Below are 72,089 nucleotides of genomic sequence, written 5' to 3' on the forward strand. Positions count from 1 at the left end.
ATTCAAATTTTTTTGAGGATCTTGCCTTACTAATGTTGCAAACTGGTAAAGGATGAAGTTGAGGGAGCCAGGGGGATATTGCCCATTATTCCTTGTTGGTGTATAGATGAAGCTCACTATATTTATGTCTTGAAGGATGCCATTAATCTATATCCACACAAGGTCCAAGTGAGAAATATGTTGAGATCCTGGTATTAGGGTGCCTTCAGAATTTGGGGGATGTGGGTGTCACTTTTGTTATTGAGGTGGTATGCCAAAGTTGATTGACTTGTTAATCATGTGGCTGAAATCTTACACAAGCATTAACTTTTTTTTCATATTTTTTTAAAACTTTTGATAGCGTAAATACCTTTTCTATAGCTAAACTGCATCATTTTAATGTAGCTACTCTTAAAACCTGAGGCTCTCTATTCAAGGGAATCATGTTCTGATCATGCTTGATGAGGGAAACAACAATTTTCCTTTGATGAAAGTCTTTGAATGGCCTTGATGCTTTTGAATATGAATTTGAAATTATTGTACTAAATTATATCTTCTAATTTGATCTCTAAATTGTTGAGCCTGTGCCAAATGTGCTCCACAACTTAACCTGGATTACTGAATTGAACATATGAATCTCTTGGAATAAACCACTGAACAACATTATGTCAAACCTTGCAATAACAATTGAATAAGTAACACAAGACTTGAACTTTGAACCTTTTACCTTCAAACCACGAGACCTAATCTTCATCTTAATCTGCACTTCTGCACTTTCTTGAAACCATTGAACTGACAAAATCTAAAACTAAAATATGAATTGAGATAGAATTCTGAACTTTTCTAAACTAACCAATCTGCATTTCAAACTACTTCAAACTATCGAACCACTTTGAACCACTTTGAACCTCAGTTGAACCACTTTGATCCTTAGTTCAAAGTAGTTCAAAACCTCTCACTAAAATTTTAAAACCCTGTCCATATTGGGCACTAACACTTAGCATACGGGACATTGCTACATTGGATAAACCATTCATAACCTTCAAGTTCACTAACAATACTATAGTAGAGAAAGGATTTGTTTGGGAGCCTTGGTATAGGGGCTCATGTGCCTTCACAAGTATATGTATATCAAGACCATCTTCATCATCATTATCAAATGCGTTAGTACCATCATCATGAGAATCTTCATCAATTGCACCAATATCACCTTATTCAATCATGTCCTCTAGCACAATATCTTCTTCCATGGTAGTGTTATCCTTAGCTTGGATATTCACACCTCCATGTTACTCTAGTTGGAAATATACATTCACTAATAGATGAAAATCATGGCCACCTTTAATGTGACCATGTTGCCTACAATGATATTGGGCTATTGTGATTAGAATTCTTCGATTATTTAAGCCCTTACACTTTTTGCAAGGATAATTACATTTATCAACTTTTCTTTAGAACTAAGACCACAATCTAGCAATTGTCTGATTATTTTGTTCTAGGTTCATGTTACCAGGCGTGGTCTTTCTTCATAGGAAAATATATCTACAATATTATTGGACATGTTGTACTTAATGTTTATATCTACACATATGGTTTTGAAAGAAAAATTTGGTGTAATTAATGTGTATATCTTCAAAAATATTGGACATTTCTTACTTAATGTTTATATCTGCATGTATGGTTTTGAAAGTAAATTTTGGTATAATTAATGTGTCTATTTGCAAAAATATTGGACATGTTGTACTTAATGTTTATATCTGCACATATGATTTTGAAAGAAAAATTTGATCACCTCGCTCAAATTTACCCATATTATAATCAATGAAAAGTTGTTCACTTACATAAAATTTCATTATTTGTGGTTAAAGATTTATTGTTAATGAAACTGGAAAGGAAGAAAGGACAAAATTTAGAAGAATTTAAAGATTTCATTACAAGTATCACCATAGAAACAAAAAGAAAGATTTTTTAGAAATGCAAGATGGAGAAGAAAAAGAGTTGGACAAGGTTCCAATAAACTTAAAATTGTTAAACCTTCCAAAAATTGGAATTTCTATATGTTTGATGTACAAAAAGCCAAAATGGTGTAGTGGTGCAGGGGTCCAATGTCCTAAATAAGATGTTCAAACATCAAATTTTGGATATATTAGGTGATTAATAAGTGTCCAAGTTGACACATGGAAATAAGTCAATCTCAAGCATCCTAGAATGCATTTTAGGCAAATTTCTTGCATGTTGTAATAAGGCCTATGGGCAAGTTGTAGGTTAATCAACAACAGTCAACACTATGAGTTGACTAAAAATATTCAATTTTATGTTTTTGAGATTTCTTGCATGATTTATCAAGTTTTCGTAGGCATTTGAAGACATTTTTCTGGAAATATTGAAAAGTTGCAAAAATTGTCAAAAAGTTGTCATACAACTTTTCTTGCAAATTTGGAAGGTCAACAATCATAGTTGTGTTTTGATTGAATAAGTAGATGTGAATATGTAAGGTCAAGAGGCTTGGACTATAAATTTAATGTTCTTCAACCTAGGAAGGTTGTTGCTTTTGTCATGTACAAAATTTGAATCAATAAAGCAATTTTTGGTGGGAAAATAAGTGTAGACAACAAGTACTATTTTGACAAGCAATTAGAGGAATGAAGTTGTAGAAGAGGTTCTGATGACAAGAAGATGGTGATGGGTCAATGCAAGACCACAAACAATATCAAATTGGAGTCTCTTAATGCAGAGGCAATGAATTATCCATGGACAATAAACATAATTGAAGTGCAAAAAAATGAAGTGAAAATATTAAGGTTAAAGTTGTTGAATTGGATGAAGCCATCATTTTTGATAATTGGTATGTTGAATAGTCAAAGTATGGTATTTATGTCATAACATTGCCAAAAATGGAAAACTCTACTATAAAGCAAGTACAACCCACATCTACAATCTCCTCATTATCACAAGAATTGTGTTGCGAAGGAGGAGGTTCTGGAGGAACACAGTAATGAAAATAATCCAAATTTTAAAATTGGAACTTCAATTAAAGAGAAACTTGAACTGGGAAAGTACTTTTGACTCTATATGGGTGGGGCTAGTCAGGTTTAATATATTGTAAAAAATGAATTCATTTTCTTCCACTTCAATGATGATGTAGGAAGAGAACAACCAAAGAAAGTTTTAGTAGAGCTTAGATGTAGACAATAAAAAGACAAAAGCTTTTCAGATGAAAATATTCTTTATGAGATCACTAGTCTATGCATTATAGTAGTATTGATTTTAGCATGCCCTTTAATGCGAGAATTTTAATACTCTAAACAGATAGACATATTACTAGAAATCATTAATAGAAATAGAGCAAAAAGAGGAAAATATATAGAGTATTTTAACTAATGATTTCTGCAATGTGTGATCACATAGTTGACTATGCATTTATATTCAATATGTTTAAATGATATTGTTTGTTAACAAAAATGCCATCTCTACTAGTGTTCACATAAATATCTAATTTTTTTCTGCATTACAATATTTGACTAGCGATTATATAATCATATAAATGCCAAGATCATTTTGACGGAAGAGGTGTATAGAAAATATAATTATCAATTTACTACTATCCCATAGATACTATAATTTTTTAATCCTTAATTGTCTTATAGCAAACTAATGATTGTTGTTCTCATTGCTAAAGGTAATTTTTTTTAAAGAATATAATAACATTTCATACCTCTTGAATGATGAACTTATAGCTGAGACACCAAGAGGAAGTCCAAAGTGCTCAATCTTGAAACTAAAATCACTCCCAAGAGAAGAATGATTTTTTTCAAATAGAAATCTAAATGCCCCAAATATTTACAAACTAGGGAAAGAAGACAAGAAATATTGGAAGAGGAAGAATGTTTTAGAGTTCATGCTATCAAAAAAATCACATTATCCCTATATCTAGTAGCTCTCTTTGATGGGGGGATGAGTAGTTGTAGGTGGAATGGTTTATAAATGAATTTTTTTATGTACAATGAACCAACATATCAAAATGTGGAATCCTCATTAAACCTTATTTTGGCATGAGAGATGAGTATTTAGCTCTTGTAGTCATAAGTCACTAGCCTACCAATGAATGAATGATAAATATTGCTTGTCACTGTTAGTACAAGAAGCTTGGATGAATGATATGAAATTCTTGCCAGACACCAGATGCTCGGTGCCAATAGCTCCAATAGTGCATAGAAATGACAAGATCAAAACAAGTAACAAACAAAGTTTTTGATTTTGTTATTCAAAGCTGAGTTGGTGAAAATTTCAACCAAAGTGTTGTGGTGCCACAATGCACACCCCATTCCCTTCTAGGAATGGGGGCCCCCTACTTTTTTTGAGTTCCCAAATTCATGAATTGGGATTTAGGAAAATATTAAAGAGTCAAAAAATTGAAAAGACCAAAAAAATTTAAAATTTAAAATTTAAAAATAAAAAAAGGATATAAAAAAAATAAAATTTGAAAAAAATTAAAATTATAAAATTTCAAAAAATAAAACTAAAAATAAAAATTAAATATACAACCACACACCGTGCAAGTGTGTGAGGTGTGCACCACCCACGGTGGTGCACGATGTGTACTTGCACACTTGCACAAGTGCACATTGCGAACCCTGAGGGTGGGGCAATCTATAAAGCCCCCCCTTATTTTCAAAAAACCTCATTCTTTTCATTTTTGACTTTGCAAATATAGTGCATGCTTTGCATGAAGGTATGAGACTAAATGACATCCATGCACACCTGTGCAGCATACACACACCATGCACCCAAACACTACTCTATGCACATGCCACGTGCCAAATCCTACTCTTGGTGGACACCTGTGCTTAGTGCACTTTGGGCTATGTCGAACACAAAATGTCATTGTGTGCACACCCATTAGCACCATGCCAAACATAAAGCACCACACAATACACCACTATGTGCACACCCATTAGCATCGTACCAAACATAAAGCACCATGCATTGCAGGTGTGTGAATGCCCATAAGTGTCATGTGTTGCATACCAACTATGTAGCGTGCACATAACCATGCACTGCACTACATTCCGTCTGCACCTCCAAAACACTCACCATGCACCCACACGTGCATTGCACCACTTGTTGCTTGCACTTTACGCCCATGCACCCACTTCACATATACACACAGTTTTGCCTCCAAGAGCTAAAAAACCCTAAAAATTAATAAATAAATAAATATATATATTTTAAAAAGAATAATAATAATATTAAAAATAAAAAAGCACACCTTATTTATTTTGCATTAAATGAAAGAGGAATTAAATGTTTTTTGTTTCTTGCATTTTTCTTAAAGTTTTTATTTTCAACTAATAAACACTTTTTCTTGTGTCATGCAGATATAATGGCATCCACATCCAAAGAGGAAATGGCACCAAAGCCCATTGTGTTCAAAGTCTAAGGTGTGCCATCAAATTTGAGATTTCAAGATGACTACACAAAAATCAAAGACATTGATTTGTGACATACTGACTTGGGAGAGTTCCTTAGGATTTGCAACAAGCCTACTAGAGATCTACTCTAATATCCACCTTGATCTATTTCAAGTTGGTGAGTGTAGCTTCACATCCAGTATTAGTGCAATCAGCAGAATTGATTATAACACTAGGTCAACATTTTGTTTCTAAAGAGAGAGTGGTTAAGAGTGCAACTAGAAAAGTGGTCCTTGACCTCTAACCTAATAACATTTAGAGGGTCTTCCACCTCCTGAGGGTAGATCAATTCATCAAACTCTCCCACAAAGTAGTAGAGAGATGGTCTAGGGAGTAGTTGAAAGAAGCATCGAAAATCATCCAATCCTCATATATCATTGAGAAGACTCATTATGGCAGGGTCACAAGAAAGGTGGACATGACTAAGGGATACATAAAGGAATATATTGGCTATTCTATCATCCTTTTGAGTAAAGTCATGGGTCTGCCAGCAGGTGGCCACCTCAGTGCTTTCATGGTCAACTTCATTGATACAATCAAGATGGTGAGGATCCCACTACACTAGGCCACCACACTAAGTGAGAACTTATGTGGGCAATTAGGGGTAGTTAAGGACAAGAATAAGTTCTATATGAATTTTTACACTGTTTATCTTCTTGCAACAAGGATGACAAACTACCACGATTTGTACAAAAGAGGTAGTGTGCAGGATCCTAATGCCTAGCCCTATATTGTCTACCCTTAGCTAGTAAGGAATAAGCTGTAAGCATAGAGCAAGGAATATAGAATTGTGAATGATGCATTCATTTTCATGGTTATCTAATTCATATAGGGTTATTACACAAAGAGGTTATTAGCTCTCAGGGCCTACTTCATCCAATTCAAGACATTCATGTATTTGAGGGTAGCTAGTGCCTCTGTTAACCCTAACAAGCTTCCCAAATATCCAAGAGACAAACTAGTGTTATTGGAGATTGCCCAACAAATTGAATCTATGTATGAGAGTGAGAAGAGATAGAGGACACCATATTGGACATGGCCCCTAGTCATTGGATCGTATTAGGTCAAACAAAAACAAGATATTATTTCCTCTGACTGGGAATGGGAGAATTATCCCCTTGAGTAATACAATTCCCCTAGGCTCCATTTTGATAATATGGGAAGAGTGGAGAGTCTAGTTGGTAAGGAGTTCCACCATGAAGATGCTATTGAAGATCATTGGATAAACACAACAAATGACTATGATGTGTGCATAAGGGACTATTATAGGATGACTTTGTATATAGCAGAGAAGGCTCTCAAGTTAAACATCCTAGAGGAAATAAGGCAATAGGATTAACAAGAGCTTTTGGACCCCCTGTTCAACTTAGACAAATAGTCCAGAAAGGCCCATCATGAATGCCGAGGTTGATAGGGAGGAAGCCAATAATATTAATTATTAGGCAAGGCATGTAGTCAAAATGACTAAGGATTGGATCAAGAAGCCTTTTCAATTTGATCTAATACCTAATACTATAGTCTTTCATGCTCAAGCCCACCTTGAGAATGGTAGAGGGAAGAAAGTTACAATTCCTAACTTTGTGGCCCAGTCTCTAATAAGGCCAGAGATAGTATACCAACTTGACCGCCCAGTTGGATACTATCATCCTCTAGAGAGAAAGGGAAAGAACAAAAGGAAGAGGACTTCCCCTCAAAGGATTGAAATAGAATAGGGTGAAGTGCAAGCACCTTGCCAACAGTAGGAGGAGAGTGTAAAAGGGTCCGAGGAGATGACCCTCAACTACCTCCATTTGTGCCTAGCCAATCAAAAGAGGGAGAGAGTTAGATAATTTCTATTTCTCCTTTGCAAGAAGAGCTAGTGTCCCCTTCTCCCTCCACAAAACAAAAGAGGATTAAAATCTAAATGGAGAAAAGGCAAAGGGTGACTAGGAAATGGTGCCTTTCCCATCTATCCCTAAAATCTTTCTAGTAAGAGAAGAGGAAGAAGAGGAGGAAAAAGTACCCTAAAAAAGGAGAACCTAGCTAGCTAGAGCCATAGAGAAATAAAGGAGAAGAAGTACCATAGGTGCATCACCATCCAACCCAGTAGGACCCCTAGAAGTCTCTTCTTCAAAAGATGAAGTATAGTAGTGGATGGATGAGTAGGGTGAAGAGGGCAATGACATTTTCAAAATGTTAGATTTTGATTTTCTGCCCATAGGAATAGAGCTAGTTTAGGATAAGATTAGGGATACCCTTATAGGTGAATCTCAACAAGAAGACTAGATGTAGATGCTGCCAGATTCACAAGGTTCTAATCTTACTCCACCATCTCCCCCACAAGTCACAATAGCAGATAAAGGCTTGGTTATTCCTTTGCCTTAGAGTTTAGAAGAGGAATAGGTTCAGGAACCATCACAAGGGGAGGAACTAAAACAAATGACAATTGATGAAGTATGAAAGGAGGGACACATGGTTGAATATTCTCAACCACCTTCCTAGGACACTGAGGTACAAATTGCAAGGTCTATAGAAATAGAGACCATAGAAGGAGAGCCCTCATAAATGGAAACAACTCTTAGGAGGAGCAATAAGGGAAAGGAGGTAGCAGAACATACTCCATCCTTGAGAGGCAGGTCTTCCAGTAAGCACATCCCAAGATGGCTCTAGAAAGAAGTAATGAGGAGTCCCAGACCTCAATTATCAGCTACTAAGGAAGACATTTTTTAGATTGCAAAGAATTTAAATAAGCCTAAGTCTCTATTACATGAGGCAAGACCATTGGCATTCATTACCAATACATGGAACCAAGAATTATTTGCTCAAGTGGTCGTACCTCCAAAAGATATAGATTTAGAAGACCTTTGCCTCCAAGACTATCAAATCAAAGAGGTCATGCTTGGGAGACCTACATGGTATATAGCTTGATTGATGGTGACTATGGGAATTAAGGAAATCTTGAGAAGCATGGAGTAGGAAAAGGTTGAAATCCAATCACTTTGAATGTAGAATGAGATCCTAAAAGGATATTTAGCTAAAGCAGTTGGTCCTCTAGATCTCGAGTGCCCTGAGGAAAAATCGAACACCATTCTCAAAGAAGGGGGGAGTGTATAGTCAGATCCATTTTTGAAAGCTTTTAAACAATGGCAGGAAAGTTTTGAAGAGAAGGGCATTTTGATTATTTAGGGGAACCTAAAGTTACTACACGCTATACAGGAGAACATGAATGAAATGGTAGTGATTTTGAAGTAGGAATTTAGCATTATGGATGAAGTAAGGGCCTGGAGTAAGGACTTAAAAATTGTGCAAGCCATAAAAGGGAAAAGGTACAATGTTTTGATTTATGTATATATAGGGGAAGAATTAGATATGATTGATTGTTGGATGGAGAAAATTGTAGATATCAATAAAGTGATGGAACCATTACATGTGGAAATTCATAGGCTCAAGGACCAAGCTCAAGAATAAATTTTGGAAGTAGAAAAGCATCATAGTGATGGTTGCTTGGATATTTTTGAGGATAAAGAATGGAAGAAGTTATTACCTACAGATTCAGTGGTGGAGAATTTTAAGAAGATTTTTGTGCAAGTGGCTAATGATGAAGATATCCAACAAGCCTTTAGGACTGAAGAAGCTTTTATTAGAATTGGATTTCAAACTCGAGGATTTTGGTGACACTTGAATTGAGGTAGACAATTATAGGAAAAATGTCAATAAAAAATATGAGGCTTTAAATTTACTATATGTGGCTAAAATTACTAAGATTATGGAGAAATTGAAGGGCAAACATCCAAACATAGCTTTGGGATGAAAAAGAACAAAACCCAGAAGCCAGAATTTTAGTTTTGATCCTCAATAATTTTTTTTGATGTTGGACTATTTTGAGGTGTGTAGCTCTATAGGTACACTGGTCCCCAAGTCCCCAACTTCACAGGTGCATATTTTAAAAAGTTCTACTGATAGTTAATTGCTAGTTCCAAAAATAGAGCTTTCCATGCAATAAAAATGCATTCTGATGGTAGTTTAACTACAACAAATGCCCTGTGAAGGATCAACTTCCAATTTTGGCACTTCCAAATACTCCTACTTTGACTGAAGGCTTTCTCATCTTTTCTCCTCTCATGATATCTTTGTTTTGACATGTAAAGGCTCATGCATCCAATGAATGAATATAAAATGGACGGAGTCCTACTAAGCACTAGTTAGATAGTTAGTTTGTATATAATTAGTTTGTTTTACTGTTTAAAAGAATTTTATTGCATGAAGGATATCTGTCACTCTCAACACTAATTGAGGAGACAATTTCTTATAAATACCCCATTGTAATATGTAATGAGGTTTTCCATTATTATGCAATAAAAATTAAACTTTTGGTGCTCGCATTTTGAGTGTAGTGCTTCTTGCTTAAATGTGTCATATTTTTGTGAATTCTATTCATAGAATTGTAATTGAGCCAAAGGTTTATTGCTTTGTTTCTGGTTGTGCAATCTTTTAGTTCTTGTGTTTGCTACAATTTTACAAATTCCACTGACATGTCTAGCTTGATAAGAAATCACCAAATTATACCTGCATAACTTTCTATCTCACATGAGCATACTTTTTGTGACCTTGCAATTTGATGAAGACTGAAATATCATATAATCATTAAAGTTTCTCACCGACAATTGTATCAGTGGCATTGAGGAAGCACTACTCCTACTTTCAATGGTTACCTATCAATCTCTTCAAAAGCTTAACTTGTAGACGTGTTGTTTTCTGTAGCTTATGTCCGTTAGGATTTCAATTTCACGTTGTTTGCTTTGAATTTCATGTCATTTTCTTAAAAGTTTGTGTTATTTTCTTTACTAACCCCTTGTTAGAATAGAATTTCATACTAGCTGCACTGTTAGATTGCATTCATAAAAAACATAAAAATACAAAAACATAGTTCTTTTTAGTGATATTTTTAAAACAATGTGTAGATTCTTCATTTCATCTGAGATTAAAATGAACCAGCAAAGGCCTCCTCATGAAGATTCACATTTATCTTCAACTGAGTGGATTCTAGTAGGTCACAAGATTGCCTAGAACCTTGGAGTTGATTCACAAAATCATCTTTTCAAGAGAGGAGTTCGCAAGAATTCCTACCATTTAACATCATGTAAAATGATAGCTCAACTAAAGTGGCACTAGAAGGAGGGCTGTACTTTTGATTCTTGGAAAAGGAAGGAAAATTTGCCAAAATTTCAAAATTTTGCATTTTTTGCAAAAATCTACACTTCACACAAAGTTCAAATTTTTTTTTAAGTTTTGAGAAATTTAGGTACATAGGTGCATAGCTCTGTAGATCCATAGGTACGTAGGTATGTAGATCCATAGCTAAGCAAATTTGTAGGTGTGCAAAACTCTATGGTGTGAAAAAATTAGTGAGGTGAGAAAGTGTACTTCTACAGAGGTGTACTTTTTCTAGAATTGATGTAAACTAGAGGGTTTTGATCCATAGTCCCCATTTAGCAAGCATTGAGGTCTTTGCCAAGCGTACACAAGTTTCTTGAGCTTATCCACTTCCATAAACCACATAGTGGAAAGGGAATACACTGAATTTGGCCACCTTCATTCAAAATTTCATCATCATCTTCAACTCCACCTCCACTCCAACCACTTGGTGGACCACCACATATTTCAATAGCTACGCCTCAAAAAACACCGCTAGGTCCACCAAACCCTTCGATGGTATTTTTTGCAAATGTTGTAGACTCACCAATAAACTTAAGAGGTGCACTCCATGACCTACCTAAGAATCCTAAAATTTTTTTCCTAAGGTTCATCTGCGGTGAGACACAAACTGCCAAGGATCACATCAAGGTATTCAAAGAAATTTACAACTGCAAGCAGGTTGCTAATGAGGATGTGGTTCTTCATCTATTCCCCTACTCTTTGGGGGAAATTGCCTTTAATTGGTACATAAATTTACCACCTGAATGTATTGGAGATTGGGATACTTTGAAAAAAAATTTCCTAGAAAAATTCAAAACATTCATCAACCCAATTATGATACATCAACAATTCATATTAATCAAAAGGGATCCAACTGAGATAGTTTCTTGTTTCAGCCATCACTTTCATATGGCATATCGCAAGCTAGAAACATCATATACTATACTAGTTGAAGTTGCTATTCTAATTTATCTAAATCCTATGGACCATCTTACTACTATATTTCTAAGAAGGCTTTCTACAATGAATATCGACATATTGGATAAAGTCTTCATAGAAGCAATTACCTTCACTAAGCAAGCTAATCCTAATAGAGGAGGATTAATGCTTCCACCCCCAGCAATCACAACAATGCCAACATACCCTACCAGAGTACCTACAATGTCTAGTTAGTTCATACCTATGAATCTAGTTCCATTACAATAGGCACCCACTCTGCAAAATCTCCCTCTAATTTATCCAAGGTTTGAACCTCTGAAAGTTTCCTTCTTTGAGTAAAAGGTAGCAACACCCGCTAAAGTAGACAATGACTTTGTTTCTAAATTTGGTCAGATGAAAAAGACTATCCCAAATAAATAATGAACTGACTCATCTAAGGTTGTCACAAGGATAGAACAACAACTTCCAAAGAAATAATGCTAGGCCTTACAACAATAATTATGGCCAAAATTATAAAAGGAACTTTAGTGGATGGAAAAATAATAATGCAGGAAACAATAATGCAGGGAGCAAATTCAATAATCTTGATCATAATAATGGCTTCCCAAGATAGAATTGATAGTGGAACACTCAGTTGAATAATGGAAGCATTCTTGTCGACAACAACAACAACAACAATGTTTAGTACACAGATATTAATCAGTATGACAATAGTCAAAATGCATCAAACAATGATGGTTCATATAATAATTCGAATCAAGAGATGGCTCAAAGTTCACGAGTGAATGAAAATTATCCTCCTATATAATTTTATGCTATGCTACTAGAATCCTATGATTCTATATAGAATATGCAAGTAGAACAACTAGCTAGTGAAGAGTTCTATTTTCCATTCAGTCAAGAACCTGACCTTCAACATGAAGAGGATTTTTCTTTTTCCAATGACAATTGAAATACATATAATTAGAGAAATAGAAATGAACCTTTGATGAAGGAATTCCTCCAACTTTACAACCAACTCCTCCTATTTGAGAGTGAGTAACAATATTGCACTAATTACGCCACCATATAGAGGACAACAAAATCAGAATCAAGTGAACATGCCAACCATATTGAAAAATCTTGCTTGGTCTACTGAAAAGTATAGTGCCATCAAAGACTTGAAATGAACCAAAGAAAATATGTCCATGTTTGACATGTTGCAAAATTGCCCACAACAATGAGAAGTGCTCATGAAGACTTTGGATCATACAAAGGTACCCCAAAATATGAATACTATTCCTGAAAGGATAATATCTCAACAAGTCAATGATGCAGAAGCGATGCCCACTATGTTTAAAGACAAGGTTGAAGTACCCTCATTTTTTCTTAGCAGCAGGATATATGGAAAAAAATATCCACAATTTCTTGATTGATTTGGGAGCCTCATGTAATGTCATGCCACTATTGATAGTGCAAATGTTAAGGGTAAGTCTTAAACCTTCTAATCGAATAGTGATACAGTTGGACAAAATGGAGGCGAAAGTCATCAGTGTATTTAAAGATGTTTGGATATAGTTAATAGTTGATCCCCAGATTCAAGGTGTCATTGATATACATTTACTTGACATTCTAGAGACATATGGGTTGCTCCTAAGTAGAGAATAGATGAAATGCTAAGAGAATGGTTTTCTATGGATTTCACTCAACTATGGTTACCATGGAAGGGATTGAACAATCAAATCAAGATAGATCCTGAACCCAAATTGAAAATGATGGTCATAGAATACAATGCCTTGAATGAGGTGGCATTCCTCCAATCTGATTTTGGCTCTTACAAAGTGATGGCATGTGATACAATTTCCACCAAAAAATCAATTGATTAGGATAAACAACTCAAGATATCAATCCCAAAGGATGAGATCATGATACAATTCATAGATAACATGGTGACTAATTTTTAGTGCTTGGGAGAAGAAGTCGATCCTAGTATCTTACTTCTCCTTGGATTTTTCGAATTACACAAAGTTAACCACTCTAAATTTGAATGCTCATCATGCCAAGAAGTGGTCAAAAAGGTCTTAACACATATGATGCAAGGCAAGGGTAACAAAACTCCAGAAAAGGGACCTGTGGGAGATCAAGGTCATGTAAACTCAACTAGGTTAGTAGAGAAAATCAAAGAGGAAATTGAATATCCCAATTTATCATATAGTGATACCTCTTCAAATGGTGGAGGTTTGTCTCCTCCTTCTCTCCTCCTCCACTAGGAATGATCAAGATTCAGAGAAGAAGATGGTACATGAAAGGCCAAGGCTGGACTTACATAGTCATTCATCCTAAACCCAAAATAAATGAAATTAAAGAATTGATAGAGGAAATTCAAGACAAAAAAGAAAAACATACATTTCCTTTATCAACATGTTACAAAGTGGAATCATCAAATCCACCCTGCGAGAAGTTGCAATGGGTTTCCAAGAAAAAATCTTTTAACTCTAAGGTAAAAGAGAAGTTAAGAATGAACAAACACAAGGTTAAAAAGCCCAAGGAAGATCCAATTTGGACACTTCACTTCAATGGGTCCAAATGCAAATTTGGGGCTAGAGCAGGTATAGAATTAGTCAATCCAAAAGGTATGTCCTTTTACATAGCATAGTGAATATAGTTTAGATGTACTAACAATGTTGCAGAATATAAAGCATTGATCCAAGGACTTCTCTTTGCACTTGAGAAAGGAGTCACAACTCTCATAATCAAAGGGGATTCTTAGTTGGTTATTCGGTAAGTAAAATCATTATACTCTTGCAATGACAAAAGGTTACTTTCTTATAGGAAATGAGTATGGGATTTACAAGATAATTTTAAAGCTTTGAACATAAGGTCCATTCTAAGGAAGAAGAACATGGTGGTAGATGCTCTTGCTATTTTAGCAAGCCCATTACAACCAGTTGAAAGAATGAAGTTGAAAAGATTTTCGGTAGAGTTGGTTGTGCCTCCATCTATTCTAGACAATATTACAAACTTTCAAGTCTTTTAGGATAATCAACACATACTTGAATTTATTGTGTGTAGTGGTCACTTTAAAGGACAAGAAATTGATGAAAATCTAGATGAGTAACTTGAGAACGATGAACTTAAAAATGGGATCCTCAATTTAAAGACTAACACTATTCCTAAGGGGATGGTTGAGTTTGAGTGCATTTTTTATCATGATGAATCAAAACTTAATAAAAGAATGACCTAAGAAAAGGGGATCAAGGAGTGTGATGAATGCAACTTAGGAATAGAAGAAGATCGAAGGAGGGTCCAAATAGGTAAAGCATGTAATACACAAGAAAGGGAAGAAATGCTCAAGTTTCTTACTAAGTATAAAGATGTTATTGCTTGGAGCTATGAAGAATTAAAGACATATGATCCTGAGATTATAACCCATGACATTCCATTAAAACTAGATGCCAAGCCTTTTTAGCAAAGACAAAGTCTTGTTAATCCTATCATTGAACCACTGATAATGAAAGAAGTTAAGAAGTTACTAGATGCCAAGATCATATTCCCCATCTACCATTCTACATGGGTTGCTAATTTGGTTCTCGTGCAGAAGAAGACTGGAGAGATTCACCTTTGTGTTTATTTTCATAACTTGAACCTGGCATCTCAAAGGATAACTATCCTTTACCCTCACTTGATGAGGTTTTTCAAACTATAAACGGTTAAAAAATGATGTCTTTCATAGATGGATATTCAAGATATAGTCAAGTGATGGTTGATGAAGGAGATCGACTAAAGATAACTTTCACAACTAAATGGGGTACTTTTGCCTATAGGAGAATGTCTTTTGGACTGATTAATGCAAGGACTACATTTCGGCAAGCCATGGATGAAGCTTTTAAGGGATTGGTGAATAAGTATATAATCATCTACATGGATGATTTAACCATCTTTTCAAAAGACCAAATCACTCACATTGCTGATTTAAGGTAGGTATTCAATAGATGTCATAGGTATGGCATATCTCTCAATCCCAAGAAATGCTCATTTGGGATCACTAAAGGATAGCTCTTGGGTCATATCATTTTTGAAGTCTAGATCTCTATCGATCTTGATAGAATAGAAGCTATTCTAAAGTTATCACCTCCCCATAGTTGAAAAGAACTAAAGTCTTTCTTTGGGAAGATAAATTTCATGCAGAAATTCATAAGTAGATTTGCCAAAATAGTTCATTCCCTTAATGATTTACTCAAAAATGGTGCTAAGACGGAATGGGTTCTAGAGATTAAGAAATCATTTGAAGATATCAAAGTGACCATTTCAATGGCTCTAGTCTTAGTAAGTCCTGATTATGAGTTACCTTTTAAGATATATTCCTTTTCTTTAGAACACTCTTGTGTTAGGATATTGACACAGAAAAAGGAAAAGGAAGATGAAAGACTAATTGCTTTAATGAGTTTCCCTATAAAGAAGGCTAAGTTGAAGTAATCAAACCTTGATAAACAATCCTTTGCATTAATCAAAGTGGTGAAGAAGTTTCATCATTATATACTAAGAAGTAAGGTGTATGCAATTGTACCTAATCTAGTAGTAAAGACACTTTTGATGCAAAATGAACTTGGTGAAAGGAGAGGTAAATGGATCGCCATAATTTAAGAATTCAATCTGGAAATTCAACCTATGAGATTAGTTAGAGGTCAAGGGTTGTCAAGAATGATAGTTGATAACAAGGATGAAAATGAAAAAGAATTCATGTTTGACAATGAAGCAAATGAGGATGATCAGAACAAAATGGTTGTATCTCAAGTTGATATTGGTCAAGGTGTGGTGATAGACATTTGGTATCAAGACATTGTTTATTATCTTCGACAAGACCAATGTCCCAATTGGATGAATAGTTCACAATGCAGGGGACTCAAAATGAAGTGTGAATCCTACATGCCATATGACAACAAGTTATATAAAAGGATATATGAAGGGATTTATCTGAAATGCTTAGGATGTGAAGAAGCAAAGAAGTCTTAGAAAATTTTCATGAAAAGTGTGGTATAGGACATGGTTCAAGATAAGCAATGAATAACATGATTTTAAGATTAGGTTATTTTGGCCATCGATATTCAAAGACACTTTCGAGCATGTGTGCTCTTGCCATATCTGTCAAACTAGTGCCAATAGAGAAAGGAATCTAGTGATGCCATTATAGCTAGTATACGAGGTGTGCCCCTTCAGAAAGTAGGGGCTAGATTTCATTGGTCCAATCAATCCACCATTGTAACCTAGACATGCATTTATTCTCATAGCTATAGATTACTACACATGATGGATGGAAGCAGAAACATTTAGAAATTGCACTACTAAAGTGGTAGCAAACTTCTTGGAAGAACACATTGTTACCAGATTTGGAATGCCATTTGCCCTTGTGTGTGATAATGGGTCTACTTTTGCATCAACATTCTTAACCCAATGGTCATTTAAAAATCAAGTCATTATAATATTCTCTTCAAATTATTACCCACAAGGAAATAGGGTAGCAAAATCTACAAACAAGAACTTGATCATAGTAATAAGATGATTGCTGGAGGAGAATCTTAGGGATTGGCATATGTAACTCAAATATGCCCTATGGAAAGATCAAGTAAGAGTCAAAAATGCTTCGGGCACTTCTCCATACTTGGCCATTTATGGACAAGAACTAGTGTTCCCACTTAACCTTAGGATTCCTATTCTAAAGTTCATGAGTGGATATGTTGAAGATGTTGACAATGTACAAATTAGATTGATGACTCTTTTAGAGATGGATGAGAAATAGACAACTACATTGGAGCACATGACTAAACATCAAGCTATAGTGAAGAGATGGTTTGACAAGAGAGCCACCATAAAATCATTTAGGATTTTCAACCTTGTTCTATCATGGGATAAGGTGAAAGAAAAGTTGGGCAGTCATACTAAGTTTCGATGCTTGTGGATGGGTCCTTATCAGATTGCAGAAATCCTTGGCGAGAACACTTTTAGGCTCAGTTACTTATAGAGGGAATTTATTCCCTTGTCCGTAAATGGGAAATTTCTAAAATATTATTTTGAAGCCTAGAAGAAACAACAAATAGTTAGATTTTATTTCTGTAATTAGTTATGTTTTATTTTTTGCAAGTGTGTTATTTTTCTACAAGAGGCTTTGCTTTAGGTTGTGTGTTTGCTTCCAGTTGTGTGTTTTCTTTCAAATTTGTGTCAGTCCTAGGAGGTAAGGTGCACTTGAGATTTTATCTTGAGATATTTCACTAACCACTCTTTGGTTCTAATTTTAGGGGGAGGTATTTCTTTGTCAAAATATCTAGACAACTATGTGTTTTATACGAACTAAACAATGGATGTTGCTTGTAGAAGTAGGGAGACTTTCAATCCTAAGTTTAGGGTTTTTGAACCAATGATCACTCAACACTCTGAAAACTTAAGAATCAACCATGTGAGGTGCTTTTGAATTAAGGTCAAAGGTAGCAAGGGACAATTCAAACTCAAATTTGTTCAAATAGGAGGGGTCTTCTTGAAATGTTGTTAAGATAATTATTTGGCATGAGAGTTTCCAAAGAAATCATAAAAGAGGAACGCAAGGGATGTTTGCAAAAGACTGAACTCAAGAAATGACACCTATGTCTTGACTATGCAGTCTAAGAGTAGTCAAGATATAGAAAAAAGAAGAAGAAAAGGACAGTGTTAAGACTAAAGGATTCTAAAAATTTGAAATGGTAAAAGATATATTTTCAAAAAAAAGTATCTTGTATCCAAAACATTGCTTCATCAAAGAGTAACACTGTGAATTACATGGAGTGATTATTCAAAATTTTCCAGAAAGCTAAAAGAATGTGGCAGCCCACCAAGAGCCCTCAAACTAATTCTCTCATCTGGTCAAGAAAATGATCAATGAATAACTATTATGAAGATTCTTAATGAATGAGCCAGGAGGAAAGAAAGATTATTTCTGAGTTGTCAAAAAAATTTGATAGATTTTATCTTGCAATGTCAAAGGGAATGAACACATGAATCAAACATCGAGCTTGAAGGTTTTGAATTCTAGAGTTTTGATCTTAAAGTCATCTGCAATATGTTCGAGGTGTTAAAAGTTTGATTGGTGTTTGACACATATTGAAAGGCTATTTGCTGATGAAGAAATTCCTCAATCATTTCTTCCTTTCTTTAGGGCTATTTGTTGTGGTCCCACAACACACGCTCCATTCCCTACTAGGAATAGGGGCCCCATACTTTTTTCAAGTTCCTGAATTCATGAATTGGGATTCAAGAAAATGTTAAAGAGTCAAAAAATTGAAAAGACCAAAAAAAATTAAAAAATTGAAAAAAGGATATAAAAAATATAAAATTGGAAAAATTATAAAATTATAAAATTTCAACAAAAAAAATTTAATATAAAACTATGCACCGTGCAAGTGCACGAGGCACACACCACCCATGGTACTACATGGCACACACCTACACACTTAAGTAGGGGCATGTCATGCACCTCGATGGTGGGCATGGCTATAAAGCCCCCATCCTTGTTTTCAAAAAACCTCATTCTTTTCATTGTTGACTTTCCAAATATGGCACACACTTTAGACAAAGGTATGAGACCAAATGACATCTACATACATTCATGCCACACACACCCATGTAGTGTGTGGATTTCACGTCATGTGCGGCAGCACAATGTATGCGCATCACATGCCCAAACCCTACTTTGTTAAACCTTGCTCCATGCTTGCACCAAGTGCACTTGACCAAACACAAAATGTTGTTATGCATGCACCCATTAGTGATGCACCAAACACAAAGCATCACATGACATGCTACTACACACACACCCATTAGTGTCATGCCAAACATAAAGAATAGTGCTTCCCAGGTGTGCACACACCCATAAGATTTGTGTTCATGTGCCATCTATGTAGTGTGCCCATAAGCATGTGCCACACCACATGTCATGTCGCACCTCCAAAACACTCACTATATGCCTGTGCATGCACCACATCGTACGCCTACGCCCACGACACCACTTGCCTTGCACATTTCGTGCCCATGCACCCACTTCTCACATACACACTTTTCTACCTCCAAGAGCTAAAAAACCTTAAACTTGTTTAAAAAATTTTTTTAAAAAAATTATTTTAAATAATAAAAAAATAATAAAAATATAAAAATAAAAGAGTAGATCTTATTTATTTTGCATTGAATGAAAGAGGAATTAATTTTTAATGTTAATTTTTTTAGCATTTTTAAAAAAAATTTATTTTCAACTAATAAACACTTTTCTTTTGTCATGAAAATATAATGGCATCCACATTTGGAGAGAAAATGGCACCAAAGCCCATTGTGTTCAAATTCTAAGGCATGCCATCAAAGTCAAGTGTTCAAGATGGCTATGTAGAAATCAAAGACATTGATTTGGGACATACTGACTTGGGAGCGTTCCTTAGGATTTGCAACAAGCCTATTAAGAGATTTTCTCTAATATCTGCCTTGATCCATTCTAGGTTAGTGTGCACAACTTCACATCCAATATTAGTGCAATCAGTAGAATTGATTATGACACTGGCTCAACATTTTGTTTTTGAAGAGAGATTGATTAAGAGTGTAACTGGAGAAGTGGTCCTTGACCTCTAACCCAACAACATTGAGAGGGTCTTCCACCTCCTAAGGGTAGATCAATTCATCAGACTCTCCTATGAAGCTAGAGAGAGATGGTACAGGGAGCACCAGAAAGAAGCATTAGAAATCATCCAATCCTCATGTCTCATTGAGAAGACTCCTTTGGGTAGGGTTACAAGAAACATGGACATGACTAGGGGATACATGAAGGAAGATATTGGCTATTCCATCATCCTTTTGAGCAGAGTCATGGGTTTACCAGTGGCTAGCTACCTCAGCACTTTCATGGTCAACTTCATTAAGACAATCAAGACAGTGAGGATTAGGGGTAGTTAAGGACAAGAAGAAGTTCTATATGACTTCTTACATGGTTTATCATCTTCTAGCAAGGGCGAAAAACTACCCTAGTTTGTACAAAAGAGCTAGTATGCAGGATCCTAATGCCTGGCCCTATATTGCCTACCCTCAGTTGGTAAGGAAGAAGCTCTCAGCATAGAGCAAGCAATACATAATTGTGAATGACACATTCATTTTCATAGTTATCCAATTCATAGAGGGTGATTATGCAAAGAGGTTATCTAATGAGGAAAAAACACAACTATTAGCTCTCGAGGCCTACTTCATCCAATTTAAGACATTCACATATTTATGGGTAGTTGGTGCCTCTATCAACCCCAAGAAGATACCTAGATATCCAAGTGACAAACTAGTGTTATTGGAGATTTCTTGACAGATTGAATCTATGTATGAGAGGGTGAAGAGATAGAGGAGACCCTATTGGACATGGCCCCTAGTCATTGGACCATATTAGGTCAAATGGAAGCAAGATATTTCATCCTTTGAGTGGAAATGGGAGAATTGTCCCCTTAAGGAATACAATTCCCCTAGGCTCCATTTTGATAATATCAAGATAGTGGCGAGTCTGGTTGGTAAGGAGTTCCACCATGAAGATGCTATTGAAGATCATTGGATGAATGCAACAAAAGACTACAATGTTCGCATAAGGGATGATTTTAGGATGACTTTGTATCCAGTAGAGAAGGCTCTCAAGCTGAACATCTTGGAGGAAATAAGGCAATAGGATTCATGGGAGCTATTGGACCCCTTGTTCAACACAAACGAAATAGGAGAAAGCCCCATCATGAATGCTGAGGTTGACAGGGAGGAGGGAAATGATATTAATCATCAGGCAACACATGTAGTGAGAATGACTAAGGATTGGATCAAGAAGTATTTTCAACTTGATCCAATACCTAACATTATACTCTTTCATGGTCAAGCTCGCCCTAAGATAGGTAGAGGGAAGAAAGTTACAATTCCTACCTTTGCGGCCTACTCTCCCATCATGCTAGAGATATTATACCAACTTGACCACCTAGTTGGATACTATCATCCTCACAAGAGGAAGGAAAAGAACAAAAGGAAGAGGACCTCCCCTCAAAGGATTCAATCAAAATAGGGTGAAGTGCAAGCACCTTCTCAGTGTATATGAGAAATATGTTAGCAAGAAATACTAATCTATTAAGAGAACAAAGCATTAACTAGCATAAAAATCATAACATATATGAGAGACAAAGTGAAAACCCTCAAATGAGAATATGAGCCATGGAATGGATCTCCCAATGAGGATGGTCACTTGATTTAGAGGTGAGTCTATTTGATAGTATTTGGGATGTATGCTCAAGCTTCAAATTTTCTTCAATGGAGGATTTGGATTTAGATGTGGATGATGGCTTTGTTGTAAAACTTGGTCTTAAAATGCCATTATAACTTTAGCTCAAAAGTTGTGATGAAATGGCTTGGGAGGGGATTCAATTTATAGGCAAGAGGCTTGAGGGATGGAGGGCTAAGATGGAAGGAAATAAAAAAGCTTATGGAGGGCTTAGATTGCATGAGAGGAGAGCACATGGATTGTGCTTCCTTACGGCCAATCAGGGAGTGACACATGTCACAAGGTGAGTGGATGGAAGAAAGGGCAAGGATGAGTCAAAAAAGGAGGCTCAAGGGATAATATCTTCATAAAGACCCTCATAAATGGCTTGTAAGAGCAATGAAAGGTCTTGTAAGAGTCTTTATGGCCTTTGTAAGAGCATTCATGGCTTAGTGGTTGGGATATTTTGGAGGGAGTTGAGATTGTTGAGTTTTCTTTGCTTAGAAAAGTCTTAAGCTTGCTTAGGGAATGTGACAAAAATAGGGGGTGGATTAGGCTTGGGTTTAGGATTAGATTAGGGATGTTAGAGATGTGCAAGTGGATGGAATTAATGAGGGTGGGTGAGTTAGTAGCTAAGCTTGGTTAGTATGGGTGGATGGGGTGGATTAGGCTAAATGAAGGGTTAAAGATATGTTAGGGGTTATTAGATTTGAGGGTTTTATTTATCAAATAGATTTATTTAATAAATTGGGATTTTGGAATTAGATAGGAGAATAGGATTTAATTGATAAATGATTGGTTATTTGATTTATCAATTAGGACTATAGATGATTAATTAAATTAATCAGCTAGGGGATGGCAAAGGATTAATTAAATAAGAATTTAATTAATGATGCCTTTAAAGATGGCTAAATTAGATTACCAAAGTGGTGTAATCAAATTTAGATATCTACATTTTGCCCCTCTTTGACATAGTGTTGAGACAAAACTATTTCAAAGAAGTTCGAATGGAGACGACATGAGGAAGATTGTTTTTAGCAAGAAGGTTGCCCTAGTCTTGGATAAGAAGAGGAGAGAATAGACTTAGAGATGCCTCCTCAAGAAGGTAGCAGGGAGAGAAAATGAGGCTCGACAGCTTCTTGAAAAATACAAGAATTCGAGATGAGCTGAGACACAGGTTGGCAAAGAGAAGGGGCTGAATTAGCTCAAACTCTCACTACAGGAGAATGATAAAGGGAAATTAGATGCACAAGCTTAAAACTTTCTAGGATTGGGGGGGAGGGGGGGGGGGGGGGGATGAAGGAGTGGAGTGCTATAAAAAAGAAATCCAGGATAGGGAGATGGATGATGGGATGATAAAGATGATGCAATAGGATTTCAAAGAGTCAGATTGGCGAAAGATGAGTTTCGGAGATCCCTAGGACTAGGATTGTGGATCTCGAAAGATGAGGCTTGGTGGAGTGATGTGATTGGTGGATCCCTAAGACTAGGATTGTGGATCCCTAAAGCTAAGAGTGATGATTGATTCAAAGAGATACTAATGCATAAGCTTGGATAGGAGAGACATATGTTGGATATGGAGGGGGGATAATGGAGATGAAGGGAAACCATTGAAGCTTTTTGAGCAGGGGGATACTTCAAAGAAAAGTACCACCATGTAGTTGAGCACTAGATTTTCTATAGGACTGTTGGTTAATTGCTAAGGTTACCAAGAACATCAAGGCTTTTTCACCAACTATCCAAAGGACTGATGGACTGACTCAAAACAAACACGCAAGGATTGCCCCATCATCACACATGAATCTCGAAAGAATCAGAGTGGAACCGATATTGGGTAACCCACAAGCAGAAAAGAAAAACAAACAAAAGACCTGATCAAGACCTTACGCTCAAATTGCCCCATTCATAGCATACCATGATATGGAAGATCATGGAAACTTTGAGGAGGGAACAAAAAGATTGTTTGGAAAAGATACTTCAAGACCCAAAAGGGAAGATTCCAAATCAAAAGAAAGCAAAAATCCAAAAAAGAATTGTTTGCCAATGAAATGGGTAGGATGAGGTACTAACGGACCAAGATTAGACATGAGGAAAGCTATGTCTTACAAGGATCTATCGGAGGGAACCTAGGCTGATGGATCTTGGATGAATGATGCGTCTGGTAAGCTGAACTAAGAAGGATAACACTTTGGTGATAGGAGATCTAGCTAAAGGATGCATTGGAATAGCTAACCAAGATTTGTGCGATGTGTGCAAGATGCTGATCAAGAAGGAATTGACACAAAAGTTGGATAGATACAATGGTACTAAGCTAAAGAGGATGTACAAACTGACTGACCAAAATATGTTACAAATGTACAAGGTGGTTCATATTTTGTTTTTTGTGAGATGGAAATGTTTGTGAAGGGTGGGATGTCTGCAATACTTGATAGGTAGATGGTTTGCGAAAAGCTTAAGTGAAAATGGCATTCTTTGTGTGCATGTGATAGGATACAAACTAGGATACAAGCTTTGGTATATAATACAAGCTAGAATATGGTACAAGCTTTGGACAAGATTTGGATACAAGATTTACAAGCTAGGGTACAAGATTTACAAGCTGAGGTATAAAATTTACAAGTTGAGGTACAAGATTTACAAGTTGAGGTACAAGATTTACAAGTTTTACAAGAGGTGTTTACAAGCTTCATCAAATTTTGGATATTTGGTTGAAACACCAAAGGAACAAGCAGGTGTGTTATGGGATGGTGGGTGAATGGATGAGGTATAGGATAGTGATATATAATAGATTTGTCTTAGTACATAAGGTGCCTGAATTACCAAGTTTTAACCAAGGTACCTAGCCAAGGCACTTGAATTGCCAAGTTTTCACCATTGGACACTTATTTCTCTCTACTATTTTTTTTTTTTTTTGTATTTTTCAAAAGCTGGGTATACCAAGGATCTTCAAGCATAGAACTTCTTGAGATGAATGATGTTAGTATGATCATTCAAGAGTTCTCCTTTCGATGTAGATAGCTGATAGGCTCCAAAGCCAAAGGAAGCAGTGACAACATAAGGACCACACCATGTACATTCAAACTTGCCTTTCTTTTCTCGATCTGTTTGGACTTTCATATTTTCTTTGAGGACCATGTTGCCTAGCTGAAAGTGTCATGGGAGCACCTTCTTGTTGAAATTCCTTTTGAGATAGGTTTGATAGAATGTGAGATGATCATAGGTTTGTTGTCGCTTCTCGTCTAAGAGATCTAGCTGGGTGAGTCTGGCTACTCTGTATTCTTCATTTGATATTTTCCCTTGCAAAGATATGTGCAAGGAGGGAAGTTCAACCTCTATAGGTAGTACAACTTTGACACCATAGACTAGGGAGTATGGAGTTGTGCCTGTGGATGTACGGAGGGAAGTTTGATAGGCCCATAGGGCTGGATTTATTTGTAGGTGCCAATCATGGCCAAAATCATTGACAACTTTCTTTAGGATTTTGAGGAAGGTTTTGTTAGTTGCCTCTACTTGGCCGTTACCTTGTGGGAAATATGGGCTAGAAAAGTAGTGATGGATGCGGAGGGAAGTGCATAATTCTTCCATGTTGAGATTTTCAAAGTTACCTCTGTGGTTGATGAAGATGGTGGATGGGATGCCGAAGTGGCAAACAATGTGGTACAAGATGAACTTGGAGACCTAAACTCCTGTAGCTCAGACTAGGGGGACTGCTTCCACCCACTTAGTGAAGTAGTCTGTAGCTGTTATTATCCATTTATGTCCATCTGATGAGAGAGGTGTGATAGTTCCAACTAGATCAAGGCCCCAACAACCGAAAGGCCAAGGTGGTGCAATAGGCTGTAGATCTTGTGCTAGAGCGTGCACAAGATTTGCGTGCTGCTGACATGGGAGACACTTTCTGACAAAGTCACAAGAATCTTCTTCAATGGTAGGCCAATAGTAGCCTACTCTAAGGATTTTTCGTGCTAGGACAATACCAATCATGTGGGCACCACAAAGTCTGGAGTGTACTTCTTTTAACGCCATTGTGGCCTCATTTTTATCTAAACATCGAGAGAGAGTATCGTGATAAACTCGACGATATAGGGTATTGGCTATGATAACTTAGCAGGATGATTTTTGGATGAGGTATTGGCATTGGGTACATGTGAGGTGAGGGTATATGATACCATCATTAAGGTAAGCTTAAATCTCATGGTACCAAGGGGATTGGGGACCAACCAAGATACAAACATGGTTTGAATCCTCATTCGCATAGGCGGGTGTGAAGAGCTGCTTGACTAAAAACTCATACTGTGTAGCTGCTTGGGGAATTTCCAAGAGCGAGCCTATAGTAGCCATAGCATCTACTGCTTTGTTCTATATTCGAGGCACTTGTGTAAACTGAAGCTTTGTAAAATGCTGGGTTAGCTGATCAACTAGCTCTTTGTAGGGTAATAGCTTTTCATCTTTGGTTTGATATTCATTTAGGGCTTGCTTGATGATGAGTTGAGAAACGCCAAAGATTTGTAACTCAATGATGTTCCATTCTACAACTATCTTTAATCTTGCTATGAGAGCCTCATACTCAGCTATATTGTTGGTGCTAGAGAATTGTAGCTTAAAAGCTTTTGGAATGTAATCTGCTTGAGGTGTGACCAACAATATTCTTGCCCCTAATCCATGAGATGTGTATGAGCCATCAAAATAAAGTTTTCATGGGGGCTGTTCTTCAATTAGACAAATATGCTCATTTGGAAATTTTGTGATCAAAGGATAAGCATCTATTAGAGGTGCATCAACTAGGTGATCTGCTATAGCTTGCCCTTTGATTGCCTTTCTGTTCACATACTGGATGTCAAATTCCCTAAGAAGCATAACCCATTTGGCCAAACGGCTTGTAAGTGTTGTTCTAGAGAGCATATACTTGAGAAGGTCAATCTTGGAGGCTAGTTGGATAGTATGAGTTAGCATGTAATGATGAAGCTTTTGAGTTGAGAAAACAACTGCCAAACAAGCTTTTTCCATAGGAGTGTAATTCAGTTCATAACCAACTGGGGTTCTACTAATGTACTAGATGGCTCTTTCTCTACCATAGTCATCGAGCTATGCTAGAAGTTCCCCTAGAGTAGTAGGTGTTGCTGATATGTACAAAATTAGGGGACAACCAGGAATTGGTGGAACCAAGATAGGAGGATTGGTGAGATACTGCTTGAGCTGATTTAAGCTACACTGACATAACGAATCCCACTTGAAGTTCTCATCCTTCTTCAATAAATGTGAAAATGGTGTACACTTATCTACAAGCTGGGAGATGAAGCATCGAATGGATTGAAGCTTTCCTTGAAGAGAGCGAAGCTATCATAGTGTCTGGGGAGGAGACATGTCTAAGATAGCGTTGACCTTCTTGGGGTCAATCTCTATACCTCTTTTAGAAACTATAAATCCTAGATGCTTGCCAGATGTGACCCCAAAGAGATACTTCTTGGGATTCAACATGAGATGATATTTGGCTAACCTATCAAAGACTTTCTCTAGGTTAGCAAGATGATCCATGAAGGTATGAGATTTGAAAAAGATATCATCCACATAATCCTCCAAAATGCTATGGATGAGATCATGAAAAATGGCTGTCATAGCTCTTTGATAGGTAGCCCCGGCATTCTTTAGGCCAAAAGGAATCATGTTGTAACAAAAGGTTCCCCAAGGGGTAGTGAATGTTGTCTTATGCTAATCCTCTTCTGCAATCTTGATTTGATTATACCCAAAAAATCCATCCATGAGGGACAAAATTTCATGTCCAGCTATAAGATCTATAATCACATCTATGTTGGGCAAGGGAAAATCATCTTTTGGAAAAGCTTTGTTTAGATCTCTGAAATCAGTGTAGATTATGATGTCACCAGAAGGTTTAGTGATGAGGACCATGTTGGAGATCCAATCTAAGTAGTCGATAGGTCAGATAACCTTAGTAGCTAACATTCTTTCTAATTCAGCTTTGACTAGTAATGCCACCTTGAGGTGCATTTTTCTAAGCTTTTGTCTGATGGGCTTGATCTTTGGATCGACTACAAGATGATGAACTACAAGCTTTGGATCAAGTCCTAGCATGTCCTGATATGACCATGCAAATTGGCCAATGTTCTCTCTTAAGACCTCAAAGAGGAGGTCAGCTTGGTCTTGTGATAGGGATGTAGCAATGTGAACAAGCCTAGGGATCTCTGAAGAACCAATGTTGACTTCTCTAGTATCTTCAATTAGAATAGAAGACACCTCTAGTCAATTATCTTGAGGAGGCAATGCTAAATCCTCATGTTCTACTTGTGACTCTAGATTTTCTTGCTGAGTGGTTCTCTTTGCTACCTTAGCTAGTCTCGGATTCACCTTAGTTCCAATTTTGGGTGTATCAGAACTAGGTTGGGGATTTTCTCCAAAATACCCCTTAGGATCTAGCTTATAGATATAGGCAGAATCTGGCTTTGTTTTCTTGTGAGGAGTTTTAGTTCCAATGAATATTAGAAGTGCTTCCTCTAATGTGAACTCATCAATGTGTATGATGCTTGGTTGGTCCCAATCTATGAGTTGTGGATGTGTGAGTGGTAGGTCAATGAGGTGGATGGATAGTTCTTAGAGAACAGTCTCCGAGAAAGATTTGCTCTGGACTATCATCGTAGGCTCTCTTTTCAACTTCCTCAGGAATGTCTTCAATTTCAACAAGGTCATGGTGAATGTTTGAAAAAGTGTGACCATATGTATTGGTGCCCCCAGTTGTGGGTATACCAAAGCCAAGACTTGACTTTGATTCCCACTTGTGTGCATCGATGGGGCATTGCATGCCTCTTTCTTCTAGTCCTAGACCACCACCTTGATAGTTCCATTTGTCAGTGATGAGCTTATTTTCTTGGGGATACTTTTGGCTAAAGTGATCAAGGCACGCTTGGTTTCTTGGAGGTGCATCCTTATGTAACCAATTGTTGATATCTAGAGTGAGCTCCTCATGAAGAGGTATTTTTGAGATACAAAGGTTGTTGGGCCAAATTGTTTGTATCGAGGAGGTAGAATCTCCTTAGCTTTGTGATATGTCGATCATCTATGGGTGTGTGGATCAAGTGGGAGTGCCCCAATAGCAAATGCATTTGACAGACTATACTCTCCATAGCCTTTGTTATTGATCTTCACAGTAGATAGGGTGGATGCAAAGATGGTTTCTAGGTCATTACAAGTGTGGGATGAGCTAGCGATGGATGTGCCGATATCAATTCCAAGGCAATGGTTTGTATATGAAGCTTCAACCACATTGCAGAAGCAAAGGGTTCTGGATCAGCATGGATGGTTACCTCAGTGCCCTGATGCAAAAATTTGACGCACTGATGGTAAGTGGATGGAATGGCTTTCATGGCATGAATCCATGGGCAACTGAGGAGGATGTTAAATGGTAGGTTTAGATCAATAACATGGCAGAGTGTCTCTTGGATGACTGGCCCAACCTTGATTGGCAGAAAAATAGTTCCTTCTGTGGTTCTTTCCAAGTTGTCACAAGCTTTGATGGTGATAGCCTCACTGATTATATCTGCCTCAGTATACCCAGCTTGTTTTATGAATTTTAGGGTGCAAATATTCAAGGCTGATCCATTATCTATCATTACTCTTTTCACGGCAAAATTGGATACCATGATGGCTATGTAAAGCAGAAGGGTGTGATCTGGCTCGACCACAGGTATGTCAGTGGGTTTGAATGATAGGGCACATGAGGATGAAAGGTGTCCAACAAGATTATGAAAATCAGTAGTGTTGATATCTGAAGGGACACGAGATTCTATGAGAGCACTCTCAAGGATGTTTTTGTACACAAGACTAGTGCAGAGAAGGTCTAGAATGGAGATTTGGGCTGGCATGTTCCCAAGGTGTTCCAAGATATTGATAACATTAACAGAAGGCTCTTTCTTAGATATACAACCTATGAGGCTACCATAGTCTATATAGGATGAAGTGTGGTCATTGTGCTTCCCATGTTTTTGGTTTGGCTGGCGGTTGTTGGTGTTGTTGTTGTTGGTTTGGATAGGTGCTTTTCTAGGATATTGGTTATTGTGAGGAGGAAAAGCATTTTGATAGATCTGTAAGCCTACATTGGGAGAGGTTTGGGCACCAACGGTGATTTCTTTTCGATCAATGAGGTCCTACACATAATCTGTTAGTTTCATGCATCTGAGGGTAGTGTGACCTTTTACCCTATGAAATTTGCAGTACTCATTATCTTTGTACCATGCAGCTTTGGATTGGCTTGGGTCGATTTGCTGGGTAGGAGGAAATTTGATGAGGTTTTCCTTGCTCAATTTTTCAAAAATGAAATCTAATGGCTCACCAAGGGGTGTATAATTTCTAGGTGTAGGTTGGAATCTAGGTTTTTGCCCTACAGCTATATTGATGGCATTGGCTTGATTGCTATACCCCTGAAAGTTGGGTCTTGGATTATGGTTTTGATAGCTTTGGTTATTCTTTTGTTGGTAGTTGATAGCTTGTTGATTTTTTGGTTGATATGGTGGGTTGGACTGGTTTTGAGAAGGACCAACAATATTCACATGTCTAGTGTCAGTGACGCCATCTGTTGCAACATGCTTGTTTTTGTTCCAATACCTAGACTTGTCATTGGAATATGATTGATTTTGGTTGGCTTCCTTGTAAATCTTGACCACACCATCTTTAATGAGTCCTTTCTCAAGGATCATTCCTTTCTCTTTGATATCTTTGTAGGTCTGCAAACAGTTCATGGTCATGTGGTGAGCCAAGCTGGGATGGGCATTATCAATAAACATTTTTGCCAAATGGAACTCTGGTAAGGTGCAAGATATGCGGGTGGTAAGGGATTACCATCTTTGTAGATATTGACAAAGGCTTTCTCCACCTTTTTTCTTAGTGTGAACAAGATCAACTACTAATAGCTCTATTTCAACAAGATGGGCATATTGGGCTACAAATGCCTTAGACAATTCAGCAAAGTTTTTAATTGTGCCATATGGTATTCTATAAAACCATTCAAGAGCTGGTCCAGCCAATCTTTTGGGAAAGAGATGCAAGAGGAAGACGTCATCATATGCCACTTCTTTGCAGTGCATGTAAAATTCTTTGATATGTGTGACAGGGTCTCCTTTTCCTCTAAATTTGTCAAACTTGGGTGTCTCAAAATGCTTGGGGAATGGAGTCATAGTAATGGCTCTGTCAAATGGGTAAGGACACACATTCTCAAACTTGAAGGTTTTTGGATCATTTCCCTCTTGGATTTTCTTCAAAGCTATCTTCATGGCTTCCCATTCTGCATTAATGGGTGATGGTTGGGGTGCCCCCAATGTAGGAGTGCCCTGAGGTAGGTATGTGATAGATGGGGCAATGGAATATCGATGGCTTTGAGGTATGGGCTGGTAGGGATTGTACATGGTTTGGGAAACTAAATGGTGGATGATGGGTTGTTGAGATCGAGGTGGCACATATTGCTGCATGTGTTGTGAGGCTTGCTGTTGATATTGGATTTGAGGTTGGGATTGAGGAACATAGGATAGCTATGGGGTAAATGGATTTCTTTGTGGGGGTAAGGTATAAGATGGTTGTGAAGCTTGGGGAAAGGATCAGAGAGCTTGTGGAACTTGAGTTTGGATTTGAGGATTTTGACCAATATAGGTGGGTTGTGCCCCCATTTGGGAAGGTGTCTGCATGGCAAAAGAGGCCAAATAATTGGTAGTTGGTGGTGGTGGATTTCCTCATAGAAGTGGCATAGAAAAATAGTTGGTAATAGGAGGTAATGAATTAGTTGGTGGTGGAGGTGGTGGGAATTGAAAGCTTGGAAATGGAATTGATGGGATTTGATAGCTTGGTGGTTGGATTTGGAAGCTTGGTAGAGGGGTGGCAGGAGCTTGGGTCACTTGAGAGCTTGGCAGAACATTGGTAGTAGCTTGTGGATTTGTGGCTGATGGCACTAAGCTCCAAGGACCTAGTGGAAATGATGGAATTGTGTTCTGAGATGAGGTAAACAAGCCGGGGGTGATGAAGGATTGATTACTTGGCCCCATGGGTAGCATCCCGGTTGTGTATTGTTGAGGGTTGCCAAAGATACTAGCATTGATTTGGGAGATGGGTGGATTTGGAAGGCTGGGTTGGAGAGTAGCAGCAACAATAGTGAAGGGAGTGAATGATGAGGTGTTTTTGGTGAAGGGGGTTTGGGATGGAGTGGTATGGACCAATGCTGGAGTGGTGGTGGCTAGATTGGCTTGTGGAAGGGAGATTTCAACTTGAGTGGAAGATGGTATGTTTTGGTCTATTGGATCATATGGGGTGGGTTGAGACCCTTCTTTTGGCACATATTGAGGATAATTTGAATCATAAGAGCCTATGGGTGGTGGGAGGTATCCAAACAATGGGTGAGATGGCTCAGATAGGGGAGGAGGTCTTCCAAAGTCGAATGCTCCAATGTTGTCCCTTTGAAAGTTAGCCATGATTGTTTCCTTATTTTTGTCTATAATGGTGTTCACCAATACTGCATTTCCTGGTTGGCTCATGAAAGCTTCAATGTCAGTAGGTGATGGTATGGTGTTCTTTGGGCTAAAGGATAGTTGACTGCTCAAGAGGAGTGATGCTATTTGATCCAAATGATAGGGCTCCATTATTTCCTTCTTCTTGGCTAAGCGAGTGATAGGTGGCATGAAAATGCAGAATGTTTCCTAGCGATGAGATGCAACAATGCTGATGGATGCAAAAGGGGAAGGCTTTTCTATGCAAATGATTTCCTAGGTTGAGAAAAAGTTGTATGAAAAAACCTATGGAGGATTGGGTTGGGGATTCTAACTTCAAAGATATGTTGCCAACACATGAAAGGTCTGCTTTCCTATGTGCAAGCTTGGTGGTGATTGTGTCAACTTAAGGATAGACTGGTGATCCTTTAGGAAGAATATGAGGTTGACCACTTGTGGATCCCAACCTTTAGCTCAAGGTGATGAGGGATAACAAGTGAAAAAGCTAGATTACCCTATACAAAGCTCTATGAAAGGGATAACCTTGGTGAGGCTGGTGGATTTGGAAGATGCTAGGAATGGCAAACTTTTGGCAAGTTGAGAACGATTTTGAAGGCTTGGATGTGAAGTTTTTGGATTGCTGGCTAGATGGTTTGGTTCTAAATGAGATGGATGAGCTAAAATTCTTAAGGGGAGGACTAAAGATGGCTGGCTTTCCTACAAAGATGACTCTAAAGTGAAGCTTATGCAAGAAGATTTGGAGAAACAAGGGGGTCTAATCATAGAAATCATTCCTAGTTGGTAATGCATAAGCAGAGTTAACTCCTGGATGTTGATTAAGTTGGATGGTGCAATCTAACCAGGCATCTTGAAGGGCTTTGTCGGCAGCTTTGTCCTCTACTTTGTGGAGTTTGGAAATTTGAGGGTTTGGTGTTAGTTCCTTTCTCTTGGCTAAAAGTTCTTGGTATGGTTGAGATAGCTTGAGTTTAACTTTGTGAAACTTCTGTTTGAGTTTGGGTTGTTCTGACATAAATTCCTGAATCTACTTGGCTTTGAGAGATCACGGTTGTTTTGCTTCAACTTATTCAACTTTTGGAATAGGCAGTGACTACGGTAAGTATGCCCTAAGCTAGGATTGACCAATCTTGGCAAACATTTATTCAACAAATAAAAAATCAAGCAATAGATAGGAACAACTAGATATAAGTTTTTGATTCTCAGAATGTCATACTTCCACCAAGGAGTGTGTATGTTTTACAAATGTTTTGATTGGCCACTTTAGACAAATTAACATCCTAGATGGTTGTCTGCAAGGCTAACAGTTGGTTTAGCTAGGGAGTCCTCGATATATCCAAGGTACGTGAGGCCCAAATCTGTAGATGAAACTAAAAAGATATCACATAGCCGAGAGAAGCAGTAACCCACTTCTCCTCTTTCACTTCTCAAGGGTATAAAGTTCCTTGAGGCTTAGCCAGAGTGACAAAATCTTGATTCCAAGAGAGGTGTCTTTAGATTGAGTGTTTGTTCGTTTTAGACCCAAAAAAAAGATGTGTGAAACTCGATTGTCAAGCGCGCACTCAGAGGCCCTCCACGTCAAGATTTGTCCAATTTTAATGCCCAAATGAAGTGTTAGTGAGACTAACTTTCATTCAAGATATTTTCTAACTTAGAAAAACCACTAAAAACCCAAGTGAGTGGAGTTTGATTTGTGTGGAGCACTTAACTGTTGGAAATAGAGATGGGGTAACTGAGAGGGGAGGGGTGAATTAGTTACCACAAAAATAAATCCACAGATCCTTAGATGTCTTAAAATATAGTTGCTGACAATCTCACAAATAAATTTGAAACTTGATAGGTGTTCTGATAACTTATTTAGCATTTAAAGTGATAACATGCATGCATAAAGAAATAACATGAACACAAGAGACACCAGATTTAATGTGGAAACCCAATTTGAGAAAAACCACCAAGTAACTAGTTACCAATTTTCACTCTTTTGAAGTGAGCCCTGTTAGGAGCCAACCCTATTAAAGGTTACAAAACACACTGTTAGGTGTGACCCTATTAGAGGATTTGATCACCTTGTTAGAAGTGGCCTTGTCAGAGGTCTTTAAAACAATTCAACTGAATTGTCACCTTGTTAGAGGATTTACAAAATGGTTGTCAAACCAACTTTTTTAAGAGATTTTGAATCACTATTACAATGATTAGAAAGCAAAAATGAAGTGATTTGAAATATATGCAACTCATCTTTGCTGAATGCAGATCTCTGTTCTGCTTCACTAGATCCTCACTGATCGAATACAACTTTGCAGCTTCATAGGGATATCTAATCCTTCCTCAACATTCACTCATATATTTTCTTATTCACCAAATGGAGCTTGGTAAACAATGCAAACCTTGCAACTTCTTTCGGAGACCGAGTTAACTCGATAAATACTGACCTTCCTTTGTTTACTGAGTGAGCTCGGTAAAAGCTAATTTTTCTTTGCTTACTGAATGAGCTTAGTAAAAGATAAATTTCCTTTTCTTACCGAGTGAGCTCAGTAAAAGCTAACTTTTCTTTGCTTACCTAGTGAGCTTGGTAAAATCTAACTTTACTTCGCTTATCGAGTGAGTTCGGTAAAAGCTAATTTTTCTTCGCTTATCGAGTGAGCTCCGATAAAAGCTAACTTATTATGTAATGTTCAAGAATGCTTGGTAGTCACTATAAATTACTTTGCTAACCATCTGAGCTAGGTAGACTCTATCTGATGGCTGATATGACATTTGTGTAATATCAAAGACAATACACAATTAACAATTGTATCCAACAATCTCCCTCTTTGGCATTGATGGAAACACAACATGTCATAGCAGAAATGAAATTTGAAAACAAGTCTTTCACTTATATGGAAACACAACATGTCAATATAAAAATTGTCCCTCTAAGATAAAAAACTCTCCCTCTTACAGTAATCTCCTTCTATGAAGAAATTGCATAGAAAACTCTTTTGAACAAATTTTAGAGAGATATGACAGTAATAAACTCTCCCTCTTTGACAACACATGCCAAAGACAACTCAAACTCAAATGAATTTCAGTGTACCTTTAGTACTGATTCATATGCAATATTTTCTAATTATACTACATCAACTAATAGATCTTCAATCTGGTATGAGTTGATGCATCACTAAAACTTTATTTTAGTGAACTTCAGATAGGGGAGTAACCCCTAACTTTCCTCTTAGATACAAGAATGCATCCTTAGGTAATGGTTTTGTGAATATGTCAGCAATTTGGTCCTTTGTATGAATATATTCCAATCTAATCTCTTTATCTTGCAGAAATTCTCTAACAAAATGATATTTTATTGCAATATGTTGGTTTTGGAATGCATCACTGGATTCTTAGATATGTTGATTGCACTTGTATTATCATAGAACATAACAACTGGTTCTTTGATTTCCATCTTCATGCCTTCCAATAACTGTTTAAACCAAATAATGTTAGAACAATTTACTACTGCAGCAACATACTATGCCTCTGCTGTTGATTGAGATGTACAATTCTGCTTTTTGCTTGTCCAAGAAACCAACCTTTTTCCAAGAAAGAATGCACCTCCACTTGTACTTTTTCTATCATCAAGATTTCCTTCCCAATCAGAATCAGTAAATACTTTCAAATCCAAATTTCCTCCAAACTTATACCATAAATCATACTCTTCAGTTCCTTTCAAATATCTCATTATTCTTTTGATTGCCATCAAGTGATTTTCTCTTGATTTTTCTAAAAATATTGCTACAATATCAACTACAACGGCAAATATCTGGTCTAGTATGAACTACATACTGCAACTTTCCAATCATAGATCTATACAATGTTTGATCTACTTTTTTTGATTCATCTTCCTTGGTAAGTTTTAATCCGGTACACATAGGAGTCCCAACTGGTTTACAATCTTCCATTCCAATTTTTTTCAATATCTCCTTGATGTACTTTGATTGAGTAATGTAGATACCATTTTTATTCTATTGAATTTGAAGACCAACAAAGAATTTGATCTCACCAAACATAGACATTTCAAATTTTTTGTTCATTTGTTCTGAGAATTCTTTGCACAGATCATTATTCCCTATGAAAATAGTATCATCTACAAATATTTTTGCCAAGACAATCTTATTATTTGGTCCTTCTTTAATATACAAGCTACTGTTATCATTAGTTCTTTGAAAACCAATCTGAATCAGATATTTACACAATCTTTCATACCATGCTCTAGGGGCTTGTTTCAAACTGTACAATGCCTTGTGTAATTTGCAGACCATGTTCTTATCTGGATTAACAAAACCTTCAGGCTGTTCAATGTAAACCTCTTCATCTAGTATACCATTGAGGAATGCTAATTTGACATCCATTGATAAACTTTGAATCCCTTGTGAGCAGCATATGCTAGTAAGGTTCTGACTCCTTCTAATCTTGCAACAGGAGAAAAAGTTTCTCCATAGTCTATTCTTTCTTCTTGAGCATATCCTTTGCATACTAGTCTAGCTTTTTTTCTTGATACCTTACCATCTTCATCCAACTTGTTTTTGAATACCCACTTAGTTCCAATCACATTTTTTTCTTTAGGTCTGGGTACAAGAGTCCATGTCTTTTTTTTCTTTATTTGCTCTATTTCTTCATTTATAGCTTCAATCCAGCTATCATTTTCCAATGCATCTTTGATATTCCTAGGTTCAAAATCAGCAAGTAAACAAGTACCTTTCAGCTTATTTCTTGTCATGGTTCCTTCAGATTTATCTCCAATGATCTGATCTGTTGAATGATGTCTCCTGACATACTTAGCTAATATAGGTTCCTTGCCTTTTAAATGGATTTCATTATTATCTTTTTGCATTTCAACTTCAGGCTCCATCTGTTCTAGCTCGGTAGATATTTTCTCAGTAGATGTTTGCTCGGTAAATACTTGCTTGGTAGATATTGAATTTAACTCAGTTTTTTGTGGCTCGTTTGAACTTCCTGTAACTCGGTTACAAATGACTTGAGAGTAGAAGTTTCTTGATTCTCTGATGTAACTGGTACTATATCAGGTTCACTAAAGACAAACCTTTTATAATCTTCTGGTTCCCTTTTGCTTTCTTCTTCAGTCCTTTCTGAAAACTCATCAACTTTCACATGTGCACTTTCTATGACTTTGTGAGTAGACAGGTTCAAACATCTATATGCCTTGTGCATGAGTATCCAAAGAATATACCTTCATCACCTTTTACATCAAATTTGCCTTTTCTAGATTCTTTCAAAATTTAACATTTACTTCCAAATACTTTAAGATAACTTACATTAGGTTTATAGCCATACCATAACTCATAGGGGGTTTTGAATGAGTCTTTCTTTAGCTGTAATCGGTTCAAGGTATAGACTACAATGCTGATTGCTTCCTTCCAGTATTTTATAGCAATGCTCTTTTCAATCATTAAAGTTCTTGCACAATCCATGATGGATCTATTTCTTCTTTTAGCTATTCCATTTTGCTGGGGTGTTCCAGGGGCTGATACCCATCTTTTGATTCCTCTTTCAATGCAAAAGTTATTGAATTCATGTGAAATGAATTCTCCACCTCTGTCTGACCTCAAGCATTTTAATCTTTTCTCTGTTTCCTTTTTTACTCTGGCCAAATACCATTTAAACTTTTCAAATGCTTTTGATTTATTTGTTAGATACATGACTATCATCATTCTTGAGTAATCATCAACAAAAAGAATGAAGAAATTTTCTCCAGTATAGCTTTCAATTCCAGTGGGTCCACATAAATCAGTATGCACAATTTCGAATATGTCTTGAGACTGATAGTTTTTACTTTTAAAACTAGTCTTTCCCATCTTTCCAATTTGACAATTTTTGCATAGATCGACCTCAGGTTTCTTTATGTTGAGAATGCCTTTTACTTTCCTGAATTTGCTTATCTCTACCAGATTATCAAAGTTTACATCACACAAGCTTTTATGCCATAACCAACTTTCTTGAACTTCAGCAATGAAACATGAACATTCACCTAGTTCAAGATAGAACAAGTTACCTTTAGTTTGAGTACCTGATCCAATTACTTTTCCTTTCCCATCTAGTAGTCTTATTTTACCATTCATGAATTCTGCTTTGATTCCATTATTGAGTAGTTGTGCCACACTTAATAGATTATGCTTTAGTCCTTCTACCCAATAGGCATTATCACATATAAGTTCTTTGGTTAGAGGGATTCTTCCTCTTGCTTTTATACAACAAGGTTCATTGTTACCAAATCTTACACTGCCATCATCATAGTCTTCAAAGTATTCAAACTTAGTTTTTCGCCAGTCATGTGATGAGAACAACCACTATCTATGATCCATGTATCATTTTTGGTCATATGAGAAATGAGTGCCATTTCTTCATCATTATCAGATTCATCTTTCACAGCAATATAGACAATCTCATCTCCTTCTTCATCATTAGAATCATTAGAATCTTTAGCCATAAAACATGTTTTCTTACATTTTCCCTTGAATGATTTGAAATCTTTCTTGCCATTCCATTTTTTATCTTTCTTTTTATCTTTATTCTATTTGTTTGGACATCTAGTAGCAATATGACCAACTTCTTCACATGAAAAATAGATTAGGGGTACTTTACCTTTGTATTTTCCTCTGCCTCTAGAATATTTCCTTGCTAGAAGGGCTTCAATTACTTCAAGATCATTGTCTGAACTTTGTTTTGATTCATCTTCACTTTCTGATTGAGATTTCTTTTTTCCTTTCTCCTTGAGTGAAATTTTGGCTTCAAATGCTGATTCAATGTTCCTGGAAGCTAGAACATAGTTATCAAAGTTGTCCAGTTAAAATGCAGTCAATCTTCCAACTATAGCCTCTAGATTTATCTTATGATTTTCTTCACATCTTCTTTCTTGAATTTCAGAAACTTTGATTGCATAAATGGGAAGTAGAGTTCTGAGAACTTTACTTATAACTGTCTCTTCACTAATATCTCCTCTAGAAGCTTTGATTGCACTGACACATGCTTTAACTCTTTCAACATATTTTGCAATGTTTTCATCCTCTCTCATCCCCATTTGATCAAATTGTCCTCTCAGACTTTTTGCTTTGGCTCTTCTAACATTATCATCTCCTCCATAGACCTCTTTCAACTTTTCTCACATTTCAAAGGCAAATTTGCAATACTTGATATCATCAGATTCTTCATAACTCAGAGCAGATGCTATATCTATCATCATAATGTTGTGAATCTTCTTTTTAGCAATATTACTGACAGATAGTGTACTAGCTGATTCAGCATATTTTTCATCAAGGTACTTCATTCTTATATCACCAATGGATGCTAGGTGAAGTCTCATCAGTCCTTGCCATGTTGAGAAGTTATTTCTGTTAAGTCTTGGGACTTCCCTTTTGTAAGACATCCTGATCTTTGGCTTAGATCCTTGAAATCTTATCTTGCAAGCACCAAAAGCTCTGATACCAATTGTTTGAAATAGAGACGGAGTAACTGAGAGCGGAGGGGTGAATCAGTTACCACAAAAATAAATCCACAAATCCTTAGATGTCTTAAAATATAGCTGCTAACAATCTCACAAATAAATTTGAAACTTGATAGATGTTTTGATAGCTTATTTAGCATTTAAAGTGATAACATGCATGCATAAAGAAATAACATGAACAAAAGAGACACTAGATTTAACGTGGAAACTCAATTTGGGAAAAATCACCAAGTAACTAGTTACCAATTTTCACTCTTCTGAAGTGAGCCCTATTAGGAGCCAACCCTGTTAAAGGTTACAAAACACACTATTAGGTGTGATCTTGTTAGAGGATTTGATCACCTTGTTAGAAGTGGCCTTGTCAAAGGTCTTTAAAAAAATTCAACTAAATTGTCAACTTGTTAGAGGATTTACAAAATGGCTGTCAAACCAACTCTGTTAAGAGATTTTGAATCACTATTACAATGATTAGAAAGCAACAATGAAGTGATCTGAAATATATGCAACTTATCTTTGCTGAATGCAGATCTCTGTTCTGCTTCACTAGATCCTCACTGATCGAATGCAACTTTGCAGCTTCATAGGGATATCTAATCCTTCCTCAACATTCATTCATATATTTTCTTATTCATACATTCACACTTTTATGCATCCACACACTTCTTCTTTTTTTGAATTCACAACTTGACCTTTCATATATACCTTACAGATTGTCAAGTCGGCTCAATTACAAGTTACAACAACTGAAAAACATAAATCAGTCGGCTGCATAAAACAATTAAACTTAATTCTTTAGAACAATAAAATTCTTCACTACCCGACCTAGCTCAATGACCACTACTCAAAATGGTTTCCCCAGTGTTAACCAAATGGAGCTTGGTAAACACTGCAAACTTTGAAACTTCCTTTGGAGACCGAGTTAACTCAGTAAATACTGACCTTCCTTTGTTTTCTAAGTGAGCTTGGTAAAAGCTAATTTTTCTTTGCTTACTGAATGAGCTCGGTAAAAGCTAACTTTTCTTTGCTTACCGAGTGAGCTCGATAAAAGTTAACTTTTTTTCACTTACCGAGTGAGCTTGATAAAAGCTAATTTTTCTTCACTTATCGAGTGAGCTCGATAAAAGCTAACTTATTTTGTAATGTTCAACAATGCTCGGTAGTCACTATAAATTGCTTTGCTAACCATCTGAGCTCAGTAGACTCTATCTGATGGCTGATATGACATTTGTGTAACATCAAAGACAATACACAATTAACAATTGTATCCAACATTAACACCTTTTTAGGTAGACCCATCCCCATAAATGGTGCTGAGATTGCAACCAATGGTTAAATTGATGGGTGATTAAAGACGGTGAGTCCAACTACAAACTCACTTAAAGCGTCTTTATTTGGTTTTTATAATTTAGGAAGTTTCTAGAATGTAGATTCTTTTTATGCTCAAAAATTAAAGTGTGAGATATTGCAATGGTTAGTTGATCTTTTGCATTCAAGATTGAGTTTGTTTGTTGTACTCATGCATTCCAAAAAAAATTTTGATTTTTATCCATGGCATTCAAGAGTGTGTTTTGAACAACATACATTCAAAAAAAATGTGTTTAACCATTCAAGTTCATTCAACGAAAAACCTAAAAGAATATGATTAAGTTTGTTGCTCTATCCTGCAATAAGACAAAAAAGAAAATTGATTAGTCACCCAAAATCTTCCAAAATGAAAGCTTAACTATGGAAAAAAAAATTTAAACTTTTTTTGTTCTTTTTTCTAGGCATAAGAATGCTTAAAAAAACCTCTACTCTATGGAACTAAAAAGTGTAAAAACAAAGATGTTAAAACAAAAATGTAACAAAGATAGGTGAAGACGACAGTTCATCAGGCACATACACCAAATCACAGAGATGTTGATCTACGAAGACGCTGATCTGTGAAGACAAGAAAGAAAGAGGCAGAGATGTTGAACTGCAAAGACACTGATCTACAGAGACAATAGTTTAGGTTGCCGGCGCAGAAAAATAGGAAATCGGGTAGAGACGCTAAACTACAGAGATGCTGATTTGTGAATATGATAGTTTAGGTTGGCAGCGATTGAGATGACAGTTTAGGTTGGTGGTGACGGAGATGACAGTTTAGGTAGCGAAGACGATAGAGTAGCTGGTAGAGATGCTGATCTACGGAGACAATAGTCAAGGATGTAGAGACGATAGTCTAGCGATGGTGCTGACAGCAGAAGACCAAGAGGAGATGCCAAACTGCGAAGACGACAGTTTGCAAGTGCAAACGCCAATCTGCGAAGATGACACTGCATGAAAAAAACTGAAATGTGCAGATTTTTTTTTTTTTTTTTAAAGTTTTTGGTTATTTTTGGATTTTAGAGGGTATGTCTTCTTCCCAAGTGCACCCTTCAACCTGCAAAAACAAGTGAAACACCCTACAACTCACTCAAATAACAAGAAACATTAGATTATTAAAAAATATATATAGATAGATAGAAATGGATGATTAAATGACCCATAGTGGGGTCCCACCGGGTGTGCCAAAATGTATATGAGAAATATGTTAGCAAGAAATACTAATCTATTAAGAGAACAAAGCATTAACTAGCATAAAAATCATAACATATATGAGAGACAAAGTGAAAACCCTCAAATGAGAATATGAGCCATGGAATGGCTCTCCCAATGAGGATGGTCACTTGATTTAGGGATGAGTCTATTTGATAAGATTTGGGATGTATGCTCAAGCTTCAAATTTTTTTCAATGAAAGATTTGGATTTGGATGTGGATGATGGCTTTGTTGTAAAACTTGGTCTTAAAATGCCATTATAACTTTAGCTCAAAAGTTGTGATGAAATGGCTTGGGAGGGGATTCAATTTATAAGCAAGAGGCTTGAGGGATGGAGGGCTAAGATGGAAGGAAATGAAAAAGCTTATGGAGGGCTTAGATTGCATGAGAGGAGAGCACATGGATTGTGCTTCCTTACAACCAATCAGAGAGTGACACATGTCACAAGGTGAGTGGATGGAGGAAAGGGTAAGGATGAGTCAACAAAGGAGGCTCAAGGGATAATATCTTCATAAAGACCCTCATAAATGGCTTGTAAGAGAAATGAATGGGCTTCTAAGAGTCTTTATGGCCTTTGTAAGAGCATTCATGGCTTAGTGGTTGGGATATTTTGGAGGGAGTTGAGATTGTTGACTTTGCTTGGCTTAGGAAAGTCATAAGCTTGGTTAGAGAATGTGACAACATTAGGGGGTGGATTAGACTTGGGTTTAGGATTAGATTAGGGATGTTAGAGATGTGCAAGTGGATGGCATTAATGAGGGTGGGTGAGTTAGTAGCTAAGCTTGGTTAGTATGGGTGGATGGGGTGGATTAGGCTAAATGAAGGGTTAGGGATAGGTTAGGGGTTATTAGATTTGAGGGTTTTATTTATCAAATAGATTTATTTAATAAATGAGGATTTTGGAATTAGATAAGAAAATAGGATTTAAATGATAAATGATTAGTTATTTGATTTATCAATTAGGACTATAGATGATTAATTAAATTAATCAGCTAGGGGATGACAAAGAATTAATTAAATAAGAATTTAATTAATGATGCCTTTAGAGATGGCTAGATTAGATTACCAAAGTGGTGTAATCAAATTTAGGTGTCTACACCTAGTAGTAGCCAAAGAGTGTACAAGGGTCCAAGGATACTAGTTCTTCCCAAGCCCAGGATGAGCCTCAATTGCCTCCCTTTGTGCCTAGCCAATTAGAAGAGGGAGAGAGTTATCTATTCCTACTTGGCAAGAAGAGCCAACATCCCCTTCTACCTCCACAAAACAAAAGGGATTAGAATCTAAATGAAGAAAAGAAAAAGGGTGACTAGGAGAATGGTACCTTTCCCATCTATCCCTAAAACCATTCTAGAAGGAGAAGAGGAAGAAAAGGAGGAACAGGTGCCCTTGCAAAGGAGAACCTAGCTGGCTAGAGCCATAGAGCAAGAAAGGAGAAGAAGTACCATGGGTACATTACCATCCACTGCAACATGACCCCTAGAAGTCTCTTCTTTGGAAGATGAAGTATAGTAGTGGGCGGACGAGTAGAGTGAGAATGACATTTTCAAAATGTCAGATTTTGATTTTTATGCCTATGGGAATAGGGCTAGTTGGGGATAAGATCAGGAATAGCCCTATAGGTGAATCTCAAAAAAAAGACTTGACATAGATGTCACTAGATTCATAGGGTCCTAATCTTACTCCACCATCTCCACCACAAGTCATGGTGGTAGATAAAGGCTCACTTACTCCTCTACCTCAGAGTTCAAAGGAGGAATAGGTTCAAGAACTATCACAAGGGAAGGAAATAGAACAAATTATGATTGATGAACTATCAAAGGAGGGACAAATGATTGAATATTCTCAACCACCTTCCCAGGACACTTTGTTGCAAATTACAGGGTCTATGAAAATAGGGGCCATAGAAGGAGAGCCCTTACATAGGGAAGCAACTTCGATGAGGAGTGATAAGGGAAAGGATGTAGCAGAACATGCTCCTTCATCCTTGCGAGGTAGGTCTTCCACTGAGCACATTCCAAGATGGCTCCAGAAAGAAGTAATGAGGAGTACCAAACCTCAATTCTTGGCGACTAAGACATTTTTGACATTGTAGAGATTTTAAATAAGCTCGAGTCTCCATTGAATGAGGTAAGACCATTGGCCTTTGTTACCAATAGATAGAACTAGGAGTCTTTTTCTCTAGTGGCTATCCCTCCAAAAGATATAGATGCAGAAAGCCTTGGCCCCCAAGACTATCAAATCAAAGAGGTCATGCTTGGGAGACCTACACAGGATACAACTTGATTGATGGTGACAATGGGAATTAAGGAAATGTTTTGAACCATTGAGCAAGAAGAGGTTGAACTCGAAGAACTTTGAATGTAGAATGAGATCTTGAAAGGATATTTAGCTAAAGTAGTTGGTCCTATAGATCTTGAGTTCCCTAAGGACACATTGAATACCATTCTCAGGGAAGGAGGGAGTGTACAATCAGATCCATTTTTGAAAGCCTATCAATAATGGTGGGAAATTTTTGAAGAGAAGGGCATTTTGATTATTCAAGGGAGCCTAAAGTTACTATATGCTACATAGGAGAACGTGAATAAAATGGTAGCAATTTTGAAGTAGGACTTTAGCATTATGGATGAAGTAAGGGCCTAGAGTAAGGACTTGTAAATTTTGCAAGCCATGAAAGGGCAAAGGTATAGATTTTTGATAGATGTATATAGAGGGGAAGAATTGGATATGATTGATGATTGGATAGAGAAAATTGTAGATAGTAAGAAAGTGATGGAAAATTTATATGCAAAAATTCATAGGCTGAAGGACCAAGCCCGAGAATAGATTTTGGAATCAGAAAAGCATCATAGCGATGCTTGCTTGGATATTTTTGAGGATGAAGAATAGGAAAATTTATTACCTGTAGATGTAGTGGTGGAGAATTTTAAGAAGATTTTTGTGCAAACGACTAATGATGAAGATATTCAGCAAGCCTTTAGGACTGGAGAAGCTTTTTTAGAATTGGATACCAAACTCAGGGATTTTGCTAACACCCAAATTGAGGTAGACAATTATAGATAGAAGGTCAAGGACAAATATGAAGGTTTAAATTTATTGGATGCAGCTAAAATTACTTAGATTATAGAGAAATTCAAGGGAAAACATAACTTTGGGATGAAGAAGAACAAAACCTAGAAGCCAAAATTTCAATTTTGACACTCAGTAAAATTTTGTGAATTTTGACTATTTTGAGGTGCATTGCTCCATATGTCTGCATCTTTGTAGTTGTGCATTTTTGAAAGCTCCACTAATAGTTAATTGATAGATCTAAAAATAGAGCTCTCCATGCATTGGAAACACATTTTAATGGCAGTTTAACTCTGACAAATGCCCTGTGAATGATCAGCTTCCAATTTTGGCACTTCCAATTATTCCTTCTTTGACTGAAGGCTTTCTCATCTTTTCTCCTCTCATAATTTCTTTGTTTTGACATGTAATGGATCATGCATCCAATTAATGAATATAAAATGGATGGAGTCCTACTAAGCACCAGTTAGATAGTTAGTTTGTATATAATTAGTTTTTTTTATTGTTTAAAAGCATACTATTGTATGAAGGATATCTATCACTCTCAACACTAGTTGAGGAGACAATTTCTTATAAATACCCCATTGTAATATGTATTGAGGGCCACTGTTATTATGCAATAAAAATTATGCATTTGGTGCTTGCATTTGGAGTGTAGTAATTCTTTTGTGAATGAGTCATATTTTTGTGAATTTTGTTCATAGAATTGTGATTGAGCCAAAGGTTTATTGCTTTGTTTCTGGTTGTGTAATATTTTAGTTATGGTGTTTGCTATAGTTTTATGAATTATGTTGATGTATCTAGCTTGAGAAGAAATCATCAAATTGTGCATGCATAACTTTCTATCTTGCATGAGCACACTTTTCATGGCCTTGTGATTTGATGAAGAGTGAAATATGATATTATCATTGAAGTTTCTCACTGAAAATTGCATCAATGGAATTGAGAAAGTGATTCTCCTATTGTCATTGGTTATCTACCAATTTCTTTGAAAGCTTAACTTGCAGACGTGTTGTTTTCTATAACTGATGTCTGTTAAGATTTCTATTTCACATTATTTGTTTTGAATTTCATGTCATTTGCTTAAAAGTTCCTATTATTTTCTTTACTAACCCCTCATTAGAATAGGATTTCATACTAGCTGTATTGTTAGATTACATTCATAAAAAATATAAAAATACAAAAACTAAGTTCCTTTTAGTGTTATTTTTGAAATAGTGTGCATATTCTTCATTTCATCTGAGACCAAGAGGAACTAGCAAATTCCTCCTCATGAACATTCACATTTATCTTCAAATAAAGGAATTCTAGTAGGGCGCAAGATCACCCAAAACCTTGGAGTCGATTCACAAAATAATCTTTTCAAGAGAGGAGTTTTCAAGAATTCCTGTCATTTAGCATCGTGTAAAATTATAGCTCAACACAAAGAAACTTGGGAAACCCTGAGTTGGTCAAAATTTTGACCAACTCAAGCATAAAAAAAAAAAAAAGATATTGAACAAGTCTCTTGAGGAGTTGGTCAAAATTTTTGGTTGAAATTTTACCTCTAATGTACTAGTGGATAATTCCTTATACAGGCATTTTACACCACTTGTGAAGTTTCTAGACATCAAACCCTAACCCTTGACATTGACTAACTCTAATATTAATTATAGAATTAGCCCAATACACCTTTGAAACTTATTTTGGTAATATTAGCTAGCTCAACTTTAGAAGGTCATAACTTCCAACCATTGCTCTAATTGGCTATTATAACTACTTTTTGGAATCATAAGCTTCTTATCCAAATGGCCCTACTTGTGCAAGCTTGATGTTTTTATACCAAAATTGCACATCAAAAATCTATAATAATTCCATGAATACTCATGATATGGCAGTGAGCCTCAACTAGAAGGCTAGTATATCAAAAATGATCATCCACCTCTAACATTAGTACACTTTGAGCTCGTATGACTGACTTACTAAGTGGAATTCCTCCAGAAATAAAAACTCTACATGAAGACAACCCTTATTTAGGAAACAGAAAGGAAATATTTTTGGGTGATCCAAGATTTCTCTTACATCCAGGATACTCCTACATTTGACATACAAGGTAATTTAAGAAGTGACCTCGTCACATCTCAAATGTTTAGAGGAAAACCAAGATGATCAACCTCCTTGATTGCTCGCCATGATGAATCCTCTACTAGTCACCCTATCCATTGGAATAGATATTCTTCATTTTTTTTTTCCTTTTCCTTTTTCAAACTTAACTATTCAATCTCCTCAATATCATTTCTAGCTGAATTGACTATTGGAATACTCCACTGTGCTTCTGCAACTTTATCTCCATCACCTCCTTCATAATACTCTATCAAATCTAAAATGTTAAATATTGGTGAAATATTTAGTTCAGAGGGAAACTCCACTTCATAGGCATATCCAAAATCATGTCTCTTCACTATCTTGGATGGTCCAAACTTGTTCATTTTTAGCTTATTGTATGTACCCACTAGAAAAGACTCCTCTCTCAAATGAACCATCACTTCATCTCCAATATTAAATTACTTGTACCTCTATTTCACATCTACCTTAAGCTTGTACTACATATTTATCTTTGTAATGTGCTTCTTTACCTCCTCATGTATGTTCTTCAAATATTTAGAAAAATCTTCTACTTTAGCACTACTTATTCTCCTTTATCCAACTATCTTAATTCATAAGAATTATGAGATTACTCTCATACACAATATGGAATGCTGATTTACTAGTACTCTTGTTGATAAAATTACTATATGCAAATTCATCTTGTGGTAAAATTAGATCCTATCCTTTTGGCTTATCTCCAACCAAACATCTAAGAAATTCTCCAAACTCCTACTCACAACTTGTGTCTGTCCATCAATTTGTGGATGATGTGATGAACTAAACTTCAACTCCATCTTAAACTTCTTCCATAATGTACACTAGAATTACCCAACAAACTTGGTATCCTGGTCAGAAACTATACTCTTTGGTAGATTGTGTAGTCTTGATACTTCTCTAAAAAAAGTCTCTGCCACATGAGAAACAAGACTAGTCTTTCTTGTAGTATGGAGCCTCGTTCGAATCAGAGGTTTATTAGGTGAAGTTTTCTTCTAGATTATTTCTATGACGGTTTGTGGGTAGTGCCTCAAAGATGGGGTCAAGGGGTAGCACTCCGACGAAGTTCTAGGTAGTGCCCCAAGTGTGCTCCCTATAGCAATATAGGGGGCGGTCGAGGGCCAATGCCCCCATAAAAGTTTTTGGGGGCAACACAATAGAAGCCAGAAAAATAACCTTGTATTTACAAGGAATAAATTTCTATTTTTCTATTGGATGAATTATTCTATCCCTAATTTTGTAAGCAGAAAAAGCTTGTATAAAATGGCTTATGATTAAGGATTTCATAATGTGTAGTGATATTGTAGCTTCTTACGATGATATTGAGTTGTAAGGGATTGCAGATTGTAATCACTGGATAATAATAATATTGGACTTTTTGTTGGTGGACATAGTCTTGAGATTGGGTTAACTACATTAAATCTTTATGTCTTGTATTCTCTTCTATGTGATCTATTATTTTTTGATATTGGCTATATTTTCATGTAACTATTATTTATGTCCATGGTTAATCCTAAGAGTCTTCTTCTATGGAATAAAATTTATCATTTATGAAAATATATCAACCACCAAAAATATGGAATCATTCCCTCATTGTGTCCTTGGTAAATGAAGAACAAGATTCATGCTAACATCCTCTGATGACTTCTCTAGTTCATGTAATGGTTGATACAATCCAATATTTTTCTTCACTCCTTTTTTCATTTGAAAAACTCTACATCTGTACATAAAATTCTTCACATATTGTTGCAACTATGGCTCATAATAATTCTTAACAACAAAATCAATGTTCTTATGTCTACCAAACTATTCAACCAACCCTCCATTATCCTTCTCCTTGATGAGATTCTCTCTCATAGAACTTGTGGGAATGCATAATTGACTTCCTTTGAACAACATACAATCTTGGATTATAAAATTCAACCACTTCATCCTATCAAATGTCACATGAATTGTACAAGCCTTCCAAGCTTCACCAAAATTAGGATCCTCTGGATACGAATTCTTAAGTTCCTTAAGCACAACTAGGTCAATCTACATTTATGTGAGAAAATGTTGTCTTCTACTAAGAGCATCTACAATTTTGCTAGAATTCCCACTATTATGTCTCAACAAAAATGTATATCTCTACAAAAAATCAACCCACTTCAAATGCCTTTTCTTTAATTTTTCTTGACTATTCAAATATTCCAAATCTTGATGATCAATATACAAAATAAATCCTTAGGAAGAAGATAGTGTGTCCACTTCTTTAATGCCTGAACTATAACATACAATTTATGATCATAAACATAATATTTTCTTTTGGAATCATTTGACTTCTCACTTAAATAAGCTATGGGTCTACCTTCTTGACTCAACATAACTATTGCAATACTACTAGAATCACAATCTACTTGACACACCTTATTAAAGTCTATAAGTTCTAAAATAGGATGCTTTATAACTTTTTTTCTCAAAAAATTAAAACTCTTATATGCTCCTATATTCCACTTAAAGTCTTTCCTATACCCACTCATTATTTCACTCAAAGGCCTGCAAATAGTGCTAAAACCTCTAATAATTTTTTCCTAAAAATTAGCCAGTACATGAAAATATCTTACCTCTATTGCACTCTTGGATTAGATCATTCAAGGAAATTTCTTAGGTTCAGTTCACAGACATTTTTCTAATATTTAAAATCCCAAGTACTCCAACTCCTTCAAAAACTACACTTCTTCAAATTTATTAGTATTTTTGCCTCCCTCAAATTATCAAACACCTTACAAATGGGCATCAAATGCTCCTTGAATGTCTTGATAAAGATAAATATCATCTAAGTAAAAAATTTAAAAATCACCTAGAAACTCCTTCAGTACCTCAATCACAAGCCTCGTGAAAGTTCTTGGTGCATTGGTTAGTGCAAAAGGCATGACTAGAAACTCATACAATCCTTCCCTTGTTGTGAAGGCACTATTCCATTGATCTCCTTCTCTGGTGTGAATTTGACAGTACCCACTCTTTAGATCTATCTTTATGAAATAAGCAACTATTGAGAAGGAGATTGTTGAAAACATATTGATACAAGTATGATAAATGTGTTTTAATCATTATTTTGTCACTGATCTCAAACCTATTATTTTTCTAGTAAGATAACTACTTATATGATTTAAATATTATTACTTATTTTATTGATGAAGAGGATTTGATCAAAAGATATAACAATAACACCTAGAAGAAAGGTTGAGTTATGATATAAAAAAGGAGTACAAGAATTAGCTAAGATAGTGATATCATAGTGCATTGATAATATACTTTAGGTTGCAAAGGTTGGTTACACTAAGCAAGTTTAGAAGAATAAGTTAAAAAAAATTTGTCTACCAAGCTTGAACAATTGAGAAAAGTCAATGAAAGCCAAGAAGAAAATTAGTTGGAGTCAAGTCAAAGTCTATTTTAGTGTATACCAAGCAAAATAGTGGATGTTGAGTAAATCTTAGTTGATGTTGAGCACCAGTAAACTTTAGTTCATGTTGAGTGATTTTATAGATGATGACAAGAAATGTAATATGTGTCAAACATCAAAAGAACGTTAATATTAAGTGCAAAAATTATTAGAAAGATCATGAATTTGATGGATCTAAGCTGACAAGTTTGTTTTCTTGGATTGCATGAACCAAGCGGAAGATAAGATTGATGAGTTGATGGCACAAAATTCATGGTAAACCTTTTTGAGATGAATTCAAAGAGGATTAAAGGAGAAGTTTCTAGAAGTGATATGGAATGAGGGGTAGATTCATTGAATCCTACCTAATCTATCCTAACCCTAAATTGGATGATGGTGAATGAATGACAAAAGATCTTAGTTCTCTATTTATAGGGATGGCTGGTCAAAAGAAAGGGTTGTCATGTGCACGAACCTTAGGAAGACAAGGAGTCAAGAGTATTACTTCATCCAGTGACTTAATTGAGAGTCTGCATTGGCATGTTAACCAAGAAGGCTTAAGGGTATGGATTATTGAAGGGTGAGCAAGATATCAGAGTTAAAATGTGTGAAAGCTAAGTAGAATGGAAGACTGAAATAAAGATATGTAATCTGCAAATGGAATTGTAAGTTGTTATCAAATCAAGCCTTACTATTACTCTCTAATAATTGCATTAGTCTAGGGTAAATCCTTTGGATTAAAGTTGACCTAATAGTCATTTATAAATTATTTAACCGGGTGATATTCCAAGTGAATGGTCTAAAGTCCTCTAACAAGGCTCACTCCTAATAGGGTGATTGAAATCCTTTAACAAGGTCATATTTAACAGTGTGTATTGTAACCTTTAATACGGTTAGCCTTTCATAGGCCATCATTTTAGAAAAGTGAAAAAAGAGTAGCATCTTACTAGTGATTTTTCCCAAATTGGGTTTCCACATAAATCATTATGTAAAATGTGTTTTTGAATATGTTATGTTTCATATTTACATTTCTATAAATTGATTTGACAGTAACCTATAAGTTTTAAGTGATTGCATAATCTTATGGATGCATGCATGATGATAAATGTTTTATGGGTTCACTAAGCTATGAAATTTTTTATTTATACATCTAGACCTTGCATAATTGATTCATGCCACCTCTTTTTTATTCTAAAGAATTCCAAAAATTGGTATCAAAGCCATCTACTTAAGAGGACTAGTTTGAAGGTAGTAGAAGCACAAAGATCAAGATTCAAAAAGAGATGTACCCAAGCCTAACAGAGATAACTTTCTTTCATGACAAAGTTTGATGAAGCTACACCTTAGAGGACTTGGAGATCATGCACAATCTACCATTACTATTGAGCATGTTGATCATGTTGGAGCCCTAACTACTAAGGATATGAAAAAGAAGAAAGAACACAACCAAGCAATGTTGGAGATTGCTTATGCCCTAAGCTATGTTGAATTTGATGATATCAGAAGTCTTGATAGTGCAAAGAAAATGTGGGATGGTTTAGACACCATCAATGGAGGAGACACGAATGTTCCAAGAGCCAAAGCTAAAAGTCTCAGAGGTAAGTTTGATGATATGAGAATGCAAGAAGGTGAAAATATTGCTCAATATTTCTCAAGGATAAAAGATGTTGTTAATGAAATAAGAGGAGGGATTGGTACAATAGTTGATGATATTGTACTAAGAAATGTTTTAAGAACACTGCTACCTATATATGCTATTAGAGTTTCTATAATACAAGAACTAAGATGTATATTAGGAAATACTCTATCTCTTGAAGGTCTAGTAGATAGGCTCACTACTTTTGAGCTATCTAAATTTTATAATTACAAACCTGAAAATATCGAATCTACTTTCAAAGTGAAGCTTTCATTGAAGGAACTTGATGAGAAGAAGAAGAAGAAAAATAAAAAGTATGTCTTCAATGATAGTGATACAGATGGGGAGGATTTAGATCATCTTAAAGCACGACTAGAAAGAAGATTTCATAGAGGTAAAGGAAACTTTAAAGGTAAACTACCTATCATTTGTTTCAATTGCAATGAAGTTGGACATATTGCTATTAGATGTCCAGAGAAGAAGAACTAAAATGGTGGTGACAAGTATAAAAGTAGAAGAGATGAAGACAACAAAGATTACAAAGACAAAGGGAAGAAGTCTTGCTACATTGCTAAAGAGGAAAGAAAAGATGAATATGATGAACATGATGATGAAGTGATGTATGCTGTAATGAAGGATGAATCTAATGAAGATGAGGCAACTACACTTGTGTCTTCTGTGAATAGGAATGGCATATGAATCATTGATAGTGGGTGTTCACATCACATGATTGGAGATAAAAGTAAGTTCATTACCTTGAATTGTTATGATGTAAATAATGTAAGATTTGGTAATGATGCACCATGCTTGATAAAAGGAAAAGGTTCTATGCTTGATAAAGTAGAGAGAAATTTTATGCTTTCCAAATGTTTAAGTGGTACTTAGCAAGAGTTGAAAAGGAAATGGGTAAAAGTCTAAAATGTTTGATATCTAAAAGAGGGGGAGAATTTACATCAAAGGAGTTTGAGATGTTCTATAATGATAAAGGTATCAAAAGCTATACATCTACTCCTAGAACCCCTCCACAAAATGGAATTGTTGAAAGGAGGAAAAAGTCTATAATGGACCATGTTAGGACATTCATGATGGAAAAAAATGTTGCTTTAAAATACTAGAGATGAGTTGTAAGTACAAATGTATATACCTTGAACCATGTACAAGTCAAAAAAGGTACTCATTCAACACCTTTTGAACTATAGTATGGATACTCACCCAATGTAAAATATTTTAAGGTATTTGGAAGCAAATACTTTATTCTCAAAGATTCCAAGAAAGGTAAACTAGATGCAAAAAGTGAAGAAGGTATATTCTTAAGTTATTCCAAAAGAAGTAAAGACTATATGTGTTTAAATACTGACACTAACAAAGTTGTGGAAAGTGCAAATGTGAAATTGGATGAATATTCAGAAGTATATGAGGCTAAACCTATGAAAGAACCATAAGAATAAAAATTATTTGTATATTTTTATGAAGGTATACCTGCTAAAGAAGATGTTGCAAATCAAGCTAAAAACCAACATCAAGTTTTAGTGATTATCATGTCACATACTATAAATGTCGAGTTGTATTCAAGAACCAAGCTACATTCAAATGCTAAGCTACAAAATGAAGTTGAGGCACATTCTGAATCTAAAATTAGTTTACATGAGAGGGATGTTGAAATACTTGATAGAGATGTACATAGTGACTCTGAAGTAGATAGAGAAAATTGTTAACATCATAATGTTTTTGATAGTTGAGTGCCAACACACTTAATCGTATTCCAAATTGGATGCTGACTGAAGTTCAGATGCCGAGTGAAGTTTAAGTGCTGAGTAAGTTCAAGTGCCAAGTAAGTTCAAGTGTCGAGCTGGTATAGGTGCCGAGTAACACAGAGGTGCTAAGCACTAGTAACTCAATAATGTTGAGTTGCTGCATTATTTAGGAAATCGAAGATTCGCCAGATCTAAGCCGACAAGGTTGTTATCTAGAAATCTATGAATTAAAAGGAAGATAAGAATGATGAGTTGGTGGCACAGAACACCGTGTAGAACATTTTTAAGATACAACTGGCAAAGTTTCAAGAAGAAAACAAGATATGGGGTAGATACATTGTATCCTACCTAATCAATTTTGAAACCCTAATTGAAGAGGGAGAATTGAGTGGTAAAGGCATGCAACCAATCAGCAAAAGATAAGTATTGAGTAGAAAATGAAGATTGAATATGGATCATAGACCCATACCTAACCCTAAATCTTCATATGTCTTTATAAGGAAGATGAAACTTCATTGTAAAATGTAAGAGAGATAAGAGGTATGATAAGATATACAAGGGTTTGCAAGGAAGTTTATTTTCAGAAGTGAGGATTATTAGATCACAAAAAGATCCAGATCAGAGAAAGAAGAACAAGTGCCTGCAATCAACAATCAAGGATTGTAATCAGTCAGGTTTATTGTACCTAATACTTTCTAGCAATTGTATTAGAATAAAAATCCTATGGTGATAGGTTAGCTTAATAGCTATTTTGATAAATCCTTTAACTAGGTCATAAAATCCTTTAACAGGGTAACACTTCATGTTAAGTGTTTGAAAGCCTCTAACTAGGTCACTATTGACACAGTGTAAAGGCTTTAACAGGGCAGGACTTTAACAGGGCAAACCATCAGAAGTGGTTGAACAATATTGCTGCAGTAATTTTTGTGGGTATCATCCCCACCCCAGTTTTACCTTCTTATTCCTGGAGGGTTTCTGGGTTACCAAATTCTAGTGTTAAGTGTTATTGATGCATGTGTCTGGTTTCATGATTATTTGATATACTTACATGCATGCAATTTACTTTCAATTAAAATTTTTATTGACTAAAGTATGATACTTATGATTCACCCCCCCCCTCTCATAAGTACTCTTTCCATATTTGAATATTCCAACAATTGGTATCAGAGCTGAATCCAGGTTTTCTTAAGGAAAAGCCTAATAGCTTGGAGGAAAAGATCTAAAGATGGAAGCCTTCAAACTTGGAAAGATCATTGAAAATTAGGTGATAGATGTGCAACGTGCTTTGCATAGCTTGGAGGAATTCAGAAACAAGTTGAGAAACTCATTATAAAAGAGGAAGGATCTAGCCATAGCTGAAAATGATATACACTACAAGGAGATTGATACCACCAACATATTTTCCAGTGGAGACACTAAAGAGTTTGATGCAGCAATAGCAGAACTGATGGAGAAAAATAAAATTCAAGCAGAATAGATAAGAACTCTCAAGATGGAACATGAATCATAGGCTATAATGATATGTGAAATTACTGAACAAAAGAAAAGAGCAGTTGATGATAAGATCATGATGGAAAATGACAAAAGGAATCTTACAAACAGACTTGAAGAAAAATGTACTAAGCTAACAAGGATCTCAAACATGTAGATGGATACACTTGTGCAAATGATGAACCTTCATCATGAACTTAATGTAAAGGATATTGAGATCTCTACCTTGAAGATGCAAAATGAACAAATGCAGAATGAATTGAAAAGAGAAAAAGAGGTAGCAGAGAATCTCAACAAATCAAGTGAAGCAATCAATTATTTTGAACAGTTTCTGAAATCACCAAAATCTACCCATGATACATCAGGACTAGGATACAACAGCACTAAAGTTGGAGAATCATCAAAGAGTGTTGAACAAAGGAGTGATAAAGGTAAGAATTCAAAACCCACTTGTCATTTCTATAATAAGAAGGGACATACAACTAATGTGTGTAGGAGTAGAAGATTCAATCAATCAAATATACCCAAAAGTTTCTGTCACAAGTGCAACATGCAAGGACATATGACACAAAATTTTGGATCCAATGTCACAAGGACTCAAAGATTTGATGGACATTGTTATAATTGCAAAAATTATTGACATAGGGCATTTGAATGCAAATGAAAACCTATGTGGACATTAAATCAACCAGCAAAAATAGAAGGAAATGGAAGTCATTATCATTGGAATTACAACACCAGGTACAGTTGTCACTATTGTCAAGAATATGGACATATACCACAAAACTGTATAAGAACACATTTCAAAGGAAACTAAAAAAGATGGTTGAATCAAACCACATGTTTCAATTGCTTAAAAATTGGTCATATCAGTAGAAACTGTCCTACAAGATCAAAGGCACCCAAGAATAAAGATTGCAAAGGGAAACAAATAATTGATATTGAAAAGATAAGAGGGCAGATGAGTAAGACTTGGAAAAAGAAGGAAGGGTGCAACACATCAAGTGGAGGGATCACTTCACCCAATGGGTCAAGTGATCATACTTCATCAAACTAAGCACAAGAAGTACACAGGACTGATATGCAAAGCTATATCATACATCAGTCCCAAGACAAAGAAGCTAAGCAAAGTATAAATCTACATGAAACAAGATGTCAAGACAAAAACTAAATGTTGATGCTGAGCTGCCTTTGGATGCTGAGTTAAAATAGATGCCGAGCTCTCAACAGTGATCGAGCTAAAAATTGATGCTGAGTTAGATAACTCCAATAGAAGCTGAGTAAAATGGAAATAATGGAAGCCGAGTTAGGTCAAAATTTCTTGAGAAGCCGAGTTGGTAGTTGAGCATTCAATGCGATAAAATTGGGGTATATTATTGCGATTTCAATTAGTTTTTCGCATCACGATCAAGAAGAAAAGGAGAAGAAAGAGAGCTGAGTGACTTCATAGCAAGAATCCAGTATTTCAAGCAGATTGCAAACTCATTCAACACATTTTTCATCGATCTAAAGGTATTTTCATTTGTGCCCAGCTACGCAATTTTACAACCATTTGTTGTATAAACCCTAGTTTGCAATAATGGCGTCAAGTTCAAAGAAAACCCAAGAAAAAGAGTCATTTGAAGTCTAGTTAGTTTCAAATGAAGTGAAGCAACCTGATTTCCACCCTATTCCCGAAGTTGCCTACAAAAATGACCCAGCCGGAGCTGTCTCCCACATTCCCCCAAAAGTTGTAATGGTTCAAGATGTGGGGAAATGTTACAATTGCAAAATTGGTGCCATAGGAGACTTAGAGATTCATAATGCATATGATAAACTGTGTGAAAAAAAAAGTACTAAAAAATGAGTTTTCAATAGTAGAAAGAAAAGGATTGACCAAAACCCTAGCATTTTCAACTGTTTTCAAAACAGAATGGGTACGGATAATTTTGAGCTGAATACATGACAGAGCTTTTTGGTTAGAGTTAGGGCTAGTAAAATTTACCAAGAAAATTATTCATAGGGTTATTGGTATTCCACCCCTAGATCGGCCAAAGACCCTGCGAAGTGACAAAAGGGAAATAATAGAGAAAATAACAGGTGCCAAAAGGAACAATAGAGGAATGACTATCGATACAGTCATAGATCCTCTACTAGATTTTGTTGTGAGAATCATTTCACATAAATTCTATCAATCAAGCAGGTTGAACAGTGTACCTTGTATAGCAGTTGATGTTGCATACAAGATAATCAAAAGAGATCACACTTATGATCTGGCAGAGCTCATGTTTCAACAGATTAATGAAAATTTGGGAGCTATAAAGAAAAGCAAGGGAGCTCAATGCAAATTTGGATCAGTTTTGATGTGTATGTTCTTCTATCTGCTTAAGAAATTTCCTTCTATAGGGAATGTAAAATGGAATCCAGAAAAAACAATTGTTGAACAAATTAATGGATACATTGAACAAATGGGTGAAAATTTTGATGCCCAAATGATAGGTTATTTTGAAGATTTCAAGAAATCCATGAAGCAAAGGTCAAGGATACTAGCTTCATTAGTCGAAAAGCATACAAATGACATATGTTTCTTAGTTGATATAGATTATACTTACATAAAAGTAGTTATACCTAGAATAAGATGGCTTAGGCCACTAGGTTATGAACTTGATGTTGATCAAGCCTTTGCAGCAATAACAGCTCTACTTGCAGAAGAATCTGATAAAAATGCACAAATTTTTGGAACCTATGATGTTGTCAAATGAAAGGTAATAATAGATTTGAAGACTGCTTCTACATTGAAGAAGAAAGATAAGTTAATCAAGAAGATCAAGAAGAAGTTTGGCAAAGAAATTGAGGCTGAGGCAGAAGAAGAAGAAGATGACAGTGAGGATGAAGATGAGTAGGAACAAGGGCCAATAGAACTAACCCAAGGTCTTGGAGAAGACAAGGAGGAAGGTGCAAAGGAAGAAGAAGCCAAGGAAGCACCAACTAAAGTTGAGCCAAAGAAGAGAAAGGCAACAGAAAAGACTTTAGCCAAGCCTAGAACGAAGAAAGCTGCCACTCCATCACCTCTAAAGCCAACAACATGAGCATCAACAAGAGCCTCTACTCAAAAGGCTAAAGAGGAAGTTTCCAAGAAGAAACAAGTCAAGGAATCTCAAGAAGAGCCGAGGAAAAGAAGAAAGTATGTGGCTCAACCTGACACTGATGACAAAGAACAACCAGAAGAGGTAAGAAATTCATCAGTTGATACCCTATCTAAAAGGATTGCAAGTGGTGACTTGAATAATTTAAATAAAGTTGATTTTAGTAAATTTAATAAAGAAGAACAAAATAAGATAGAAGAAATAGTGTATGGAATGATGGCGTGGTTCAAGTACACCCCACTTGAACTAGATGGTCAATTGCCAAAGGAGTTGTAGAAAATTATAGAAGGCAGATGGCATTTTTGCTTAAAAATGGAAAAGGAGATGAGGGAATCAACCCTAGCCAGTGTATTGTCAGATTTGACTAGAGAAAAAATTAGCAAAGCAGTCAAAAGGCATAATAATAGGTTCACACCCAAATATAGGGCATTCTTTATACTTCAAAACAGAATGGAAGAGATTGTTCAAAGAACAATAAAATTGTGGAAGAATTTGTATAAAAAGATTGAAGATTTTCTTGAGGAAGAATACAAGGAAGAAGCATCCATACCAATAGAAGAGAGGAAAGAGAGGAAAGAAGAAGAAGAAAAGAGAAGAGAAGAAGAGAAGAGAGAAAAAGAAAAGATAGATGGAAAGGAGGAAAAGACACAAAAACAGGATACAATGGCAACAACTGAACAAGAGGAACAACTAGATCACAGTGTGCAAGACACAAAATTGCCACCCTCTAGCCCTCCACAAGCATCCATTCCACCTGCAAATACTTTAACAATTACCGATGTTCCTGATACTTTTGGTCAGAATGTCAATCCATTAACTGCAGAAGATCTGAAAAGAATTCTTGACCAATCAACACAAAAAGCAATATTATGTACAGAACCAATATTGGTTAGTATAGATGAGTTACAGAAACTAGTAGAAAGTACATTTAAAGATAAGGTGAATACACAAGAACCACCTTCTATCACAACTACTAGTAGTCAATTTGAAATACCAACTAGTACAATTGATGCTGCAAGACAAAAGAAAAGTGCAGCTGTAGAACAAGGAAAGGAACAAACAGGACATACCATTACATCTGATCCTACATCACAAATACAAGGTGCACTTCCACATATAACAATAATTGATCATGGTAAATGAAAAGAGGAGGAAATAGTAAAAACCCCTAAAGAACAGGTGGCAATACAAACACTAATAAATTTGCCTACCTCGGGGACTCCTTCACACAAGCCATTACAAATTTTAGTACCATCATCCAACACTACCAGAATTGCAAGGGTACTTCATTATGGAGACCTTGAATTAGATGAAGAGATAGTCATACCAAGTTATGACTCAAAATCAATAGCCATTGATCAAATCAATGAAGTGCACGATGCACTAAATAGAAGGAAAAGACAATAAATACTCAGGAAAGAGTATAAAAATAAGAAAACACTTTATGAGATCAAGGACATCTTTATGGATGCCTTTAGTTTGCAATCACCAGATGAGTCAAAGCATATCACAGAGCAATTAACATATATTGTTGACCAGGTGACAAATGAAGACCTAGAAACCAGTTCAAAACTTATGGAATGGTCAGAAAAGAAATTTCAAGGGAAAGTGAACGAGAAAATATCAAGACAAAATGCACTTTCACAAGTAGAATTGGAAAAGCTCATTGATAAGGTGAAGAAGGTACTTGAGAATATATTCTCACTGTATAAAAAGTTGTGTGATTTTTCATATTTCACACAAGAAACAAGACAAAAAATACTGAGCTTGGAAAGAAACTTAAACATTTCAAGCGTGCAACTACCAAGTGATCCAGCTCAAAGTGAGAAGCATTTTTCTCAATCACTTCACAAAAACAAAGAAATAGCTGTATTAATAGCAGATGAGGTCAATATAAAGGCCAAAGTAATACAACTCCAGTCCTCCATTACCACACATTTAGAAATACTCCATAAAGAGCATGTATATGCTGAAAATGTACTAAAAAAAGATCCAAATCTTTCTACATTAGATGGACTTGTTCATCTTGCTGCCGAGACTGCCATCTAGCATAAGTCACTAGAAATTGCTTTGAATAATTGGGATGCAGCTCTCAGAATGATTATGGAGGTAAATAGCACATTTTTGGCTAAATATGGTCTTAACCCTTAAACACTCTTTGACATAAGTGTCAAAAAGGGGGAGATATAGATTGTAAAGGGGGGAGTTATACAGATTAATAAGGGGAGAATAGATACAAAGGAGGAGCATTGATATACAAATAATATACAGATAAGGCACAATCAACTCAGGGGGAGTTACAAAATTTTTGAGGTATATATTGTAAGATTGTAAGACATAAATTTTGATTAAAGTTTTCAATATGTACATACCAATCAAATTAGTAAATGTACTTATAAGGTCAGTTAAGTGTTTTTGTCACTCATGTCAAAGGAGGAGATTGTTAACATCATAATGTTTTTGACACTTGAGTGCCAACACACTTAATCATATTCCACATTGGATGCCGAGTGAAGTTCAGATGCCAAGTGAATTTTAAGTGCCGAGTAAGTTCAAGTGCGAGTAACTTCAAGTGACGAGCTGGTATAGGTGTCGAGTAACATAGAGGTGCCGAGTAACAGTAACTCAATAATGTCAAGTTGTTGCATTATTTAGGAAATTGAAGATTCACCAGATCTAAGCCGACAAGGTTGTTATCTAGAAATCTATGAATTAAAAGGAAGATAAGAATGATGAGTTGGTGGCACAGAACACCATGTAGAATGTTTTTAAGATACAACTGGTGAAGTTTCAAGAAGAAAAAAAGATATGGGGTAGATACATTGTATCCTACCTAATCAATTTTGAAACCCTAATTGAAGAGGGAGAATTGAGCCGTAAAGGCATGCAACCAATCAGCAAAAGATAAGTATTGAGCAGAAAATGAAGATTGAATATGGATCGTAGATCCATACCTAACCCTAAATCTTCATATGTCTTTATAAGGAAGATGAAACTTCATTGTAAAATGTAAGAGAGATAAGAGGTATGCCAAGATATACAAGGGTTCACAAGGAAGTTTATTTTCAGAAGTGAGGATTATCAGATCACAAAAGGATCCAGATTAGAGAAAGAAGAACAAGTGCCTGCAATCAGCAATCAAGGATTGTAATTAGTTTTTTTTATTGTACCTAATACTTTCTAGCAATTGTATTAGAATAAAAATCCTATGGTGATAGGTTAGCTTAACAGCTATTTCGATAAATCCTTTAACTAGGTGATAAAATCCTTTAATAGGGTAACACTTCATGTTAAGTGTTTGAAAGCCTCTAACCAGGTCACTATTGACACAGTGTAAAGGCTTTAACAGGGCAAGCCTTTAACAGGGCAAACCATCAGAAGTGGTTGAACAATATTGTTGTAGTAATTTTTGTGTGTATCATCCCCACCCCAGTTTTACCTTCTTATTCTTGGAGGGTTTCTAGGTTACCAAATTCTAGTGTTAAGTGTTATTGATGCATGTGTCTAGTTTCATGATTATTTGATAGACTTACATGCATGCAATTTACTTTCAATTAAAAGTTTTATTGACTAAAGTATGATACTTATGATTCACCCCCCCTCTCATAAGTACTCTTTCCATATTTGAATATTCCAACACAAATGAAGAAACTAGAGCTAAGCCAAGATTATCCAAATATGTCAAGAGACATCATCCTACTACACAAATCATTGGAGATAAAGATGCTAGACCAATGACAAGGAACAAATTGAGAAATGATACATGCTTGCTAAGAATGAAAGAACCCAAAACAATAAAAGATGCCTTAGAAGATGTGGATGGGAGTAAAGCCATGGAAGAAGAGATTGAACAAATTGAGAAAAATAAGACATGGACTCTAGTTCCTAGACTAGAAAACAAAAATGTGATTGGCACCAAGTGGGTATATAGAAATAAGCTAGATCAAAATGGTGAACTCATAAGGAACAAGGAAAGATTAGTCTACAAAGGATATGCACAAGAAGAAAGAATTGACTATGGAGAAAAATTTGCTCCTATTGCTAGATTGGAAGGAATAAGAACTCTACTTGCTTACTTTGGATACAAAGGTTTCAAATTTTATCAAATGGATCTTAAATGTATATTTTTGAATGGTATACTAGAGGAAGAATTTTACATAGAACAGCCAAAAGGATTTGTTGATGTTAAAAATAAGATCATGGTATGTAGATTAAACAAAAAAATTTATATAGTTTGAAACAAGCGCCAAGGGCATGGTATGAGAAACTTCATAATTATCTTGTGAAGATTGGATTTGAAAGAACCAATTATAACATCAAACTATACATGAAAATAGAGAAAGGAAATGGTATTTTGTTATCTAAATTTTTTGTTGATGATATCATATTTGGAGGTCAAGATGCTTTATGTAGGGCTTTTGCAAATGAAATGATGCAAAAATTTGAGATGTCTATGTTTGGAGAGATCAAGTTCTTTGTGGGTTTTCAAGAACATTAGATGAAATATGGTATATACATCACTTAGTCAAAGTATGTTAAGCAGATACTAAAAACTTTTGGATTGGAGGATTCCAAACTAGTAAGTACACCTATGGTGGCAAGACATAAATTGTCAAAGAATGATGATTCAGTTGAGGTGAATCAAATATTATATAGGTCTATGATTGGCAAATTACAATATGTAGCACATAGTAGACCTGATATTGCATTATTCGTAGGGATAGCTGCAATATTCTCTACTAATCCTAGAGAGAATCATTTGATGGTTGTAAAAAGAATAATGAGAAATTTGAAAGCAATAGAGGAATATGGTCTATACTATAAGAAAAATGAGAAATTTGAATTAAGAGCCTATACTGATGCTGATTGGGCTAGAAAATTTGATGATAGAAAAAGCATCAGTGGAGGAGCATTTTTCCTAGGCAAGAGGCTAGTTACATGGAATAGTAAGAAACAAAACTATGCTTCACAATCTACTGTTGAAGATAAATATGTTGTTGCTCCTCTAAATTGTATAAACATTGTATAGATCTAATAGCTACTCAAAAGTATGAAAGAAGAGATCACTGAAGCAATGATACTTTATTATGATAATACAAGTGTTATAAATATATTAAAGAATCTTGTGATGCACACAAAGACTAAACACATTGCAATCAAGTATCATTACTTGAGAGAATTAGTTCGAGATAAAGAGGTGTAGATGGAATATGTTAACACAAAAGAGAAAATTGTTGATATCTTCAAAAAAGCATTATCTAAGATGTAAACTAAAGGTGATATCCTTATCAAAGGCTATCTAAGTAACAAAAGGAGTGCCCTTCCTCAAAAAAGTTGATTTCCATATGTTACAAATTGATGCAGTGGATCTTACTTTAGGAGCTGCCTGAAGTATTTAAAGAGCTAAAAGTACAAATCTATCACAAGCAAGGTGACATAGGAGAAACTAAAGAAGTTCATATTTGCATATTAAGATGACAAGTCTTTGGCATTTTTGTCAAAGAGGGAGAAATACAAGATATTGAACAAAGAGGAAGAAATGTTTACTGCTAAGAAAGAAAGTGTATCTACTGATAACATCTACCTAGTAAGAGGGAGATACTATAGAAAGGACATATAAGAAACTTGTAATTCAGAGAGATTCATAAGAATGAATTGATAGTTGATGGTCTATTGATTAGAACAGAACATAATTCTGTAACCTATTTAGAAGATGAAAGTTGTTAATAGAAGAAGAGATTTCAATACAAGGAACTATTTTCTTTTTGTTATTTTTTTGGTCTTACTATTTTAACCAAGTTAGTTTGGTTGATCAGTTTGGTTTACCATCAATGGAAAAGAGGGAGATTGTTGAGAAGGAGATTGTTGAAAATAGATTGATACAAGTACGATAAATGTGTTTTAATCATTTTTTTCTCATTGATGTCAAACCTGCTATTTTGCTAGTAAGACAACTGCTTATATGATTTAAGTACTATTACTTATTTGATTGATGAAGAGGATTTGATCAAAAGATTTAATAATAGAACCCAGAGGAAAGGTTGAGTTATGATATAAAAAGGGAGTACAAAACTAAACTAAGATAGTGATATCATAGTGCATTGATAATCTACTTGAGGTTGCAAAGGTTGGTTACACTAAGAAAGTTCAGAAGAAGAAGTTAAACAGATTTTGTCTTCCAAGCTTGAACGAATGGATAGTATGTGTCAAGAAAAGGCAATGCAAGTCAAGCATAAAATTAGTTAGAGCTGAGTAAAAGTCTATTTTAGTGTATATCGAGCAAAATAGTGGATGCCAAGTAAAGTTTAGTTGACGCTAAGCACCAGTAAACTTTAGTTTGTGCTGAGTGATTTTGTAGACAATGATGAGCAATGCAGTATGTGTCAAGCATCAAAAGAAAGTTAATTCAAAGTGCCAACATTATTAGAAAGATCATGAATTTGATGGATCTAAGCTGACAAGTTTGCTTTCTTAGATTGTGTGAACCAGGTGAAAGATAAGATTGATGAGTTGGTGGCACAAAATTCATGGTAAACCATTTTGAGGTGAATTGAAAGAGGATTGAAGGAGAAGTTTCAAGAAGTGATATGGAATGAGGGGTGGATTGATTGAATCCTACCTAATTTATCCTCAACCTAAACTAGACAATGGAGAATGAATGACAAAAGATCTTAATTCTCTATTTATAGGGATGCCTTATCAAAAGCAAGGGTTGTTATGTGTGATAACTTAAGGAAGAAAAGGAGTCAAGGGTATTGCATCATCCATTGACCTAATTGAGAGTTTGCATTGGCATGTTAAGAAAAAAGGCTTAAGGGTATGGATACTTTATGGGTGAACAAGCTATTAGAGCTAAAATGTGTAAAAGCCAAGTAGAATGGAGGACTAAAATAGAGATCTATAATCTAGAAACTGAGTTGTAAGCTATTATAAGATTAAGCCTTACTATTACTCTCTAATAATTGTATTATTCTATGGTAAATCCTTTGGATTAAGGTTGACCTAACAATTCTTTGTAAATCCTTTAACTGGGTGATATTCCAAGTGAATTGTTTAAAGTCTTCTAACAAGGTTCACTCTTTATAGGGTAATTGAAATCCTTTAATAGGGTTACATTTAACATTGTGTATTGTAACCTATAACAAGGTTGGCCTTTCATAGGGCATCACTTTAGAAAAGTGAAAAAAGAGTAGCATATTACTAGTGATTTTTCCCAAATTGGGTTTTCACGTAAATCATTGTGTCAAATGTGCTGCTGAATATGCTGTGTTTCATATTTACATTTTTGAAAATTGATTTGATAGTAACCTACAATTTTTAAGTGATTGCATAATCTTATGGATGCATGCATGAAGATAAATGTTTTATGGGTTCACTAAGCTGTAAAAATTTTAATTTATACATCTAGACCTTGGATAACTAATTCACCCTCCCTCTCAGTTATTCTAAAGAATTCCAATAGTAGCTCCACTCAAAGAGGGCATAATATCATCCATCCTTGGTAATAGAAATTTGTACTAGATTGTGACCTTGTTGATAGCCCACAAATCTTTGCACATCCTCAATTATCCATTCTTCTTTGATGTTAATATTGTTGGTACAACACATGGACTTAGGATCTCTTGAATCAACCCCTTCTGCAATAATTCATGCACTTGAACTCCTCATTTCTAGTGGTGTCTTTATATACATTACCTTATTTGGAAAATTGGCTCCTAGTATCAAGTTCATCTAGTCATTGATTTTCCTCACTGGAGGTAATCCATTAGGTACATTATCTAACACAATATCTAGAAAATATCCTAATAAATTTGTAACTTTTGCAGCTATATTCTCTACTTCTTCTTTAAAATATTTTTGGACTATATAAAAACACATATTCTCACCCTTCATACCTTTGAGAAACTCCTTTCCATCAATAAAAAATATTACAAAAGTACTACATACCTTTTCTTTTTTCTCCTCCAATTGCTTTAACTTATGTTTCACTCAATTTTTGTTAGAGTGTAGGTTATTTGGCTACCCTTCATGTACAATATGCTTGTCAAACTACCATGGCCTACCCAATAGCATATGAGATATGTCCATAGGTATGATATCACAAGAAACTTCATCTTGGTAGCTTCCAATCTTGAACTCCACTAGGCACTATTCATTGGCCATGACCTTGTGGTCATCCTGCACCAAGATAGGATGATATGGATGTGAGTGTTTTTACCTCTTGAGATTTAAATTTGTGACTAATTTTTTGACACTATATTGTTAGTGCTTTCACCATCAATGATCACATCACAACACTTATCTTCACATTTGCACCTAGTGTGAGACAAACTCCTCCTTTGATAAGGTTCATTCTCACCACTTAGCAAGACTTTCCTATTGACTAGGGCTTCTCCACTTTCAACATCTTCAAAATGGGATGATTTGGCATATTCAAAAACTTGCACAACTCTAGCCTAGCCTTCTAATCTTGGATTTTTCCTTCCTTTGAGCTAAAAAAATTCTAATGCTTTATGCCCTTATTGTCTATAGTGAAAAGATTTTCCATGAAAACCTCCTTTTCCAAATCGTTGCCCACTTCCCCTTCCTATCCGGTCTCTATTATTTTGATCATGGAAATTATTAGAATTATTTTCCCTCTCTGAATACTACTTCCAACCTTATCCTTATTCTTATGATCATCATTTATTCCTACCTAAGACCTTCGACTGGATCTTCCACCATGACCTCTTTCAATATTCTTGTTTTCAAACTTTTTGTTCAACTTTTCCTCAACTCTTACGAAAAAATTATATGCCTCTTCAATGTTGTTCATTCAAACCAGACTCATCTCCTCCTAAGTTCTTGACCTCAACCCATTAAGATAATAGGAGACTTTCTCCTTATCATCTTTCACATGGTTGGTTTTGATGAAATCTAGATAGAATGCCTAGGTATACTCCTAAACAGATCTTCCCACTTGCTTCAACCCTTACATTTTCTTTAGTATATAAAGATTACAACCGATGAGAATGAATTATCACTTCAATCTAGCTATCATTTGATCCCATCTGGTAATTTCTCCCTTCCCTCTTCTATTTCAGTCCAATTTAATCTGTTGCCACTAGATCTTTGCATGTTCCTTTAGTTTCACCTCTGCAAGCTTGACCCTATTAGGATCCTTTATGTCTTCATACTAAAAGTATTCCTCTAATTCATTAATCAAATAAATCAACTCCTTTGGGTTAAGATTTCCCAAAATTGTGGGAACCTTAAACTTAGGTATTTCTCCAATCTTGGAGGTTCCATTGAAAATTCTTTCTTCTTCTAGGTTCAAAACCACCTCTATTTTAGCAATTTTTCTTCTTCATCTTCATCCTCGATTTCATCTCTTACCATAAGATTTATTCTTGTTGGAAATAATCAAGACTAGCTAGGTTACTGAGAGGGGAGGGGTGAATCAGTAACCTCAAAACTTTAAATCAATTCAATACTTGATCCATACATCATTCATTCATCTAATCTATTATATGCATGAGAAAGACAAACATTTATAACACATGAACACAGAATTTTGGTGACCCAAAAACATTCCAAATAGAAAGTAAAACTGGGTGGGGATGATACCCACAAAACTTTGCTACTGTAGTATGAAGTTAGCCTGTTAGGGCTTACATTGATCACTTTTGATGATCTACCCTATTAAGAGCAATTTGTACTGCTAGATCCACCTTGTTAGAGGATTTACAAACATACAATGAAGTATCCACTCTATTAGGAGATTTATATAAAGACTTTTAAGTCTACCTTGTTAAAGGATTTAAAAAATTGATTCACCTGTTAGGATGAAACAGTGGATCTACTTACAACTTGATTGCTGATTAGATCCTTGAAGTACAGATCACCTCTTGTGACTGATGAATCTTTACTACTCCTTGTAGACCTTGCTGAATACTCTACTCTGCTACTGATTCACTTTTATTCTTCTCAAAGCATTACATGTCCATTCCTTCAAACATATCCATCTATTGAAAATGATATAATACATTACATATATACCATTCCAATAATTACAATTGCAAGGTTGGCCAAAACACAAGTGAACAAAATATTACTAAGTCGTCCAAATAGTAGAAAACTTAGGTTCTTCAAGCTATCTTGGTAACCTTCTAATATTCAGCATCCACTTCATTACTCGACATCATCATGCACTCGGTAGAAGTAGAAGCTTGGTCCATACTAATCACACAACATAGCTTGGAACTCAGTAACCATTGAAGATTTGGTAGACATAGTATCACTCGATAAAAACTGAATCCTTTGTTTACCTTGCTTTCACTCGATAAGCACTACACTTCCATCACTCGGTAAACACTACACTTCCATCACTTAGCAAACACTGGCTTCCATCACACAAACTGATGACCTGGTAGACACTATGTAGCTCAGTGAACATTGTAGGCTCGGTAGATACTGGTAGGCTGCACACTCACTCAGTAGCTTCATGAATGCTCAATATCAACTACTTGAGTGATAAATCTACAAGGTAACCACTGAATGCTCAGTATACACTATAGACTAAGTGATGAACTTGGTAGTCATTCAGAATTGAATAAGTGTTGTCACTAATGACAAATATAATATAATGCCAACAATCTCCCCCTTTGGCATTAGTAAAAAAAAACATATGAGCCAAACATTGTGTACACTGACATATTGGATTTGGTTTTTCAAAATTGATCTTTTTAAACCTATTGTATATACATTTCTTCCATGTCTTTACATATCTCCCCCATACATATGACATGGTATATATATAGCTTATCACTGTACACATATCAATATATCTCTTTTATTTTCTCCATTGTCTCTTACTCCCTCTTTGACTTTTACTATCTCTTACTCACAATAATCTCCCCTTTTCTAACAATAATACCGAAGGTAATCATACTTATACAGAGACACTAAAATGTGAGAAAAACTCATAATGTACCTTAAAAATGAGAGCCAATGTCTTATCCCAGTTCTTTTACAAAATTTTGTAGGTGGAGAGAGCCACTTGAACTTCTGTAGAAAGTTCAATCCTATGATCTGCTATAGAAAAATTGTTATCATGGATCAATGTTTTTGAATAAACAATGTGCTTTTGCATTGTGTCCATGATAGGAAGGATCATGTTCTAGATGTCTAATAGTGTAGACTGGATCCTTGCTTCCTCTCTCAATAGTTTTGCCTACATGTCTGATAGGAATCTAATCTTTATGTGATGTGTGGAGCTTGAACTAGGGTCAAGCTACAACTTTTGAGCACTGACCTTCATATCTTCATAAATTTTATTCAATTTTACCTTTATTTATTTCGTGTACTCAGTAACATCACATAGCTTGGCAAAAAGGGATGTTACATTTGTACCAGAATTTTCTAGATTGCTCAAAATTGAAGAGAGTTCAACCTTCTTTATTGCAATGTGCTCAAGCACTTTATCATCAAATTTCTTCTTTGCATTTTCTATAAGCTTCTCTTGACCAAAAGTGTCCTCATTGAACTTTTGTATGGCCTCTTCTAGTTGTAACAAAATGTGTTGAGATGAATCCACATCAACACCTATTGCGTCAGTAATTATATTTTTGGCACTTAAAATTATAGTGAATTCTTTATCTCTCTCATCTCTAAGTTGTTTCTACCTAGCTCTTTGTTCTAAATGCTGACTAACCAGTCTCATTTCATCAACTATGAAAATATCTAGATCTATCTTAGGTATAATAATTTCCTTGTCCAAGTCTATATCCTCATCAATTGCCTTGCCAGTAAGCAGAAGTTTTAGTGGAGTCTTTAGCTTTACTTTAGTGCTGACAATAGTTGATGAAGTTGGACTAGCAGAAAAAACTTGAATTGAGCTAACTAGAGGAAAACTAAGAGAGGTGCTAACTGTATCCAAAATTGATGTGCTTCTCAAAAATGAAGTATCAATAGGTAATGTACCAACTAGAATATTTACAACTGAATTACTAACTAGAACAAAAATTGATGTAGTTGAAGCTATGGATGACAAAACTATAGAACAAACTAGAAAACTTATTGTACAAGCTACAATAGATGACTCAAGAGCTGATAAAGAGGGTTGTAGCTTGGTAGATGAAGTGCTTGACACTTCTATTGAAGATATTTGTAGCTGGGAGATGATAGGTGATGATTGAGCTATTGATGTGGCAATTGTGCTCACAATCTCACTTGGAAAAGCTATCTCCATAGTAGATGTAATAATCTTTAGAGGAGAGTGAGGAAGGGATACAATAACTTCTACTGCAATTTTTACTAGATCTTCTTCATCCTTGTCTTCCTCTTTAACTTCATCATCATCCTTTAGTGCCTAATAGTCCTCAAGATCAAAAGTGGCACATGGTGCATTATCTCCTTCATCATTTTCATTGTCATCATTATCATCTTTGATTACTACAGGATCATTACTAGGCTTTTGTAGATGATAGATGTTCTTCCACATGTTTGTTGCATCTCTTACAACATGTTCAATGTCCTTTATTAAAATCAAACATGTGTGAAATATAATCATCATTTTACCTTCATTGCTGCCTTTATTTTTGCTTGAGTAAGACTCGGTAGAAGATTCTTCAAGGATTTCTCATATATGTCCTTGGTCGTTTGGGTGGCCGACTCCCACCTTGGTTTCAATCTCACCAACAGATCTTTGAAGATTTGAGCGGCAAGTTGGTCTAGGGAGTATTTCCATCTTCTCGTCTTGTTAAGTACCAATTCTTCAATTTGCATTTTTTCTGCATAGTCCTTGTTTCAAATTTCAATGCCTTGAAATTTGTGATGCTAGCTCCCTCTTCCATTTGTTTCAATTTTTCTTGGAAGGTTAGTTGGGGCTTGCTGAATACTACTTCACCTTTTTTCTTACCTTTTTCTCGCCTTGTGAAAATAGTTGTGGAGGCTTTGGGTGGCTTGGTAATGATTATATTACCCTTCTTTTTGACTGGCTCTGCCTCCTTCTCTGATTCTTCCTCTATATCTTCTAGTTCCTACTCCTCTTCTTCATCCTCACCTTTTCCTTCAGTAAGCATTAGAGGGTTAGTTGCAGTTTTTAACTTGGCAACCTTTCTCTTTCATTTA

This window comes from Cupressus sempervirens, chromosome 5, assembly GCF_028749045.1.
Source record: "Cupressus sempervirens isolate cs-2001-9-10 chromosome 5, ASM2874904v1, whole genome shotgun sequence".
Classification (NCBI taxonomy): Eukaryota; Viridiplantae; Streptophyta; class Pinopsida; order Cupressales; family Cupressaceae; genus Cupressus; species Cupressus sempervirens.